General features: G+C 34.1%; 2 protein-coding genes and 1 non-coding gene across 5 annotated transcripts; 2 read left to right on the top strand and 1 right to left on the bottom strand.

Annotated features, from left to right (window-relative positions):
• Window positions 1-9,695: 9,695 nt before the first annotated feature.
• LOC114186378 lies at window positions 9,696-9,788 on the top strand. The gene has a single exon (XR_003605038.1). It is a non-coding gene; the product is annotated as a small nucleolar RNA U30 (small nucleolar RNA).
• A 33,183-nt stretch (window positions 9,789-42,971) lies between these two features.
• On the bottom strand, window positions 42,972-49,924 carry LOC114185011 (uncharacterized protein At4g29660). Of its 3 annotated transcripts, none has more exons than XM_028072485.1 (5): window positions 49,906-49,924; window positions 49,404-49,574; window positions 47,010-47,233; window positions 45,003-45,122; window positions 42,972-44,827 (listed from the first exon to the last, which is right to left on the bottom strand). In XM_028072485.1, the coding sequence occupies exons 3-4, from the start codon at window positions 47,190-47,192 to the stop codon at window positions 45,015-45,017; spliced, it is 291 nt and encodes a 96-aa protein (XP_027928286.1). In that variant the 5' UTR covers window positions 47,193-47,233; window positions 49,404-49,574; window positions 49,906-49,924; the 3' UTR covers window positions 42,972-44,827; window positions 45,003-45,014. The 3 variants fall into 3 exon arrangements, with proteins under 3 accessions (XP_027928286.1, XP_027928285.1, XP_027928284.1); XM_028072484.1 differs by having other exon boundaries at window positions 49,903-49,921; XM_028072483.1 differs by lacking the exon at window positions 49,906-49,924 and having other exon boundaries at window positions 49,404-49,644.
• A 6,563-nt stretch (window positions 49,925-56,487) lies between these two features.
• Window positions 56,488-64,802, top strand: LOC114185519 (poly(A)-specific ribonuclease PARN-like). The gene is made up of 8 exons (XM_028073277.1): window positions 56,488-56,897; window positions 56,985-57,115; window positions 58,959-59,153; window positions 59,235-59,347; window positions 59,451-59,567; window positions 59,644-59,758; window positions 59,850-60,065; window positions 63,912-64,802. Exons 1-8 carry the CDS (start codon window positions 56,581-56,583, stop codon window positions 64,562-64,564), a joined length of 1,857 nt encoding a protein of 618 aa, XP_027929078.1. The 5' UTR covers window positions 56,488-56,580; the 3' UTR covers window positions 64,565-64,802.
• Window positions 64,803-72,089: the final 7,287 nt, after the last annotated feature.

Here is a 72,089-nt window from a genome sequence, read left to right as displayed (position 1 = left end):
AGTTACTATTTCATTAAATTTCTCTCTCATTTCTCAATCATTTTGAGTTTTGTAAATTCGTACACACTCATGGGATGATTCCCAAGCATTTCGAACCATCACACACCCAATTCCCTCACCATTTCACCAATTCACGTTTCTCTACATTTTCTTGTTCACGTTCAACATAGATACACTGTTCCATTCGAATTTCGCGTGATTTGAGCTTTTTTATTTGTTCTTGAGATTCATTCATCATCCTTGGATGTTCCCCAAGTGATTTGAATCATCAATTTCGCATTTCCTTCCATAAATCATCGAATTCGAATTCCTGCATCTCGTTCATTCGCAGTTCTGCATAATCTTATAATTGCGCGATTTCAATGAGTTTTGGTGCAAATTGGCTTGTGGTTTTCATTCATAGCATCATGACGAAGCTTTCAACACTTTTAATTACCTTTTCATATCACAAGTTGGTCGAATCGATCAAAATCTCATTTCTGCTTAAATTTGGCAAATAAGGTCCATGAAATTGGGAACTTTGTGTGTAGTGCACCAAATCGAGTGATTCCAGTTTCTAAATGCAATTGAGATCAATTATAATCATTCTGCATCATTACATTTTTAATTGCATCTTCAAAAGATCCCAATTCGAGGTTACCATGCACTTTGCTCATGAACATGTTGTTGATTTTGGGCATATTTCGAGTTTGATGAATTTTGGCCAATTTAACCATTGCATTAGCTTAGTTTTGATCATTAAACATGTTTTGAGCATTTAGTATTACCTAATTCATCATTCCCTACCATTTTGTGCATTGCATGTAATGCATTCATGCATAGTTCATAGCATTTCTTGTATTTGATGATTTTGAGTTTTCTGTTTTTTAAGTGTTGATTTTGACATTAGCCATGTCACGAATTGATTCCCAAGGTTCTCCCTATACTGCATTTTTAAGGGAAAATTGGTTTTGACTAAGTCTTTTAGGCGACAAAAAGGCTTTATCAGCCACGACCTCCTCTAAATACACTTTGACCTCTTTCATGGCTTGATTTGTCTTTTTGGGACATTTTCAACATATGTTCCTCCTATTGATATCCCAACATGTATAAGTAGGCTTTAATGCAACTTATCAATGGTTAACGTACTTATATCGTTAGACTCCTCTATTGAACAAACAACATAATTGAACTTATTCGTTAATGAGCAAAGTCTTTTACTAACCATTGTGCTTTGCTCAATTTTATCACCATTGGTCTTCATCTTATTTACCATTTTCAGGGTTCGACTCAAGAAGCTATATACTTTTTCACCTTCTTCATAACAAGCAACTCAAAATCCCTTCTCAAGGCTTGAAGTTGTCCCTTGTCACTCATGTGGACCATTGATATTTCAATTTCATGGACTCCAAATTTCGTTTGATGTTCCCTTGTCAAGAATGGTTTCTAGGATTTCCTTATATATTGCTTGAATAAAAAAAATGCTTGACCTTCAGATCTTTGATTTTGGCTTCCTCCACAACCTTCCTCTACGTGTTACTTATGAGTCATGTTCCTGTTGCTGGGGCAGGAATACCTTCGTTTACTAAGTTCCGCATCTCCTTGCTCCTTAGGAAATTCTCCATCGTCATCAACAAAAAATCGTAATGGCCATCAAATTTGCGGATATATGGTTGCACAATTTTTCTATGGTTGACATTCTTAGTTTTTGAGATTTCACTTTCAGACTATGTTTCACACATACACACACACACATAGTATATATATACACACACACACACATAGTATACACACACACACACACACTCACACTCTTTCAAACACTACGCACACCCTATCGGGCCAATTTCAAAGCTCTAATACCAGATGTGAAGACTAAATAAATGCATAGGTAGAAGGAAAAGATATTTTTACTCATTGCTTTAATTTCATCAGAAGTAGAGGTATTTATAATGAATGAAAGAAAAAAACCATGTTTACAAAAACCTACATCATGGTTCTAGAATAGTTTATACCGTTTGATGTGTTGTCGCTTCAATGTCAATTGAAAATGCATTTGATACATCAACAAAAATTTAATGTAATTGAGTAAAATGACTATATTCATTCATAGTTTACGTTTAAGGATAAAAATGTATCAAAAAATTTTAGACAGTGCGAATTCCAATTTTTTGTCAAAGTTAAGGAACTAAAAACATATTTAAGTTTTGAATTTTTTTTTAATCGAGTAGGAACAATCACAAATGGAAAGCTTGATAATAAAACCTTTTTCTCATATTTTAAACCCCAACCAACATTAGTAATTGCAACTATGGGCTACTTTGAGTGCATGTTCTGTGTTTAGAATTCAAGGAATATAGGAGAAAAAAGGTTTTAGAAGGCTATATCTGGATGACACAGTTTTGAAGGTTCTTAAATAATACATTGGGAAGAACAACTATTTAAATATTGGGCTGGTTATGTTTTATGCATATGAGAATTTCATGAGGAAGCAATCCTCGATTTTTTTTAGTAGTGGCACGATTTCACATTAATTTTAATGAAATGGCATACTGTAGAGAAATATTACAAGGATAGCACGGTTTTGTGATTAGGTGGGAATTCGGTTCCTTGGAACCCGAAACGCAAACTTAAAATATATGATTTTGCATCACAAAACCAGTCAGAATTCAGTTTTTGAAAAACCGAATTCTAAACTCGAATTTAATTTTTTTTTGTTTAAATTAAAAAATAATATTTTAAATAAAGAAAATAATGTAGTGATATTTTTATTTTTTGTTATTTTACAAAAAAATTAGTTTATTTTGTTATAATGTAGTAATTGATAAAGTATAAATTGATGCAATTTTTTAACAATTAAATATTGAAAAATGCGTAATTATATTTTTAAATAAATTAATTATTAAAAATTGGATTTTGAAGATTTCTTGTTGATGAAAAAAAATATTTAATTGAAATTGTTGGTATAAATAAGCATTGTAAAATTTATTTATGTTGTATAAAATGTAGAATTTTTTTATTTGTACTAATAAAATTCAAATGAATATGTAGTAATGAAATCGAAAAAGTATAAGTGAGTAGGAAATATATTTATTGAATAAAAGTCATTATACATAATATAGTTGAAATAATTAAAAGTAACATGAAAATTAAAAATTAATGTGGAAATGGTTGTTTAAATCTTAGTACCCATCTTGGATATGCGTTTTAAAGTAATATATCAAATAAAAAATATATTTTGTATTAATTTGTTTGTTTCTGTTTTATTTTTTTGGCATTATTTGTATGAATCACAGAATATGTAGAATTGAAATACATAAAGTATAAGTGAATAGGAAATATATTTATTGAATGAAAGTCATTACTCGTAACATAATTGACATAATTAAAAGAAAATGAAACTTACTAGAACCTAAATGGATATTTAAATCTTGTACCTCTTGGATTTGTATTTAACAAGGATTCAGATGTTCCCTTATTTCATAAACATGGATGGACGTGTATATCTGTTTGGATGATCAATTTAATATATTGCCAAGTGTTAGTACGATCCACAGATGAGTCCATATGTTGAACTTTTTTTCCAGCGCTTGATCATTTATGCAATATCATTATCTGATTTGATTTCAACCGTGTCATGGATAAGTTTGTTATTAACTACATTGACGAGATGAAAGTAGTCAATTTCAGTTACTACAAAATGGTCCCCACATATTCTTTGTGTGATTTTTTGTAGAAGGTCATTGAAGGTTAAATTGTAGGGGATATATGGTCACAATAACGTCTGATTTGAAGTATAGGTCAAAATCATATGGGCTATTTGTGATGCCTGCTCGTTTTAAAATTCCTCTATAATATAACTTTGCTGGTGAATGCGGGACATGGTTTGGGTTTGTGGAAGAGGATGAGTGAGTTGGGTGTAAAAGATTAAGTATTTCCTCAGGCGACCTTGTGAAGGTAACAAACAATTCCATTATTGTGTTAATGGATAAGTGAGACTTACAATTAGTCATTTTTGCAATAGGTTGGGTTTGGAGTTTTTGTATTTATGGGGGAAGCATTTATGGGTCTTGTTATGGATTCAAATAAAGAGGACTCCACCCATCAACTTTAATATCTGCCTTGGCACGATATCCCAATAAAATTCATATGTCTTGTCTTAGTGGCAGAGTGCATGTGAGAACATTCATTTAGAGTGTGAATTAGCCTATGACTATGACTTTTCATCTCTAATGAGTGGTCTTTTTAGTGTAATAAAAATACGATAAGCACTCTTTTATAAGTATTCCATCCAATAAAGACATTGGATTGAGTCTCGGGGCTATAAAAAATTAGTCAGTTGATGTTTAATTTAGTCAAAACAGCATCAACATCATTTAAAAAGCTTGAAAATTAATACGAGACTATGACTTGTCATCTATAATGAGTGGTCTTATGAGTGTAATAAAAATATGATGAACACTCTTATCATAAGTATTCCATCCAGTAAAGACATTGGAACGATTTTGGAGGTCATACAAAATTAGTTCGTTGATGTTTAACTTAGTCCGAAACAACAACACCATCATAGAGCATCCTTAATGGAAGCTTGATCAAGATAATAAAAATTTTAAATTAAACATGACACTTAGTCCATCATACACATCGACCTAAGTTTTATAACTCAGAACATTCATATCGATAATTCAATCTTAGTAACAAACATCCAACAAAATACAAATAACAACTTCTCAAACTTCCTTCTCTTTTCCTGCAAACAAAGGTCCTACAAGATGTTGATTCAAAATCAAACACCCACATAGTGATTGAATTTGATAGAAATACAACAAGATTCAGAGTGGAGGAGATGGTAAACATGCACATCACGACTTCAACATGTACATTAGTCACCATTATAGGTTTGATGTCGTGATAAAATTGTATTACCACATGTTCAGCGAATTAAGGCATGAAGAATATTGGGCATCGTAGTTTGGCCTCATTCGGCCACAAAAAGGAGCGAAAGGGATTGACCAAAATCATCTAAAATAAGGACAGAGATGGACATCAAGGAAGGACGATAACAACAAAAATGTTCATATTATAGAATAGCATGAGATGCAAGAAATCATTGTTCTAACAACCTTGGCCTTAGAGGATCCCCATCCCACCTAGAGCGTTTAATCAACTTTTGTTGTATATTTCGTCTACTAAATAAAACTTCTATTCACTTTTACCTTTCATTGTATCCAATCATACTTTCTCATATTCAATCATACATCACTTTTATCCTCACGTCTCACATTTAAAATTTTAAATTAATTAATTGACATCAAATTATTAATTTCCATTTTATCATTAAAAATAATAAAACTCTACAATTTATACACCAAAACATATTATACAATGCTTATTTGAACCAATAATTCTAAATAAATATTTTTTTTCCTTCAACAACAAATAATGTATACATTGCATATCAAATAATAACAAAATTAATTTATTTAAAAATATAATTATACATTAGTAGTGATTTGTAAAATTTTAGAAAAATAAAAACAAAGTTCTATGTATATGAATTAATTTTTATATTTATGGTTAGATTTTGCAAAAATTAATTTTTGTAATTTTTTTTATTAAGAATAGTTATTAAATTTTAATTATTAAAAGTTAATAATAATAAGAATGAATATTTTGGAACCGATGAATGTATATTTATAGTAGAAACAAAATTAAAGGAATTAATTAATGTTATGTAAAGAAATTTTTTAATTTTTTTCATTTTAACAAATTTATTGAAAAAACTTTCTTAATTACTTTATTTATTCATCTCCTTTTGTTTAATATTTAAAAAAAAATTAAATATACATTTTAAAAATTCTATTTTACATCATCCAACATGAATTAAATATATTGTTAATCTAATAAACATATAATTCTTTCTAAAAATTATAATTTTAAACTGCACAAATTTCAAATAAAAAACTATAGTTTTACATATATATTTTTTACTTATTTTTGCTTCTTTATAAAAAAATAAAATACAATTTAAAAAAATAACAAAAAATGAAAATATCAATATTTTTGTAATCTTAGAATATAATATTTCTCTATTTAAAAAAATAATTTTTAATTTAAACAAGAAACAAAAAGAAAATTTAATTCAAGTTTAGAATTTGGTTTCCTAAAAGCCAAATTCTGATTGATTTTGTGACGCAGGATCATATATTTTAAGTACTATTTTTCTACCTCAATTTTTACGGGCTTGCCCTAATCTATTGGGCCTAAAGCTGGCCCATAGGGTGTCCAAAACCTCTAAATCAGCCTTAACCCTCTCATTTTGCCCACTTTTCAGAAAATGGCTCCCTTCCTCCCTCTTAAAGATGCAACAACGTGCTCTGCTAGGGTTTGGCCCCATTCTTTTTCAAGCTAGCTCATTCCATTTCTATCCTATGTAAGTTGGTTCTCAACTCATACTCTTTCTTCTCCAGCTTGATTTTTCGTGGTTCCAGCTAGGGTTCACCATAGTAACCCGTCTTTGTTCTGGTGTTAGTGTTTCCAACTCACAAAGTTGTTCTTGGAGTTGTGTGCCTTCTGCTTGTGCCTACACCCCCTCATAGTAGCTTCTGTTAAGGTAAGGGAAGCTAGGGTTTTCTTGTTTCTTTCGATATTCTGCTTGCTTTGGTTTTGTTTCATGATTGTGTGGCTTGTTTGTTGTTATAATTGCTTGGGAACTGATAAAACATTGTTTGGTTTCAAATGCCTGATTGTGGCACGCGTGAACAGTGGAGGAACTTGGTGTTTTCGCCCAGGCGAGCGAGTCTTGCCCAAGCGAGAGTACCAGAAGTGCTCCTTGGAGCTTGCGCGAGTTGTCACGCAGGCGACGAGCTCCAATTTTGAGCGAAAAGCCATCTCGCTCAGGCGAGAGGGTCTCACCTAAGTGAGAAAATGTGAAAGCGCATTGTTTCACTACTCGAGCTCTAGCCTAGACGAAAGGAGCTCGCCTGAGCGTGGGAACCTCTCTCGCCTGAGCGAGGGCTTCTAACTTGAGCGAGGACTGGGCAAGGACGTGCTCATGTGCTGTTTTCTTCTCTGTTTTTGGTGATGGTCATATGATTAATTGAATTGCTTTATTTAAAGTATGGATTGTGTGAATATGCATGTATTAAATGATTTATGGGTTGGAATTGATGAGCTTGGTATGATTATGCGTATGAAACATGATTGGACGATTGGTTAAATATTGGCATGAGATTGGTATGCATGATAATTCTATGATTGGTTGGTGAGACATGGCTATGGTATGGATTGGACGTAATCCCATGATTCTTTTGGTAAGATTCATGGTGGTGCCTTGCGTAATGGATGTAATTCCATGACCCTCTTGGTGAGAGCTCATGGTGGTGCCTCAGGTAATGGACGTAATTCCACGAACCTCTTAGTAAGGTTTCGTAGTGGTGCCTCAGAATATAATTAAGTAAAGATTCAAATAAGGATTGCATCCTGAAGCTCTAAAGAGTTAGTTAGTCTCACCTAGAACGTACTGACTCAAGTGGTGAGAGTAGCAGGAGGCCCTAGTCTTTGGCAAGATAATGACCTTAGATGTTTGAAGGCTAACCTTGTGCGTGGTAGGGTGAAACCCATTAGCAATGGCTCTGCAAAGCAGTAGAGGCCACCACAAGTAAAAGCATACAGTGAATCTGACTAATTATATGTATTCGGATAATCGAGTCTTAAAGTCTTACTTATTTGCTATCACATGATTGTTTGCTTATCTTGTTGCATGTGTATGATCTATTTTAAGTGTATGTGTTTCATAACATGTTAAATTGATTTATACTTTAGCTTGCCCTTTCTGTTTGCTTGTGTTTGCCTTGTGTATGGTTCTTCCTTTTTGCAATGATCATCAATTTATTGATGTGAGCAGATGTGAGAACCCCTAGTGGTCATCAGGGTGATGAAAACTCCACTACGTAGTTAATCTTGGGTTGGATTCCCTACTCCGAGTACTCTTTAAGGCATTGTGGCCTATGTACTCTTCTTGCTCTATGAGCATGTATTCTGGAATACTGTCAAACTTTTATTCTGTTTAGTTAATGGCATCGTGGTATGCCTTAGTTTTCTCTCTGAGTATTTTGGATAACTGTAGAAGTGACCCTTATACTCTATGACATTGCTCTTTATATTATATCTTATGTGATGTTTCATTTAATTAAGTGTATTTATTAAATGTGACGTTACAAAATTCCTACATGATTACAAAATCATACTATCCTTGTAATATTTCTCTACAGTATGCTATTTCAATAAAATTAATATGGAACCATGCCACTACTGAAACAAAAATTAGCAACCCACTTATAATATAACGACACACATTTTAGATTAATTATATCATTCCCACGTGTATGAAGCAAATTAAATTCCAGTTTTAAAGTGACCGGTGTTAAACAATATTATAGGATTATATATATTATCAGCAAAAAATATAAATATAAATATATATATATATATATATATATATATATATATATATATATATATAAGTAAAGAGGCATTTTAGAGTGGTCAACCCTTATACATATCATATTTTATATTAAAGTTTTTGGATAAACTAAAACAACCTAATAGATGTGTACATCAAATAGAGGTCCTTACATATTTAAAGTGCAACTAAAAAAAGTTTCAACTTAAGAATTTTTGCTTGTAAGGTACTTGTTTAAGTTGGTAACCATTGACAGTTACTAGATTCATTCTCGTTCGTCCAATGCTAGATTCAAATTCATTTAGAAGCTATTTGAGAGTTTTCTTATCAGCAAATAAATGTGTGTAACATTTTTGTTTCCTGACTCTATTAGTCAAAATTAAACAACAAAGTATTGTGTCCAATATACCATTGCACCTTTGAAGATTTTTCCAGTGAAATTTTCTGCATAAAATGAATGAGATCTCTAGACTTAATAGACTCAGTAGGTTATAACTTATAACACATGTTTCCTCCACATCATATTTTGATTAAAGGATTTTACATTATTAATTTGATACACTCAATGGAACATAAATTCTAATCATTATTAGAAAAATGGACATGTGAAACTTTATATTTCATTCATGTCCAAATATTCTGTTAATCATTATATAATTGTTATGATACAATTGCGGGAAATATCATAACTTGAATGATTCAAATAATAGTATTACCATGTATTTTCATTATTCAAATAATTCAATGTAGAATTTTATGATTCCTTTTACTTTAGTTTTAATAAAACAGTTTTAACATTTTATAAATACAATATAAAAACAATTAGAGATGTAGTGAGAGGCTCATGTGTTAAGTGGTACTTCTTCCCACAAATTAATGTTGGACTGAGTAGCGAATAAATTGGGCCTGCCCATTTTTCTATTCTATTCGATGGGCCTCCATACAAAAGTATACAGTTTATGAATGCCCAGCTAAACGACATGGTATTTCACATTCAATAAACTAAACGACGTCGTATGTGAGTTCTTAAATACCGAAAAAGCTGAAACGGTAGAGCGTTTAAGAGACGGGTGTGGCTATAAATAAGGCTGAGTACAACAATTTAGAATCTCAAAACCCTAGCAATGGTTACGCCTCTCACTGACGACGCGTTAGAGATCAATTTGTACGTTTTTTTATCTCTTCGTTTCCGATTATAAACCTAATTCTTTGTTCGTTTTGTTTGTTGAATTGAAACTGTGAGGGGAGAAGGTGCTATGATGATGAGATCAATAATCTCGTTAATCTGATGAATAAATCATTCATGAGGATAGCTTTTCTCATCCATTCAATATTCTTTCTGAGCACACTCTCTCCTCGCCTTGTTATAAGAACTATTTGATTCACTCCTCTTTAAAATTATTTTCGTAATAGTAACATTCACCACTTTTGGTTCGAAACTGACGGTAGGTTTTGAGATCTGTTATGACGACATTTTTGTGGAAAATGATTTGAGTCTCAGTTTATACTTTTTTACTTTTATAATTCTAGAATAAATGATTAAATAGCATGTAAGGTAAAATGTTATGTTTTTTTTTTTCTATTAAAGGGGTTTGATGGAACTTGTAATTACTTGTATTTTATCATCAATTGAATCATACTAAACATATTTGAATGAAGTGTCTAAGTAGTTTTTAAAGTTATTACAACGTATTTTTGGAATATAAAATTAATTTTAAATTAAGATTTTACAATATATTTCTTTTTACTTTTTTTATGTTCTTTCTAATTTTTTTTATATTTTTTCATTTATTTTTTTGCTAGATATGATAAAATTAGCGAGATAACGTTATGAAAAACTGTTTATTACAACATGTAAGGATGATTGTTTATTTTAGTTAAAATAATTATTTTTTATTTTTATAAACTTTCAAGCTTTGTTCATTGTAGATGTGCTGGAAGGTAAAAAAAATCAGTGGATATTCAGATTAATTCTTTAATATTTCAACTTTTTGTTCAAAAATAATGTAATGTACAAAATCGGATTCAAAATGAAATTCTAAAATTGGGATGTATTTTATAATAATTTAGAAACCATCTAACAATGAAAGAAGTTAAAAAGAGTTAATAAAATATATTGAGTTATGTTTTATACTTAAATTGTTGTTGTAACTGTTTCAGAACTAATGACCGATAAGTTTTTCTTCGTCTGAGTAGGCATTCTAATGAAATTTAGGCATTTAAAATGATAAGTTTTTAACCAATGTTGAACATAATGTGTAAACCCTTCACGGAAAATAAATTATTCCAAGAGTGAAGACATACTTTTTTCAGAGGCCATCTTCAAAACATTTTAAAAAGTGTTTGTAAACTTATCATCAGATAACTTAAAGCTTTTCTCAATTTTTCCTTGTAGAGCTAACATTATTTTCAAATATTACATATACTAATGTCCAAAACAAGTTTCTTGGCACTCTCCACTGCAATGGAAGATTATGACTTGAAAATTTTGTTGTATGTTTTATGACTTTTATCAACTCACTACTTTCATGCTTTTTAGTTTGGATGACTAAATAATTTCTTGTGCAAAAGCTCCAAAGGGTTAGAAGTGTAAACAACATATTTCATAATAAAAAATACCTTTTTTTTCTCTTTGACATGCTTAACTTATTTTATCCATTTCGAACTTGAGTTTTGGTTAATCAATCGGTAGTGTACCATATAATCAAAGTTATCTAAATGATGAATGTTATTAACATTACTATTTTCTATTATCACCATAAGTGACATTCTTCGTTCCTAAGTGATTTAGGTGATTAAGAAAGCTGAAGGAAGATTTTCACTTGACATTAAGATAATCAAGGTTATCTAGACTTGAAAGTTCACTTCCTAAGTGCTCTAAAAGAAAGAAAGGATTTAATTAAGAATTACTAAACCAAGAACACAAAAGAGAACACAATTGTCGAATGGAAATGGGCATAATATAAACCGAAGTGAAGAAAAGATGAAGTAAAAGATGGAAGATTAGAAAGGGGTAGGGGATGAAGATGATGACTATAATTAGGGATAAAAAAAAAATCTGTACTCGCCTGTATCCGCGGATAAAATCTGTGATGGGTAGGAAATGGATATTCAAAATGTATACCTGCAGGTAATGGGTACGAGTATTTTTAATACCCATATGTTAAGATGGATACAAGTATTATAGTATTCGTACCTATGGATATCGTACCTTATTTAAATTTAAAAAAAAAAATATGATTAAAATATTAACATATTAACTTCAAATTAGTTATTTTTTTATCAATTAGTTTTTAAAAAAATTATTTCTTTGTAAATTGTTATTCAACCTTATTTAAATGGGTTATTTGACTTTGTATTAAAATTTATGAATGTTTTGTATTAAAATATGGGTACCCGTGGATATTAAAAAATTATGTGAGTACCCGCATAACGGATACCTGACGAATATGGGTACGGGTACGGGGCAAATATTTATCCAATGGGTAGAGTATGGGGAAGCTACTACTCGTACCCGTCTCGTTGACATCCCTAACTATAACGTCCTAATCAAATATTACTTATTTAGAATTAAGATAATAGAAATACTCTTGCATTTTTTAATAAAGTATTTTCCTAAAAACGCGGAAAAATTAAAACTATAGTTTATATACGCCAAAAGATCAAATCCATAAATGTGTTCAACGCTTACAATTATTTATATAGTTAACGTAAAATGATTACAAATTAAATAAGAAAATCCATGAAAAAGTCCCCAAGTTGACCCTCTTCGGCTCTAAGTATCCACGGGCTCACCTGCATCAACATCTGCTCATATATAACAAGTTACATGATGATTGCCAAACACGCACAGATAGGGTGAGCTCAAATAAAAAGGAATACAATGCACAATAAAATAATGATTGTAAACCCAATACTCTAACGAAAACCCAACCGTCAACCCAACATTCACATCTTCCTTTGAACGCCTCTTGATTCTACACCCTTTGATGATTACATTGATCGATCTTTGCTGCCACGAGTGTCTATTCGCCCCTCCGACTACAGGCCACCACCTATAGTCCACATGCGAGAATAATCTTGTTGTGGCCATAATCCGCAACACCAAGTGGAGTTCCCTAATACGAACTGCAGTCTGTATTTGTCCCCAAGACTACTAAACTCATCGGATAACACCAAGGAGGGCAATCTTTCGGAACCCATCCGTACGAGTTACGATCTTGCACACTCCACTAGACTTCCAAAACCATCAGGCTACAACCTCGAGTGGCCACGTGTTTCCCCAATACAAGCTACACTCGTAACTGAGCCCAACAAAACATTGCATCAATACCTCCATCCAAAGCTGTGTAGAAACCTCCTCGCAGTCCAATTTTGTACTTGTAACCGCCTGGTGGGCATCCCACGCAGCCAGGCGCCAAGCGCCTTCCGGTGCTCCTACCAAACAACTTCTGCTTAGCAAGACCACCTCGACCGCTAGGTGCCACACAATTACAGTGGCCATTGCCACTAATTTTAGTCTCTATTGCCTGACGGCTCACCCCGCGTCACTAGGCACCTTCCCAACAGCGGTAGTGTTAATGGTTTTGGCAATTTTGGCAGGTTCTAATGAACCTCAATCACTTCCCACACAATTCACAACAAATATAATTATCCAATCATAATCATATGACTGAATCACAAGTCACGCCTTCTCGGTTTCACAATTAAGGTTATGCAATCATTCAATTATCAATGTAATTTCCTCACACATAATCTATTACCAAATACACATACCATAATGAATTATAGCCCATTGAACACAAGTAAAGACTCTAAAACAAACACTGTACCACATCACATTCCACATTTGCATCACCTTTAACCTCTTTGAATCCCAATCATCACATTTTCATACAAATACTTTAATTTATTGACATACATATATTTCCTTCTCACACCCTAGGCCCAATTACCTAGTATTATGTACAAAATTTTCGAATAACGACACCCAAAAACCCAACGCGAAATAAAATCAACCTGTCCGCCTACACCTGATGTGTCACCTGGCGGCAATTCATGTACTGCTAGGCGGTGCATATAAATTCTGGAAAATTCCAGATTTTTCTAGCACCTGCACGAACCCCAATTCCCCACCTATCAATTCAGTCACAAATTTTGGCATGTTTTTAGTGTTAAACCGACTGATTAAGTTCATGCCTTTTCAATTGGACACAATTTTCATAGCATTAGAACATTATTCATAATAAAATCATGCCTTTTCATCCTCAATCCATCATGAACCATATCCCTCAAATTATACCAAGATTCATACCTTTCCTCCTTTAATACAATCCCAAACATATAATCTCCATGCCAATCATACAAATATACACAGAGAATCAATCCATACATCTCAACATCACTGAAAAAATACAAGAAATCAGAAAAATTGTCGCATCACCTGGCGAATAGCACACAACCGTCAGGCGCTTCATAGGGAAACCCAGAAAATTGGGTTCTAGAGACATGAGTCGCCTGGCGGGCCTTTAACAGTGCCAGGCGGTTTCTTAAAAAATTCAGAAACATGAAAAATTCAAGCATAAATCGGCAGAATCCAAGGACCACGTACATACATCACAAAATCATTTATCAAAAATTGAAACACGAGATGCAGCTCCCCAACCTGTAAATCCCGCTAAAATTGATCTATCGACGATCCTCTTTAGTCCAATGTTGATCTCCCCTCTTGAGGCCTTCTCCCAGTAGTCAACACTCTCCTCACTCAACTTTTTAGGGTTTTGGACTCTCTCGATTTCAGCCACGCGAAAATGAAGTGAATTTTCCTCACTTTTCAGCTCTAAAAATTAATTAAATTAATTTAAAAACGAATAAAATTAATTCTGCCATTTTATTGGGTCCTTAAAGCCTAATTAAGCCCAATTAACCTCTTTGTCTATGTCTAGATTCATGGAACCTATCTCCAGCTCTTCATCTCCTAAATTCATTCCCGAGGCATAAAAAAATGTTTAGATTTTTTTCTAGCCAAGGTTTGACCCACAACCTCCCAATTACCAAGTACATGCACAACCATCAAGCCAATTCATGTTTCTTGATAATTCATACTTATCTATGGTTTTATCTCACTACTCTAGTCTCCAACATACACGCAAAACAATAACATAATTAAATTAATAAACAATTAGCATACTTAAGACTCAAACCCAAGTTCTTTCAACACAATCAAGTACTCTCAACCATTTGAGTTAGTACTATTTCATGTCATAATTCCCAACATTAAATGCCATAAAGGTTCCCACTACTCTCATTTATTAAATAATTATTTATTTAATTATTTAAATTCCTCAGCTCTTACAATGACACGCCACTTGAGGGGACACAAGACTCACTAAACTCATGATTAGTGGTGTATACTGCCACTTGAATTCTAGGCTCAAGATAAGACAAGAGAAGATGATACTCTAAGGAGAGCACTCTCACAAATCGTCAAATATAAGGTAATTTTACTCAAAATATTCAACTCTTCTACAAGTCTAAGAAAACCTAAGTGATAGAAGAGGTCTCCCTACAAAAATACAAAGCTAAGGACTAAGAAGCAAAAACACAAAATAATGTTTTAGAAACTAGGTCAACTAAAGGTGGTGTCTTGAAATGGAGAGTGACCTAGCTTGGTGCCCTAACTTCTCCTTATGAGCTTATCGACCTTCTAGAAGAAAAGCTCAACTCCACTTTCAACTCTCCAAATTTGTGCCTAGCATGTGTAGTTCCAAGGTTAAGGTTATCCTCTACTCTAAATAGTGTTATCCTTCTCCAAGTTGGCACTAGCTTGACCTATAAAATAAACACTTACGATCAAGGGTCAACAAGTCAACAAAAGAAAAATAAACACAAAACTAAATCCAATAAGAGAAGGAAGGTGAAGAAACTTCCCTTCTAAACATGTTTATTTTTCCTAAGCATGTGCCTCCATCCTTTGTAGGGGTTAGGTGCTCATCAATGCATCATTGTCCCCATTTTAAGGGTGATCATGGATCAAATTTTTGAAGATCCAATCTAGATCCAGAAAATTAGACCAGATTTTAGATCTAGATCTATTTTTGTTATGAAACCAGTTTGTATTTTCCTAAAATCTACATCCAAATATTTGGATCAAGTTCTAAGTTTATATCCAAATATTTGGACCAATTTTAAATCCAGATCCATTTCTAAATCCATTTTTTTACTAAAAATTATTTTTTTATAACTATAATTTTAAATCTATATTTTTAAAAATATAATAACTATTTCATTTAATACATAAATATAGAAAAAGTTAAACAATATATAGAATATAATATATTAAAAATTAATCATAATATTTATATAAATTCTTAATATTAAAAAAAAACTAAGAAATTCATTGCTTTAACTTATTCATTGTGGATCTTGATATGTAAAACTTGCAGCCTATGATTAGTCAAATATTTGCAAGCTCATATACATAGAAATACTATTCTACTTGATCTAACAACTTAAAATTGTCCACATTCAAGATCAACAACGACTATTTCCAAATCCAATAAACATCAAAACTTAAAATAGACATATCCATATCAAAAGTTCATTCACCATAAATGTAGTAACTAGAATTTTGCAATAAACATCAAAACTTAAAATAAACATCTCCATTCCAAAAGTCCATTCACCACTGGCTAGAATTTCCAATAAACATCAAAACTTAAAATAAACATATCCATACCAAAAGTCCATTCACCGTAAATGTCGTAAGACCTGAGGAAATTAAATAACTAATTAAATAATTATTTAATAAATGCGGGTAATGAAAATCTTTATGACATGGGTTGTGTTGAGAGGACTCGGGTTCGAGTCCTGTGTATGCCAAATTGTGTGTTAACTTAATTCCTTGTTGTTTTAGTAATATATTTTATCTTGGTGTGTGATATTAAATTGCTGAAGATGTAGGAATTATCACGAAACAGGAATTGGTTGAATTTGTTGTGCATTGACTTTGTAATTGGTTGTGAGAAGGGTTAAAAACCCTATCCATCAGAGTATGAAACCAGGAGGTATGTAAAAGCATCAAGTTTATTAGAATTGATGGCTAATAAACCTTAAAATAATTATTTTCGTTTTTTTAATTAATTTAATTAAAATAGAAGTGGAAAAAGGAGAGGGAAGGGAATTAGGTCTAGAAAAGTGCAGAGGAATTTGGAGTGAGAGTGGAGAGGTTCTGGGTGCGTGGAGAAGTCAAAGAGGAGGAGATTTCTTGTGGTTATTAGAAGCAAAGGAAAAAAGGATTGGGAAAGAAGAGTAAGGAACTCAATTGGAGCAAGGATTCTAGGTAAGGGGAGCTGCTTTCGTATGTTTTTAATCGTATATAATATATTGTGCCTTGTATGAAAAAAATTGCATGAAATCCTCTTCTATTTACGTAGGTTTTTGGGTTTTCGCCTAGAAACTGCCTGGCGGTCATAGTGTGCCGCTAGGCGATGCACCATTTTGCCCAGTTTCTGGGTTCTGCTATGAAGAACCTGGCGACTATGAATACCCGCTAGGCGATGAGAGTTTGATTTGTTTGGTTTGGCTATATTTTTCAATGTAAGATATTGGTTTTGGAAAAAGTAATAGTGATTCTGATTACCAGTGTTAATTGTTATATATATTGTAAACATGACATGTGTAATGTGTTCCTCGTGCTATCTATGAATTTGGCCTAATTGCATGATTGGAGTGGGTTGGGACAGATTAAAAAGGTTTGCACCGAAACGGGAAAAACTGGGATTTTTCTCAGAAACTGATAGCAAGAATTTTTCCAATATAGGGTCCTGACTGGGTTGAATGCAAGGGTCGAGGCTCAGGGCCATTATTATGGATTTAGGTGAAGCGAAGAGTGTACTTAAACTTGGTGATTGAAAGGAGTAATGAAGAGAATATGATGATGATTATTCTAATGTGCAAGTGAGAATTGATATTAAATGTTAATTGCAAAGATATGGTAATGGGTAATTAAGAATCAATATGGGGGTTAGTGTGAAATGTAGAAATTCTAGATTCTAATTTTTGTTGATCTTATTATAAGCATGATTGTGAACTTTAAGAGTCAATGTTAGTTGCATGAGTAATGAGGTTAATTGACCTATAGGTAGGAAGGAATGTATTATTAGGCAGAGAGTAAACACCGCATTACAATAAGGTGAATTTTGCATTGTGGGATGTGATGCTATATATAAGTTATGGATGTGAGTTATTCTTGATTGGAATAAAGTTTTGGTATGGTTGCAATTTATGGAACTATGTTGACCTTGAGTAGTTGAGATATATGTGGTGTAGTAATGTAAAAATGGAGTGTGGCATAATGATGGGACATGTATATTGCTAAACTAGAATTAAGCATGAATAGTTAAGTCAGACAAATCTATTTCTGGGGTGCTAAACCAGTAACTAGCACACTACTGGTATAACGCTTGGCGGCACGGTGAAGGCTGCCAAGCAATAGGACTATCAAAGGTGTCCTTGCAACGTGTGGCGCCTGGCGGTGAGGTGTGACCCGTCAGGCGATAGACCTAAGACAATGGGTCTGGAAGCAGCCTGGTGTCTGGCGACGATGTTGTCCCACCAAGCAGTCTGCGTAGGATTGTCGCCTGACAACGCTTAGGCAATGACAGGCGATAGCGCTGCAGCCAGGAACTTTTCTTGTTTTCGTTATCATGCTGTGATGTGAGACTTGGAAAAAGAGATGTTGTGCCATGAGCAAGTAGGTTCATGGATGGTGGTGAACACGTGATGATATGAGCGGGGAACTTCATATCTTGATACTCTCGTGTGGGAATACAAGCGAGAAGGTTCATATGTTTCGTGCTCACACTTGAGAGATGCTGCGAGTAGGGAGGTTCGTAGTTGGTGGATCACGTGTGTTGGACTATAGGTGGGGAGGTCTGTAGAGTTGGACTACGAGCGTGGAGGTTCGTAGAGGCAGGACTACAAGCAGGAAGGTTCGTAGAGGTAGGACCAGGAGCGGGTAGGTTCTGGGAGTATCATATATCCTGAGTCCATGGTCAATTAATTGTGTGAATTGAAGGTTGAAAAGCCTTGGGTTATTAAGGTCTTGGCCAAGAACTAAATAGAATAAAATAATTGGGTGTATCTTGATTTTATTAACTTATATGTTAATTCTTTATGAGCTCACCCTTTTTGTTTGTGTTTAGCGATGATCGTGTGACGTGTCACACAGGAGCAGATGATATTCCAAGTGATGTTGTTGATCCATAGTGACGGAGAAAGGGATAGCATGGGACCTTTTGGCAAGAGATTTTGGTTATGTTTTGTTTTCATGTAGTCAATGTTTTGGCACTTGTAATATAGTTATGAACTGGTTTATTTAATTTTAAGCGCGATGAATAATTTACAAATTTTCTAGCGTTTGGGAATAATAAAAATTATGACGCTTGATTTTCAATCATTATTTATTTATTTTAATTAAGTAATTTCCAGTAGGGATGTTACAAATGTAGTAACTATAATTTCCAATAAACATCAAAACTTAAAATAAAAGTCGTTACAAGGGGAAACATGGAGAGTCATTGGGCATAATGTCACTATCCATCTCCACACCACAAGTCCATTCACCACAAATGTACTTGCAAGTAAAAATTTAATCATTGAAGGTATCATTATAACGTCAAGTTACTTAAATCAACGATTGAATGTGTAAAAGACATTACCTTCCACCACACTTATCCATATCCCACCATAACAATATCAATCATTGTTACATATTTTCTTTCTCCTGTGCCTTTCTCAAACAAGTTAGAAAATAACATTTATTAACATGTCAACATTTATTAATATGCTAAAGAAACAAAAGGCCCCCACAAATTGTAAGAGAAAATACTTAACTAGTTAATGTACTTACTGATTGCAAGCATGAAGATTGGGCTTTAACTCAAAGAAATCATGTTATGGTCAAAATTTTCTTGAGAAATCAACTCTATAAGAAATGAAAAGATTATCATTACTTAATACATATTTAATTGTAATATTATTACATAATTGAAACATCAACATACCTTGGTCAACACATTCAAGCTCTTCAAAATCATAGTCCAACAATGATGGTAAATGTGTGTCTCTTAACCAATCTTGTGTACATATAAGTGCCTCCACTTTTTGATCCGATAAAGAACAACGATATGGATCAAGCACTCCTCCTCTTGTGCTAAATGAAGACTTAGATGCTACCGCAGAAACATGCATAGCTAATAACTCTCGTGCTATGTTTGAAAGGATTGGAAATCTACATGAACTAATTTTCCACCAATCGAGAATGTTCAAATTTTTACTTGTATCAAGCTTTTCCTCTAAATACTTTTGAAGCTCAGATTTGTTCGAAGAGGTTAGTCTTGTTGTTTGCAAAAAAAAAAATTTCCAACCATACGGATCATGTTTATAAGAAGTTATCTTTGCATGTGGTTGTTGTGTGTCACTTCTAGCTCTGTTTCGAATTTTATATTAATCAAACAACAAATTCAAAGAAATATCCAATCTTGACTTTAACACACATCCATCATTTGTCTTTTCAGGATCAAAAAATCCATCAAATACCCAATTCATATAACTCATTTTGTATCTAGGATCTAAGACAACAAAAATCAACAACAACATATTGAACTTATTAAGTTCACCCCAATATTTCCCATATTTTTGTTTTTCATTTTTGCAGCCATTTTATATGTAGAAACTTATATCATTTGACTTAAGGAAATGGTTGATCTCATTCCAAATTCCTACCACCTCCAACATGTACATATTGCTAGTAACATAAGAGTTACTAGAGATGCGCAAAGTAGCTTCATAAAAAAATGCTCAAAAAAGGTAGAATAAACTCAACATATTCCCAATCTTCATAAGAAGGCAATCCAATCCCCTTTCCTAACTCAGTAGCATATTTTGTATCATAAAACTCAAGCTTATCAAATGCCTTTTTATGCTTGAAAGCAACATCTAACATCAAATAGGTTGAATTCCACCTTGTTTCAACATCCAACCAAATATGACCCTTATAGTCAATATTTTTTCTTTCAACACACTCTTTGAATTTCATAAATCTTGAAGGTGATGATCTAATATATTTCACTGTAGCACGGATTCTCAAAACAAAATTATCAATCTCTTTTAGCCCACTACTCACAATTAAGTTCAAAATATGTGCATAACAACGCATATGAATATAATCACCTTTCAAAACTAAGTTATTCCAAGACAATAGTCCTTTCTTCAAGTTTTGAACTCCTGTTCCATTTGATGTAGCATATCTACTGTCAAGGTCAAAATGCGACTCAACCCCATTCATGCAAGCCTGACTCAACAAATTTTTTCGTCCCTCATGAGAAAGTCTCACATTTGTAGAGCCACTAATAACTAGTGGGATAGAAAGTGTATACTCAATTGATTTTGAGATGGAACAATTATCTTCTTCACGCACTAATGATATTTTTAGAACAATATTGCAATAATAACTAACCAAGAACATAACCTAGTAGATATGAGAAATCAACAAATTCATATGTACTAACAAAAAGGAGGCAAAAATTTGCATCAAACTCAGAAATATCAAGGAGCGAAAATAAGTCATATCATTTGTGTCAACACAAATAGATAGTGTAATGTATAAACAACATTTATTAGGCATGATATGGGATAAGATCTATTTTATTATTTTAAATTATTCAAAAAAAGTACATTTGTTCTTATACTGTTCGCTCTGAAAATCATATATAAGATTTTATTATTATTTATTTATACATAAGAGATCTTAAATAATATTATTAATTTTCTTATTTTCTCCTTTGTTGCCAAAGTGAACTTTGAAAAGTTTATTGACTTCTGCTTATGATAATGGCACTATTTCTAATCCAAACTATTAATTTCAATTCTGATTTCTTATCCCAACAAGACTATAATTATTATAGCTCAATTATTGATTATGAGTTAAGAATACGTAATAAAAGCAATGATTTAAAGTTTAAGTGCATTTATTTTATAGTTTAAGTGGGAAAAGAAAAAAATTTAAAGAGAGTTGTTATCTCTGTGGAATATATGTGTGTGGGACGTAAACCTATGATTGACTAAAGTTTAATATATTTTTTTTATTATTATTGTAGTGAATCTCCTTGACAAGAGACAATGACCCATTCATAAACATAGAGTTTAAGAGTTTCCTATGTTGAAACATACAATAAAACTCTGCAAGTGAAAAAGAAAATACCTTAACCTTTTAAAAAAAATGAAGTTTTTTAACAGATTTAAGCAAGAGAGATTATGAAATGTATAAACAGAAAGTCATATCATCACCCATGTTAGAGAAGAAAATGATCGTTTGACATACTAAGAACACTAATTTGATAACTTTAGCACTTTTAACTAAGCGTTGTTTATACATTCAGACCAGAACTATAAATTTAATTTTATCAAGTCCCTTGATTTAGTTAAGATTATAACTTATAACAAAGATGAAAGAGTTTTGCAAATTGACAAATTGCTATTTGATATTTAGTGGTGAATTTATTTTATACGATAAAGAAACACTATCTTAAGTTAACAGTGCATCAAATGTCTCCTAATACTGGTAAGGTAAACTAAGTTATAATTTTATAAGGATAGTAAGAATTGGTCTGAGATCAAATTGCGGAGAATAAAATAAAGGAAAAGGGTGATCAAGTGGGGAAAAGGATTCATGGGTGGGGATCTATAAGAGTTTTTCATTCCTTAACAATCATAGGCAAAGTTCTTAAACCGTAGAATCCATACTATTCTTTTGTGTATTTGGAACCTGCATTGGAGAAGAGACTTGTTTGTTTGGGAGAAAATTTTGATATAGAACTTTATGGCAGAAATTATAAAGCTCGAGTGGTGCGTAACAATGACAACTAGTGGATTCTAGTTAAAGAGAGTTGTGTTGTGGTAGGTATATTGTATTTTCAGTTTATGATATGCTTCATGGAGTGGATTGGATTCATAAATAAAATTGCAATATGGGCTGATATATGGCAACTCAAAGTAATGGCTAAGGTTGTGCTTTTTCCATCTACAGATGCATTAAGATTAAGATTGTAACAAAAGACAATTTCAACATGATGAACAAACAACAAAAGACCCGGTAATATGTTGTTTGGCAAACCCAACCTAGCCAAGCGCACACATCAAAATCAAATATAAATTCATACAATGATCAACCCCAATCATCATATAAAAATAAGCACACCGATGATATACAATCATAATATACAATCATAAGCACACTTCCACAAAATAAGACACAAAAAATTAACAAAAGGGAAAAGAAATTTGAAGACTAAGGAATGTGAAAGATGAAGGTAGGTTTACATACCCTAAGATGAAGGGTTACATACCTTAAAACAAGCTTCCAAAAATGCACGTGCCTCGAACTTGATTGACATCGATCTTAATCTGGAGCAAAATCTGAAATCATAATCAATATAAAAAAGGAATGAAAAAGGGACAAAAGGAGAAATAGCAAGGAACAACAAGAATGAGAAAGGAGCAATAAGAACGAGTAACAAATATACTGTGTTACTTGAAGAAAAAAGAGAAAAAAGGATTTAGGATTCTATGGTTCTTCAACGTGTTCCATAGAAAATTTGGGACTTAGGGTTTAGTGAATTAAAATTTTGGAATAGGATAGGGGTTTTCAGGTTTTAGGTGGTAGATAATGTAGTTCAGATTTAGCTCATATTTGTCTGGATCCAGATAAAAAAATTTAGACTATTCGAATGTTAAAATCTATAAAAGTAAAATAGAAAATTTGGTTTAGAAAATGATGAAATATGGATCAAAATTAAAATCCAGATTTTAAAAAATGGGTTTTTTGCAGATCGGATCAGATTAAAACTGGATCGGATAAGGCAAAACATATTTTTTGCCCACCCTTACTCCACTTATATATCTTAAACAACTACTATAAAGATGTTTCAGAGATTATTTGGCTCTCAAGTACACCTACATAACAAATTTAGAGAAAATTTTTTGATATTTCCATGAATTTGGATCTTGAAAATAAGTAACTTCTCCTAAATACTCTGGCATTGGCACAAACATACCACTAAGGATGTCAACTTTTCTTATTTGATAAAGTTTTGAAGTATGACCTTTCTTCAAGCAATAAAACATGTCATGAATGATTTTTTGAAGGTTGTCCAAAACTTAAGAATGTTTTTAAGACTTTTTCTTTTCTTTCAAAACCAATTTCATAACCTTAAAGAGCTTTATCCAAACTTGTATGGTGAGTCACTAATTTATTGGACTCACACTTATTTTATTAACAAAAAGAAAACGAGCCATTTTGTATTCATGGGTTTGTAATCCATTATGCAATATAAAAATAATGTAACCTTTTGCATCAAGTTTAGAGGGGAAAAATAGAGTGGGAGATAGACAAACAAAAGCTGCCCAGTGAGAAAAGAAAAGAAGCCACTAGAGAGTGAAAAAGAAAAAGAAGAGAGCAACTAGTGTATCTTATGTAAGTTTGTGTAGACAAGTCAACTTGGAGAAAATGTTTTATTTCATATTTAAGATATTGAGATTCCCTATGTTTTTTAGTTAAGTATCCATTGAGATTTTCTTGTGTTGTTATCCATCTTGTTGGTGAAGAGAATATTTTTTCTTCCAAGAGAATTTGTGTACCCATTATTTATTATTAGTGGAAGATTTACTAAATTAGTTTGTTGTTTAGTTAAGTATCCATTGCGGTTTTCTTGTGTTGTGGTCCACCTTGTGGGTATATTTTTTTTCTGTTGGTCTTTGGAAACTCCAAGAGAACGTGTGGTGTACATAATAATAATAATAATAATACTATTACTAACAATAATAATAACAAAAATAACAATAATAATTAAAAAATAATATAATAATAAAAATAATAACAAGAATAACAACAACAACAATAACAACAACAATAATAATAATAATAATAATAATAATAATAAAGAACGTTAACCCACACCTTGATTACTTCATGCCCTATAGTGCTGGAGATTTTGGATATGTGAAAATGTGAAACCAAGGGATAAGCAAGGTTGTTGGTGAAATATGACAATAAACTAATATCAGATTCAAGTTGCATTTGAAGAACGTTAGACATATCCCTGATATTTCCCTCAGCCTTATCTCTATCTATGTACTTGATGAAGATGGTTATCATAATTTCTTTGGTGATGGAAAATGAAAGTGCATTAGGGAAAATGGTGGTAACAAAAGGAGATAAGCAAAATGCTTTTTATTAGACATCAACAAAGTTCTCTACACCCCAAGTGAATATAGTTCAAGATTGTTCCACAAAACTATGGCCTAAACAACTTGGTCACTTTAATGAGAAAGATCTTGCTACACTTTCAAGAGATGACTTGTTTTCTATTAAAGGTACATCACTTGAAACTTGTTCTGATTGTCTTATTGTAAGCAACATAGAGTTTCTTATCGTATTTATCCTCCACATAGAAGATCACATGTCTTGAATTTAATTCACACTGATGTTTGTACTATGGATGCTAAATCAATTAGTGATTACTCTTATTTTGTTGCTTTTAACGATGACCATTCTAGAAAGGTTTGGACTTTTGTTTTGAAATCCAAAGACCAAGTACTTGATGTGTTCAAACATTTACATAAAGACCCCTCAACATAATGGGATTGTAGAGAAAAGGAATCGCACAATTAATGATAGGATTAGATGCATGCTCTCTCATGCAAAATTGCCTAAAGCTTTATGGTGTGAGGCAGTTAGATTTGTAATGGACCTAATTAACCTTTTTCCTTCTATTCCTTTTGATGGTGAGATCCTTGTGAGGGTACAGAAAGGGAAAGATGCATCCTATAATCATTTGAGAGTGTTTGGTTGCAAAACATTTGTGCACATCCATAGAGATGAAGGATCCAAGCTTGATGGAAAGTCTAAACAATGCATCTTCCTTAGTTGTGGTCATGATGATTTTGGTTACAAATTTTGAGATCTAGTTTGTAACATCCATATTTTTCCTGATATTTTTTTAAAACCATAATGTTTAAGAAAACGAGTTGTTAATCCAAGACTATAAAAGTTTGATTAAAAATCTTTTCAAATCTAGCCTCGTCTAATAGTTGAAACACGACATCTAATCGTTAAAACACAACGTCTAATGGTAATGTCGTCTAATGCATACTATACGTTGGTAGGAAAATAAGACCTTTTAATCAAATGAATTAGAGTCTTGAGAAAATTTATTAACACTAAAATCTTTTTAAAGAAAATGTTCAACATCCAGAATGTTTACATCATTATTCTTAAAGCAAGGGAAGCAAAAAAAAGTGAAAAGCCTCTAAAAAATATGATCATCTAGCTCGTGTTCTAGCCTACAGTCAAGCCCTTCATCAAATATTGGCCTTGGCTCTACTTGGCTACATACAAAGGATTATGGAACTATTGGCCTTGGCTCCATTCACCTTCATACCATGGATTATGGCACTCCAGCCCTGACTCCATGAGCCTCTAAAAACATCATCTCAACATACACGTAATGGGGACATGTTCATGCTCTCATGGTACTCATCGCAAGATGCACTCAAGGGGACATGCTCATGCTCTTAACATACTCATTGGAGCACTCAAAGGGACATGATCATACTCATCATAATACTTAAGGGGACGTTCTCATACTCACAAAAGGATGAAAGCACATAATGATACTCAACCCACAATCAACATGCAATATTCTAGTACGTAACACTTCAAAAGCTTCTCATCACGTTCTCAATTCTTCCTTCAGATCTACTTAGTCGCGATCTTTCTCATAAAGCATAACTTTTCACTCACTCATTTTTGTTTATTTATAATTTTCACTCGCACCCTTAAAACCCTAAATAATCTTAAGAGATTTTATGTAATCCATCTAATAACCACAAAATATCATATATATATATATATATATATATATATATATATATATATATATATATATATATATATATATATATATATATATATATATAATCTTTTCATACTCTTTTGTTTTTGTTTCTTAGGCAAAAAAAAAAGTCTTATTAAATCTCTAAAATAAAATATCACAAAATAATCCTTGTAATATTTTAAAATTACCTTTAACATGACTTCCATGCACCCTATAATATTTTAAAAATTATTCTCATATCATCAAATCTTTTAAAAAAGATAACAATATCCATAAAATATCATATATATATATATATATATATATATATATATATATTTCATATTCTTTTGTTTTTGTTTTTGAGGAAAAAAAAATCTTATGAAATCTCTCAAATAAAATATCACAAAATAATCCTTGTAATATCCTTAGAGATAAATTAAGAAAAATTATCTTTAAGATGACTCCTATGCACCATATAATCTTTTAAAAATTATTCTCGTATCATCAAATCTTGTAAGAAAGATAACAATATCCACAAAATATATATATATATATATATATATATATATATATATATATATATATATATTTTTTCATACACTCTTTTTTTTGTTTTCAGGCAAAAAAAAATCTTATTAAAATCTCTCAAATAAATTATCACAAGATAATCCTTACAATATCCTTAGAGATAAATTAAGAAAAATTACCTTTAAGATGACTCCCATGCACCCTTTAATCTTTTAAAAATTATTCTCGTATCATCAAATCTTTTATATCTTAAGATAACAATATTCAGATTATATATCAATATTTACCACAAATCTTTCCTATAATGAAAATTGCCATAATAAATATATCCAAATATCCTCCTTGATAATTCTATAAAATATAATCTTTTAAATAATTAATAAACCAATATATCTCTTATCATAATGAAATAAAGTTGTTAAAATAATTAACAAACAATTTTATCCATTATCATAATAAAACAACTCTTTCAAATTAAATAATAAATAAACCACCTTTTATATATATATATATATATATATATATATATATATATATATATATAATTTTCCAAGGTATTACACAGTTGATAAGAAGATTGTTAAAAATCGAGATGTTATTTTCTTGAGGACGAAACCATTGAAGATATTGACAAGAAAGAGAAGGCAAAGCATGTTACTAATGGGTGCATTGATGTTGAGCTAGAACCTTCTACTAGAGTTGTTGATCATAGGGGAGATGTGAATTCAGATTTGAGAACCATACCTTTGAATTGGTGAACCTATCTCAATGCAAGAGAGCACTGAAAAGTAAATGGGTGTTCAAATTGAAATAAGAGGAGAATAGTTCACAACCAAGGTATAAGGCAACATTGGTTGTGAACGTCTTTAGTCAAAAGAAGGAAATTGATTTTGAAGATACATTTTCACTCGTGGTTAAAATGTCTTTAATCATACTTGTACTTAGCTTGACAACAAATTTAAATTAGAAATTGACCAATTTGATATGAAAACAACCTTCCTTCATGGTGACTTGGAGGAAAAGACCTATATTGAACAACATGAAGGTTTTTTAGTCAAAGGTCAAGAGAATCTTGTTTGCAAACAAGCTCCAAGACAATGATATAGAAATTCTAATTCCTTCATGATGAATCATAGGTATGAAAAACCCTCATCTGATCATTGTGTTGTTGTGAAGAAATTTTCTAATGGAAAATTTATTATTCTTTTTCTCTATGTTGGTGATATGTTCTTAGCATGAGATTTGTTCGTGATAGGAATAATGGAAAATTGTGGCTATCCCAACAAAAATATATTCAAAAGGTACATATTGAAAAGGTATTAGAGAGATTTAATATGAAGAATTCTAAGCTTGTTAGCATTCCACTTGCAGGTCACTTCAAGTTGAGATCAAAGCAAGTTCTTACAAGTGAGAATGAGAAAGAAGAAATGCAGAAGATTCCATATTCATCTGTAATTGGCAGCTTGATGTATGCCAGAGTGTGTACAAGGCTAGACATTACTCATGTTGTTGTTGTTGTGAGTCGTTTTTGTAAGTAGTGAAATGGGTATTTAGCCAAGAAGGGGGGTTGAATTGACTTTTTGAAAACTTTAATTACTTTTAAATTCTTAAAACATCTTTTGATTGAATCATACCAACCACAAATAACAATGCAATTCACGCTCAAAATAGCAAGTGTACCCACCCTCTCTGAAAAACCAGAACTTATAGCCTATATGTTAGCATATTCAACATGTTGATTTTTCCATTCAATCTGTTGATTTCACTTAACTTAAGTGCAATCAACTTATTGAAAGTTAATTCAGCTAATTGAATATGCATAGCAGCAAACCATTTAATCTTTTAAAAACCCATTTAACATGTTAAAAGACACCAATTAGACCCTAGATATCTATACAATGACAAATTGTTTACAATAAAAGCATCAATCTTCAAGCTTTTTGATCTTCATGTGAAACTCAGATTCAACACACATTTCAAGTTTGATCAACATGCAAATCTCCATGTCTTCACATCTTCATCAATTTAATATATTGTTAAGACTTTGACAAGTGTACCAAGTCGCGCAAGTAGTAATCGGTAAGATCGGGATATCGTTTCCCAAGAAACTCGTGTATTTAATTGCGTAATTAGTGACTAATTTAAACTAATGAATAAATCCATATTTTGAGTTTCAATGTATGAAATTAAATTTTGCATAAATAATTAAAATTGAACTTTGGAAGTTAAAGGCAGTTAGTGAATGGACAAGATTAGAAATGAAATGACTTGATATTGTCGGGGTTAGAATTCACCAACTATGCTCTCATGCAACTACAATTTAACATCCTCTTCATTAATATGCTAATGTCAACCTACAATTTTACTCAAACCCTAATTCCTTAATGGATTGAGCCTAAATTTCCTTATTAAAAGTCAATTCCTTGAACTCTTAATAAGCAAATTTGCTTTATGCACTAAGGTTTAAGACAATCAATGGGTCAAGCCCCATTCCTAGGTACAAGCTCCATTGAGTTTTCTTATTCCAAATCTAGGTTTCAAAAGATATTTCCACACCCAATGAACCAAAAATCATGCAATGGATGGTTAAATCAATGCAAGCATTAAGTGAAGAAACAAGAAGACTAGCAATTAATGAAAGAGTCATATATATAATCAAAACATTTGCATTTACACAAGAGTTTCGTGGCTACATCTAACCCCAACAAAAATGGGTTTAGCTCTCCATTGTCATGGAGAGCTCAAGCTTCCAAATGAAAGAGATGGAAGAGAAAGAGATACAAAGAGGAAGATGGAGTTGTTCCCACAAGCCCTAGCACTCCTCCAAGCTCTCCAAATTTGTTCTTTGTGCCTCCAAAATGCCAAAGATCTGTTTCCCCTCGCAAAAACAGAAGAAAAAGAGCCAACTTGCCACATCAGCGAAAACGTGCGCCTGGCGGAAGGGTCTCACCGCCAGGTGCTAGCCATCAAACAGGGGCAAACTTCTCATCTACCGCCCGGCGGCGGCCAGGTGCCGCCAGGCGGTGACCAGCAGTGGCGCCTAGCTGGTGCTTGTCTGGCGCCTGGCGTTGGCAGCCTGTTACGCCTGGCGCTGTCTCTGTGTCACCGGGCGCTTCCTGTTGATATTTTTGCTCTTCTCCTTGCTATTCCGGGTCACTCATTTGTCTGAACTTTTGGAGCAAAGCTTCCAATCTACAAAAAGGACACAAAAAATGGGGATTAGTGGTATATTTAGATCAATGTAACCCACAATGTATTTATTTACAAAAGTAAGGTAAAATTGAGGATTAAGTAGGTTAAAAGCTTTGGAAGAGATGATTTTGCTAATGAAATATAGCTTAATTAATGGTAAAAATTAACATTATCAACTCCCCCAAACTTAAAACCTTGCTTGTCCTCAAGCAAAAGGGTAACTTGGCCTAGATGAACAACACAGTTGCAATGATCTAGCAAATCAAGAAAACAATGTCAATTGTGCTTGCTCTTATTTGAAAGATTGTGTAGCATATGTGTTTCATTAGCAAGGCAAACTAAAACTATGGTGTTCACAAAACAAAAATTTCACAAGTGCATGCAAGAGTTTATAAGGGATCAACAATCATGGCAAAATGTTTCCCTGATCAATGGGAACCACTTCTCACAAGAACAGGTGTTTCGCTCAAGCCCACTAGTGTATGGATATAAACAACATTCTCTCTACCATCACAATGTCACACAATTTAACTTTCCTTTTTGTTCAAAATGGCTAAAACTTTCACAAGCATGCTATCATCACAAGGTCTTTTATGGCTTGTATCGTGGCTAGGCTAAGAAGGAAATTTGGTTTTTCAAGATAACAAAAGTACCTTGAGCTAAGAGAGCAACTAATCAAATCATGAAAGTATTTTTCTCCCTTCTCTATTGAACCAATGAAACCAATTCCCAACTTGCTTGCACCAATTTTCTTTTCCTTTCTTTTCTTTTTTTTTTTTGAATTGAACCAAAAACTTTACAAATTTTCCCATGCTCCCTTGTATTAGCAATAATTTCCCCAAACTTGAACCATACTCATGACTAACAATCATTTGCTCTCTCAAGCTCAAAGTAAGGTAGTCAATATCTTCACTATGCTCAAAGTTCAAAGAATGAGGCTCAAAGAAGATTCAAAGGGTTTGCACAAGAAATCAGCTTGAAAAGAATTGGCTCAATTATGTAACAGGCAAAAAGAAAGATGGCCTTGATCATCTGTAGCATGCAAGTAAATGATTAGCAAATGAACTCAAGCAAAGTCAATTATGAGTCCACAGTGATAGCATTCACACAAATCAACTCTAGGGCACAACCTCTGACAGGGTATTTGGGTTCCACAATTGTCAACATATGCCAAAATCATTGATCACAATTAAAATCAAGCATCACTATATCAAAATGAAAATAACCACAAGCTCATGCTCACAAGCCAATTCAACATCATTTCATAACAAGCACAAAAGATGATCATGAAAAGTACTAATTCAATGCAAAAGATTAGTTCATCACAACCAAGTTACAAAGTTATACACTAAGCTACAAAGTTAAATACTATCAAAAGAAAGTTAAAACTGAAAACTAAAAGCATAAATTAAATCAGGACTATAAGCAAAACAAGTCCTGCAAAAAGTGAATCACTCTCTCCAAGTGCTCAGGCGTCATCCTCGCCCTCTTCGTCTAGCTCCTCATCCTCATCATCTGCAACAGCTGAGGCTCCACCTCCCTCAGTAGTAGTGGCAGCAAAATCCTCAGCTGATGGGGTGTGCAGCTCGGGAATTGTTAAGGAGATGCCCCTAAGCATGTCTGCGTTGGCCATCCCCAGCCGATATAAGGCTTGCATCTGGGGTTCCAGGAGCTGAAGGTTATCGAGCTTGGCCTTCAAAGCCTGCAACCGCATGTCAATGGTGGGAGTTGCCTCGGGCTCGGGCTCTGGCTCAGCCTTTGGCTGTGGCTGATGGCGCCTCCTGGGTTTGGGAGCAACTGAACAGAACCTCTGAAAATATGAAAAGTCAAGGTCCTGCATTGCTTTCTCCAACGGGGGTACAGAAATGTCCACCCCTGCCAGGCTGCAAAGATGGGTGATGAGAGAGGGATGGCCAAGAGCGGCCTTGTCAGCGGCGTTGGCACACCGGTGGATCTCATTTGCAATAAACTGCCCTACTTCCATCACCCGACCTGTCACGATGGTGTACAAAATGGTGGCACGTCCCTCCGTAAGATCAGACACATGGGAGCACGGGGAGATGTTGGCGTGCACAAATGCTAACCAGAAGCGGGCCAAGGGGTGAAGGGAACCTCTCTGAATCATTCCCCTGTGAAATCCTTCACCCGCCAAGCAGAGTGCTTGGATCAGCTCTCCAGGCACCACGCCCTCATCATCCAACACTGAAAACTGGCACTTCACATCATCAGCCAGCTGGATGCCCAAAAACTCGTTGATTGTGTCAGCATCAAAAGGCACCCTTTTCCCCCCGCACATAGCTGAGAAAGGTGGGAGCTACTGAGGTGGTAACCTTGGCATTAGCATAAAATTCTTTAACCAAGGTTACACTAAAAGTGCTAGGGTAGCTACCCAACCTTTCCCAACCACGCCTGATCAACTCCAGCTGAAATTCATTGACCTCCCCGGGCTTGAGAATCACTTTCCTCTCTGCCACCAACTTTCGTTGCATGACCACTTGGAAGCGGTCCTCATTATCCTTTGTGAGGAAGTAATGAGAGTAGATTCTCTCCTTTCGTTTTTGCCCTTTTGAAGGGTTGCCAACGGCAGTCTTCATTCTTTTAGGGTTGGAGGAGGATGCCATCTGAAAAATAAGCAATGGTACAAAGAGGTAATTTAAAGTTAGCATTGGAGTGAGAGATTCAATCAAAAAGAGAATTAATTGCATCTAAAGACTAAACTAGACAACAAAACATAGATTCATTCAGATGCCAAAAACTATTGCAGCATTGGTGTCTCACAACCCAAGCAACAATCAGATGAAAACCAGAGAAAGACGCAAAAATAGGGGCCACCGCCTGGCCCCTCAAAAATGACCGCCAGGCGCCAGCTCGAACCAGCAAGCTCTGCAAGGCGCCATCGCCAGGCGGTAAAACAGGCCAAATTGGCCACCGTCAGGCGGTACATAACAGGTCAGCCATGAATTATGGTCAACGAGCACAAAACAGCAGGGGATTAACACAATGACAGCCCAAAAACAACAAACACGAGTTTATCATCACAAAAAGCAACAAAAACAACAAGTATCAAAGCAAGGGAACCCTAATCTAGTCAACCAACAATTAGATTATTAATCAAAACGAGCATGACAGTGCGAAAATGCAATAAACAAGACAACATTACTTGGGTGGAATGCAAGAAGTGTTGAAGCGTGAAGAGTGGTGGATGGCGAGAGCAAGGTTGAGTGGTGGGAGTAGATGCGCCTGGCGAGAGTGTGGCGGCAGTGTGACTGGGAGTGATGAGAATAGTTGCGCCTAGCGGGAGCAAGGGTGAACTGTGAGTGAGGACACGAGAATGGGAGTTGGAATCAAGGGTTAGGGTTTGAATTTGAAAGAGATTGGGAAATTAGAGAGTGAGATTGAGAGTTAGGGTTTTGAGAGGGGTGAGGAATGAGAGTAAGGCGCCAGGCGGGAGTAATAAGGGGGTAAGGGTTTGGGCCAGGTCAAAACACATAATTAAAAAGCCCAACATGAGCAGCGCTGTGGTACCGCCTGGCGGGAGGGCACGAGCCGCCAGGCGGCGTATCAGTAAAATGCCTCTGCACCAATTTTTCTGGTGTGGCGCCAGGCAGGTGCGAGGGAGCCGCCAGGCGGCTGGCTTCTACAGTAGTTCCAGGGGTCAAGTTTTCAGATGGCGCTTGGCGGGAGGGAGTGAACTGCTAGGCGATTACTGCAATCTTGGACTTTTTTGTGTTTTTGGGTTATTGTTGGGTTGGCTTTGACTCTATTGTGCTCCCACCAACCTTTCACTCTTGCACACATACTTTTTCAAACTTTTTCAACTTCAAACCAAGCATTCACACTCAAGAAAAACGTTCAATTCACTTAACAAATGCACAACTTAATTTAAGACATGACTTTACTACACAAGCTATGCTACTACTATTCTCACAAACAATCAATTTTACACTACCACATTCTATGATGCATAAATATTGAACTCAATTCAAAATGCAACAACAAGCACATGCTATCACATCCTAAAATTAACTATGCATGACAACACTCAAAGTTATGCTACCACATGTTCACAGATGCCAATTTAACACAAAGTTCAACATCTCAACAACATAACAATCATACTAACACAATTCACACATGCATACAAACATCATACTGAATTGAAAACGAAAATTAAAAGCTAAAATGAGTTTAGAGCGCTGGGTTGCCTCCCAAGAAGCGCTTGTTTAACGTCACGAGCCTGACGGGTAAGGACTCTAGGCTTCACTGAGGTGCATGACGGTGGTCATCCTCAAAACTTCACCACCCAAATAAGGCTTGAGCCTTTGGCCATTCACTACCCAATTCCTTTGTGAGGAAGGGTCTTCAATTTCAATTGCCCCATAAGCTTTCACCTCTTTGATGGTAAATGGGCCTGACCACTTGGATTTCAACTTCCCTAGGAATAATTTGAATCTTGAGTTGAACAGAATCACTTGTTGACCGGGTTTGAAATCTCTTTTTACCAACTTCCTATCATGATAGGCCTTCACTTTCTCTTTGTAGCTCTTGGATGACTCATAGGCATTGAGTCGCATCTCTCCCAACTCATGAATTTGTAGCTTTCTCTTCTCCCCTGACAAGGATGGATCAAAGTTCAAGAACTTCATGGCCCAATAGGCCTTGTGCTCCAACTCCACCGGAAGATGACAAGCCTTCCCATATACCAATTGGAATGGAGTCAACCCAATTGAAGTCTTGGATGCAGTCCTGTAGGCCCACAGAGCGTCGTCTAACTTGATAGACCAATCCTTTCTTGAGGAAGAAGTTGTCTTCTCAAGGATCCTCTTGATTTCTCTATTTGACACCTCTGCTTGTCCATTTGACTGAGGATGGTATGGAGAGGCAACTTTGTGTCTGACATTGTAGTGCTCCAAGACTTTCTTCAACTGAGCGTTGCAAAAGTGAGAACCTCCATCACTTATCAAGACTCTTGGGACACCAAATCTGGAGAATATGTTCTTTTTGAGAAACTTGATGACTGTCTTAGCATCATTTATGGGTGTGGCAATAGCTTCCACCCATTTGCTGATATAGTCCACAGCCAACAAGATATACTCCTTAGAAAATGAGGAAGGCAAGGGGCCAATGAAATCAATACCCCAGCAGTCGAACACTTCCACCTCCAATATGTTCTGCAAAGGCATTTCATTCCTTTTGAAGATACTCCCTGTTCTTTGGCACTTGTCACAATGTTTCACATGTGCATGAGAATCCTTGAAAATGCTCGGCCAATAAAACCCAGATTGTAGAACCTTTGCAGTTGTTCTTTCTCCACTGTAGTGTCCCCCATAGGGTGAATTGTGGCAGTGTCACAAGATATCTCTTGCCTCCTCTTCAGACACACATCTCCTTAACAGATTGTCTGCCCCAATCTTGAAAAGGTGAGGATCATCCCACACATAGTATTTTGCTTCCCTGAACAGCTTCTGTTGCTGATGCCAACTCATATCCTCAGGAACAACTTGAGCAGCCTTAAAGTTTGCCACTTCTGCAAACCAAGGTCTATTAGATACTAGGAGCAGCTTTTCATCAAGGAATTCTTCTAACACTTCCTGCTCCAGTGTGGTCACCTCTTCATTCACCAGTCTTGACAAATGGTCTGCCATTTGATTTTCACAACCCTTTTTGTCTTTAATCTCAAGATCAAATTCCTGCAACAACAAAATCCACCTAATGAGTCTAGGTTTAGAATCAGGTTTAGTGAGCAAGTATTTGATTGCAACATGATCAGTGTAAACCACTACTCTAGAACCAATGAGATAAGAACGAAATTTTTCCAAGGCATACACTATTGCTAGTAACTCCTTTTCAGTAGTTGCATAATTCACTTGATGTTCATTAAGGACTTTACTAGCATAGTGTATGGAATGAAAAATCTTATTCTTTCTTTGCCCCAAAACAGCCCCAACCGCATAATCACTTGCATCACACATAAGTTCAAAATCAAGTTCCCAATTAGGTGTAATGATTATGGGTGCGGAGACTAGGCTGGTTTTCAAAAGATTGAAAGCATTTAAACATTCAGCATCAAAATTAAAGGAAATATCCTTGTTGAGCAAGTTGCTCAATGGCTTGGCTATCTTGGAGAAATCCTTGATGAAACATCGGTAGAAACCCGCATGTCCAAGAAAGCTCCGGATTCCCTTCACATTTGTTGGTGGTGGGAGTTTCTCAATGACATCCACCTTTGCTTTGTCCACTTCAATGCCCTTGGAAGATATTTTGTGACCCAAGACAATCCCTTCAATCACCATGAAATGGCATTTCTCCCAATTGAGAATGAGATTGGTTTCAACACATCTCTATAGCATAACTTCCAAATTTGCCAAGCAAAGATCGAATGAACTTCCAAACACCGAGAAGTCATCCATGAAGACCTCTATGCACTTCTCCACAAGGTCGGAGAAAATAGCCAACATGCATCATTGAAACGTGGTTGGTGCATTGCAAAGCCCAAATGGAATCTTTCTGTAGGCATAGATACCAAAAGGGCAAGTAAAGGCGGTCTTCTCTTGGTCTTTAGGGTCCACCACAATCTGGTTATAACCAGAATAGCCATCCAAAAAGCAATAAAAAGCTTGACCCACCAATCTCTCTAACATTTGATCCATGAAAGGAAGAGGGAAGTGATCATTCCTTGTGGCCTTGTTCAGCTTTCTATAGTCTATGCACATCCTCCAACCGGTCACGGTTCGTGTGGGTATCAACTCATTCTTGTCATTACGGACCACTGTCATGTCGCCTTTCTTGAGAACCACTTGTACTAGACTCACCCATGCACTATTAGAGATTGGGTAGATAATTCCAGCATCTAGAAGTTTCAATACCTCCTTTCTCACCTCCTCTTTCATCACAGGATTCAATCTTCTCTGAGGTTGTGCCACTGGCTTGAAATCCTCCTCCATGAAGATTCTATGCATGCAGTAGGAGGGACTAATTCCCTTCAAATCAGATATAGACCAACCAATGGCTCCTGATTTGACTCTTAGCACTTCAATCAACTTTTCTTCTTCTGAGGGTGATAAGGAGTTACAAATGATCACAGGTTTGTTGCTACCCCCTTCAAGAAACATATACTTCAAATGTTGGGGCAACATCTTCAACTCCACTTTTGGCTCTGTGACTTCATTCTCACCCTTCAAATCTTCCATCTTCGCCTCATGAGGAGGAATTTCCTTCAAAGCATCAAGATTGGCTAAGCACTCATCAATCTCTTTCTCCTCCTCATCATTGAGAGTCTCAAATGCACCAATTAGAGCTTTCTCTAGAGGGGATGAGGTGTGTAGATCTTTCTTGGAGCTCATGAGCACTTCATCAAGCATATCAACTCTGAAGCATCCTCCAATATCTTTTGGGTGAGACATGGCTTCAAAAACATTGAAGTTCACTTCTTCATCTTGAACTCTCATTGTGAGTTTGTCATCATCAACATCAATTAGCACTCTTGCAGTCTTCATAAATGCCCTCCCCAATATGAGAGGAACTTCAACATCCTCCTCCATCTCCATTATAACAAAGTCCACTAGGAATAGGAACTTGTCAACTTTAACCAGCATATCCTCCACTACTCCGTGGGGGTATTTGATTGACCTATCCGCCAGTTGCAATGTCATTCGAGTGGGCTTGATTTCCAACTCCCCAATCTTCTTGGACATAGAAAGAGGCATCAAGTTGATGCTAGCACCCAAATCAAGTAAGGCCTTCCCCACAGCTAGGCTCCCAATTGTGACTGGAAGTGTAAAGCTGCCAGGATCCTTAAACTTTGGAGGCAACATCTTCCGAATGATAGCACTGCATCCAACCTCTAGTTCTATGGTTTCCTCTTCAATAAATCTTCTCTTCTTTGTGAGGGTTTCCTTCATAAACTTTGCATAGGTTGGCATTTGCTCCAAGGCTTCTGAGAAGGGAATATTGATTTGAAGCCTCTTGAAAATGTCCAGAAACCTTGCAAATTGCCTTTCTTTATCTTTTTTCGAAGGCTTAAGAGGATATAGGAGAGTCTTCACTGGTGGTGGCTTTATTGCCACTTCCTTCTTTTTCTCATTTTCTCTATTTTCAATTTTATTCTCTTCCTCTTCTATAACAATTTCTTCATCTATCACTTCCTCATCTTTTTCTTCTCGTATGTCATTGGGCTTGGCTTTGGCTTCATCACTTCCTTTAGCATTCAACCCCACTTCTTTACCATTTCTTGTGACCACCGCTTTGCATTGCTCATTGGGATTGGCTTCGGTGTTGGCAGAAAATGAACTATTTTGTTGATTCGCCACTTGCTTGGCCAATTGCCCCACTTGCACCTCCAAGTTTTTAATTGAGGCATCAGTGTTCTTCTGATTCTGAATTGACATTTGCATGAATTGTTGCATCATGTCTTCAAGCTTGGATGTTCTATCAGATAAAGAAGGATGTTGGTAAGTTTGTTGATGTGGGGGCCTATTTGAAGGTCCTGCTTGGCCCATGTTTTGGTGAGGTCTCCATCCTTGATTATAGTTTCCTGGTCGACCTTGGTTGCCCATATAACTAACTTCCTCCTGAGATGTGCTTTGCATAGCACACTACATATTGGTATGGTTTCCTCCACATAACTCACAACTTTGCACTTGTTGGAGTTGAGCTATAGAGGCATTTTGAAGCTCTTGAGGAAGTTGTGACAGTTTCTTCATGAGAGTCTCCAACTGCTGAGTCATAATCTTGTTCTGAGCCAATAGAGCATCTTGAGATTGAAGCTCTAAAATACCATTCTTTTGAGAATGGGCTCTCTCAGTATAGGCTTCATTATCATTAGCTGCCATATTCTCTATTAACTCATAAGCTTCCTCTGGCGTCTTCCACTTGATACTCTCACCAGCAAAGGCATCTAACATCAACTTTGACTGGGATTTAAGGCCTGCTAAGAAAAGAGTGAGTTGTGTAGGTTGATCAAACCCATGAATGGGAGTCTTCCTTAGCAGTCCCTTGAATTTATCCCATGCTTGGCCCAAGGACTCGTCCATATCTTGTTGAAATGCCGAGATTTCCTGTTTTCCCTTATTAACCTTGGACTGGGAAAAATATTTGCTCAAGAACTTTGCAACCACATCATCCCAGTTAGTGAGGCTATTTTCAGGAAATGAATTCAGCCAGGCTTTTGGGTCCTGCTAATGAGAACGGGAAGAGACTCAATCGTATGGCTTCATCAGGAACTTGATGGATCTTCACAGTATTGCATATCTCTAAGAATGTGGCTAGATGAGTGTAAGGATTCTCATGAGACAGGCTGTTGAACTGATTACTCTGCACTAGATGAATAAGAGTTGGCTTCATCTCCATGTTGGTGGCATTGACGGTTGGCCTAGCAATACTGTTGAAGTTGATATGGCCTGTGAACACTGCATAATCTTCCAAAGTGCGTCTTTCACGACCTCTACCATCACCATTAGGATTTTCAGCCATTTCTTCTTCTGAAAAAGAATCAAGATTCTGAGAAGTAGACGGAAGAGTGTCTGAAGTAGAAGAATGATGGGCAACTTGTTGTGCTTGAGCTCGTCTTCTCCTTGTGGCACTATTGTTTCTGCGGGCATTTTTCTCTATCTCAGGATCGGCAAGGAGTGGTTCTGAAGATGCAGTCCTCCTTGTACGGATCCTACCCTGCATAAACTATAAAGCAACAACAAAAGCAAGCTCGAACTACAAGTTAGCCCAAAATTAATGTGCGTATATAAGTAAACAAAAACAGTAAATATGCACAAAAGAATTTAAGTCTAAATAAGTCAAAAATCACACAAAAGTCTAGTATTAGACACGGGTCCCCAGCAACGGCGCCAAAAACTTGTTAAGACTTTGGCAAGTGTACCAAGTCGCGCAAGTAGTAACCGGTAAGATCGGGATATCGTTTCCCAAGAGACTCGTGTATACTAATTAATTGCGTAATTAGTGACTAATTTAAACTAATGAATAAATCCATATTTTGAGTTTCAATGTATGAAATTAAATTTTGCATAAATAATTAAAATTGAACTTTGGAAGTTAAAGGCACTTAGTGAATGGACAAGATTAGAAATGAAATGACTTGATATTGTCGGGGTTAGAATTCACCAATTATGCTCTCATGCTAATGTCAACCCACAATTTTACTCAAACCCTAATTCCTTAATGGATTGAGCCTAAATTTCCTTATTAAAAGTCAATTCCTTGAACTCTTAATAAGCAAATTTGCTTTATGCACTAAGGTTTAAGACAATCAATGGGTCAAGCCCCATTCCTAGGTACAAGCTCCATTGAGTTTTCTTATTCCAAATCTAGGTTTCAAAAGATATTTCCACACCCAATGAACCAAAAATCATGCAATGGATGGTTAAATCAATGCAAGCATTAAGTGAAGAAACAAGAAGACTAGCAATTAATGAAAGAGTCATATATATAATCAAAACATTTGCATTTACACAAGAGTTCCGTGGCTACATCTAACCCCAACAAAAATGGGTTTAGCTCTCCATTGTTATGGAGAGCTCAAGCTTGCAAATGAAAGAGATGGAAGAGAAAGAGATACAAAGAGGAAGATGGAGTTGTTCCCACAAGCCCTAGCACTCCTCCAAGCTCTCCAAATGTGTTCTTCGTGCCTCCAAAATGCCAAAGATCCGTTTCCCCTCGCGAAAACAGAAGAAAAAGAGCCAACTTGCCACATCAGCGAAAATGTGCGCCTGGCGGAAGGGTCTCACCGCCAGGCGCTAGCCATCAAACAGGGGCACACTTCTCATCTACCGCCCGGCGGTGGCCAGGTGCCACTAGGCGGTGACCAGCAGTAGCGCTTGGCTGGCGCTTGTCTGGCGCTTGGCGCTAGCAGCCTGTTGCGCCTGGCGCTGTCTTTGTGTCGCCGGGCGCTTCCTGTTGATATTTTTGCTCTTCTCCTCGCTATTCCGGGTCACTCATTTGTCTGGACTTTTGGAACAAAGCTTCCAATCTACAAAAAGGACACTGGGGATTAGTGGTATATTTAGATCAATGTAACCCACAATGTACTTATTTACAAAAGTAAGGTAAAATTGAGGATTAAGTAGGTTAAAAGCTTTGGAAGAGATGATTTTGCTAATGAAATATAGCTTGGATAATGGTAAAAATTAACATTATCACATATCTTTATCACATCCCAATGCAATGTCTTCATATATCTTCAAACATCAATTTATTTGTGCTAACAGTTTCCTTACTAATTGTGGGAAAGAGCATTGGCAAACTATGAAGTGGATATTTAGGTATCTAAAATGTACTTATAAAGTTTGTTTATGCTTTGGAAGTGTTTAGCTTGTATTGAATGGTTACATAGATGTAGACATGATTAGTGGTGTGCATTCTATGAAGTCTACTTTTGGCTATATGAAAACTTTTGTAGGTAGCAATATCATTGCAATCCAAACTACAAAAATGTGTTGTTTTATCTTATACAAAGGCAAAATATATTGTTGTTACAAAAGCTTCTAAGGAGTTTGCTCTTATGGATGCAAAAATTCTTACAATAATTTGGATAATCATAAGAAAAATAAGTTTTACATTATGATAGTCGAAGTGAAATCCATTTAAACAAAACTCAATTTTTCATTCAAGGTCAAAGTATATTGAAGTTTGATATTATATACAGGATGCATTAGAGATGAAGCAATTATCATTAGAAAAAAAAAATATATACTAACGAGAATGGGTTAGATATGATGACAAAGATCATACATATAGGAAAATTTGCTAATCGTAAGGAGAAATCCGATTTGGTTGACTATGGCTCCAATTAATTGGTGAAAAGGAGATTTTTCAGGTGGGTCACGAATTTATTGGGCTCACATTGATTTAATTAAAAAAAAAAGGAAAGGAGGTATTTGTATTTATAGGCTTCTAGCCCATTATGCAATTTAAAAACAATGTAACCCTTTGCATCAGGTTTCTATGAAGAAAAAAAAATAAAATGGGAGATAGAGACAAAAAGCTATGAGTGTTTCTACTGAGAAAAGAAAAGAAGTCACTAGAAAATGAAGAAGAAGAAGAAAGCAACTTGTGTATCTTGTGCAAGCCTGTACAGAAAAGTTGGCTTGGAGAAAAGGTTTTATTCCACGACTCAAATATTAGGGCTACCTCTGTTGTTTGGTTGAGTACCCAATGATGAAAAAAATACATTTTTTTGTTGATCCTTGGAAGCTCCAAAAGAATTTGTTGTATATATATTAATTATTATTAGTGGAAGATTTTACTAAACTAAATCCCATGATTTTTTCTATTGATGTTTGTCTCTATATTTTTGTGTATCTTATTATTTTACATATGCTTAGTTTGATGAATAGAGACATGGATACAAGTTTTTCATTAGTGTTTCCCACTTTAATGTTACTAAATCACCAATGTTTTATCTATACTTATTTGTTTTTTGTTTTTTCACACCTACAAGTTACATGAAACTCCTATTTATAGACCTAACCTACAAATTTACAATTTACTATGTTGTCAAAGACCCGCTTGTCTTATATGGTAAGACCTACTTCCATGAAATGATTTCCTTTCTGTGGCTTCCTTACCATTCCCTTGCTTGATTATAATATTTATTCCTTTTAACAGACAATCATGATTCTTTGTCTTAATAAATCAACAATAAGTTATTTCTTTTATACTTTACTTCAAAACATTTAAGTACCTTAATTTATGTCCAACTTCCTAGATTTTTAATTTGAGTAACAACAAACAATAGTAAACTTAGTCCTTGTAGAATCGTAGGATCAAACAAGTAGTAATCGACAATTAAATGAAGAATAAGAGCCTAGATTTAAATATTTAAAGAGACTAAAAGAAAAATACATGCAACTTCTCTTAAATTGAAGAAAAATACTAGAAAAGATTAATTTGAAAGAAAGAACATTTGTTTTTAATCCTATATAGAGAACTCTAATCCTATGGTATTAAAGTATTAGAGTATTAGGTTAACTTATATTTTTGTATTGGGCCGAGTATGGCCCAACTTTTAACAAAATGATTAGTTGCCCTGATAAACCAACATAAGACTAACAAAGAGAACATTAGGGTTTCACTTATGCATTGCTACACATCTGCCTCCTTTGTTTTCAGATGGGAGTTGTGTGCCTCTATGTCTTCTCCATCATCTCCATTTCATACCAGCATTCCATGATACAAAACCACATCCATGACAAACCCACATCACCATTATTACATTGAGATGACATGTTGTAAACCTGCCATTGATTTCCGCCATAACACCAACATAATAGATTTTCGATAATATTAAGGAGGATATGTGACCCGAAAGTGCTTTGCACATTGACATACATCATATTTAAAGGAATTAAACTTTTTGAAAAATAAGGAAGGGAAGTGAACATAAACTTTAGAACAAAAAATAATAGATGTCCTAGGAAAAGCCAAATTTGAAAAGACTTAAAAGTAATGCAAAGAGATAAGAAATGCCCCTTTGTGTACTAATACTATCCTTAATTCCCAAGTTGTTAAAAGCAATACAACCCTCCTTATTCCTTAACAATTCCAATCATCCTCCACATACCAAGGTCATGAAAAACACGAGTGAGAACGAAGAATACATAATAATTTAGGTCATGGGTATGTTTGTGAACAAAAATAAGATTATTATAAAGTTTTGAAACACAAAACATTTTAAGGATGAAGGATGGCAAAAGAGAAAATTACCACATCTATTTATTGGGATAAGAGTCTCATTAGCAATAATAATGTTTGTTACCATAAAGATAAACATATGATGTTAAAAGAAATAAATGAAGGATCATATGATTTGTGTACCATAGTCTAGAATCCAAGAGTCCCTACATAAAGTTTTAGAAACATTAAAAGAGGAATTGAAGTTCTTAACAATCATGGTTAGAGAACAAGTACCAAAAGGTGACTTGTTGATAAACTCCACGATAAATTTTAGACGTTCAATTTCAGATTTGGCAAGATTTTCAGAGTCTATAGTTGGAAGATGAGCATTACTTAGTGGAATTGTCATGCTAAAATAAATAATAGGAATTCTTTAACCCCTCCTAAATAAAACAAAAACAATAGTAGTGATAGAAGAGTGTACTTCAAGCAACCCCAACAATTAAAGGAAATGAGTGCACTTTAAACAACCTTGAAAGGTACTATAACGAAGACAATAAAAAAGAAATGGAAAACAGGACTCACAAGTTGAGGAGCTGTGATACCAACTTGAAAAGATTAATTTCAAAGAATTTTTTTTTTTAAACAGTTATTCATCTCTCTGTGTATAGAGTACTCTAACCCTCTAATAGTAATAATAAAGAGATCTCTAGAATCACCTAATATCCTACTAACAACAATAATGCATTACTTTTTAAAAGGAAATAGATCAGTTCAATTAACATGAATCAATTATATACTTATATCCTGACATCATAACCGAATCCATCATAACGCCACGTTAGACTAATTTAAATAAATTGGGTTTGCAAGAAGAAACATTGATAAATATGAAAGTGAAACAAAATAATTTGATTGGCAACAGTTCAAATCAATGTTCAGCTCATGTACATTCAGAGGATTGCCGTTGATAACCAATAATCCCATAAACCAACAAATAGTACCTTTTTATGTATAATGATATTGAGGTTCGAATAGAAGACTTCATACATACTACTCAGGCTGACCCATTTGAAGAGCCCACACATAGTTCCTAATTAACCTGTAAAGAAACCCTATCTTAATAACCAATCAAGAATTGCAAAAGCTATAAGAAAAGCAAGCAACATGGAGAACATAGGAAAATTTTGCTGTAGTAAAATTTTGTTGCCATCAAACAGTCCGTTATCAATTAATCATAAAACATGAAAGTGAATAGGAATCAAGAATGAACATGCCTTCAGAGCTTTTCATTCAAATTTAGGAACATCACCGCCCATGATCCTCCAGGGACCCCAATAAAACTTTGGTCTCATGAGAGGAACTACTTTCCCAGGGTGCTCTTCCCAGTACTTTTCCTGTGATGTTGCAATATAAGTTAGTTTTTGAAACACAGATTACCCTAGTATATATTCCAATTACGCGTTTTTCAACCAAAATGAGCAATCACTATTATTGCACTAGGCAAATGGGCAATCATTATGAAGTTATTCCACGAGGCATCATCTTGTTAATTGACAGCTATGTTGCAATCGCAAGCCTCGTGAAAGGAGGTGATTGATTGCGTAGGGATTGGATTTTCAAGAATATTTATTTTAGTGGTTTGATGGTTGTGGCACTTTTTTTTTGTTTCAAACGTCTCTCTTTGCCAAAAGGGCATAAAAACCAAGCTTGGGGGAATACCACTCATGCAATGCAACTGTCCAAAATGTCTGATCCATCACATAAACGGATAATTAATAAACAAAGGTTAGCTATCAAATTATTGTGATAGTAAAACTTGGCATTCTATATTAAGTGTTTTCCAGAAAAATATTTCAGATTATATTATACAGAAATGAATGTAAGAAACGTGAACACAATTTATCCAAACTAGCAGAAGCAGCAAGTAGATTCCCAAACCTCCACACAATTACTTCATATAAAATCTATATCTTCTTTTAATTTTAGTAACTTCCCTGTCTGACCTCTCTTCTGATTGTAATTAATTTCCGTTCTCATCTTGGACCCTAAAGCTGAACAGTGGTGGAGCCTTCTAGGGCCCAAGCTGAATCTTCTTTGTCCTGGTAATATATTGGAATTGAGCTAAAATGGAAAGGGAAGTTCTCAATCTTTTTTAGATTAGCCACCCCACAAAAAAACTAAGTCAAATACAAGAAGCCTTTTCTTCATAAGCATGCTACAGGAAACCAGAAAATCCCTGTATAATAAACAATTTGTTGGCAGAAATTATAAAGAAAGGTCGATAGCTTTCGAAAGCTGAACCGCAAGCACATTCAATAGATAGATTTTATCACAAGGTGTATCAAAGAAACAGCGACAGAAGGCACAAAATTGAAATGGCAGAAAATGAATTATATTGATAAGCACAATCAATTATAAACTAATTGCTAAAATATACCAGTCACTCTGCACTTTTAGAACCTGGAGATTAACAAACCAAGTGAAAAATTTAATGCAAATGCACACATCATATAGGCAATATAATTGCTTTAAGCCATCAAAATCTAAAGCAGCAGCTAATCAAATATAACATAAAACACTTGAACAGATTAAAACTGAATTATGCTCATGCATAAGCTATCCATGCTGAAGCTACCCAAATCACTGATCAATCACTGAACTACTTCAAACAGACAAATACTAAATAACAAAATGTAATTCCAATCCCAATAGAACTTAAATTTCCAAATTGGGGATAAGGGAGGTATTGATAGTTGAAAAGATCTTGTAAGGAAAGAGAAACATAGATAAAGCAAACAAAAATCAGGACCCCAAGTAACACAACATTTACACATTAGTTTGAAAATAGTTACAGCCTACACGGATTCAATTGAAAGCCTCAAGGCACGAGCTCAGCCTTCAGTGATCCTGGTTAGATATTGAAGCATATTTTCTAACAATAATGATTAATCATCCCTTCATCCAACAAACAAAACCCATAAGTGGCACTTCTCTAGGTATCAAAATCGTTTAAACAGCCCCTTTGAAAAAATCAGTCATAGGAATCTAAGTCCACAAGTGTACCCAAACATAAACTACGAGTTGGCATAAACAACAAAATTTCACTATTTTTCTCTTTCCAATCCCATCAGAATATACAAAATAAAACCCACTCACAGAGTCTCAGTTATGCCTAAAACTACAGATATCCAATAAGTGGTAGTACAGATAAGAGAAAGAAAAATAAAACAAAATACCAAACATACTAAAAATAACAGAATAAAATATTAAATTTAAATAACCTTGTAGAGTTGTTCAGTAATGGCAGCACCAATGACTCCAGAGTAGAAAGCCGCGACGTAAATAGTGACCAATGGAGTAAATGATTTGGGCCTTCTGTAAGGCTCTACCATATCCCAAAGAAAGGTTTTTTCCCACTTTGTGTACAAATAATCTGCATATTTTCTCCACATGTAGCTTGTCATTTCAATTACTTCACTTTCACCCTCAATCAGTATTCAAGGTCCTGAAAAAAAAAGAGAAAGAAGACAGTAATAGTACCTTCAATTGAAAGGAAGACTGAAGTAACCATATGATCAAGAGCGCTCTCAATATATTCATTGTTTGTTATTGACTGTGCTAAGATGAGTCAACAGTTACATGGGCACCTCCTTTCTAATTAATCTAAATATACGATTTAGAGATGGAGGTTAAAAGCACCAAAAAGAAGCTGAGGGTAGTCTGATTGATATAGGCAAACAGACACCAAGAAAAAAAAAATAAACAATAAACTCAAATGTTAATATCTATAGACATGATTTAAGATAAAACATTATGACATCGATCTAATTCATCTAACCAGCCCTACATAATAGGAAAACACTCAGGTGTTGTAAATTTACAATTTATAAACATAATCATCTGTCTGTCGCAATCTAAATTACGACGGAAAATAGCTAACTCGAAAAAAAAAAAAATAAAGTTTTGGGAGTCGGGGAGTTGGTTACGCAAATTACCGGATTTTGAGTTGGGGAATTGGTTACACGGTAAGGAAGGTATTAGCACCCTAGAGTGCCCGCCCGAAGGTGATACCTTTAATTAGATATACAAAAATGACGTGGTTTTCAAAATGTTTAATTTTTCCCGAAACAAAATAATAAGAAAATAATATATAAGAAACAAAAATATTTTTAATTTTAAAGGACCGACAAGGATAATTCCTACGTATCTCTATTCGTAATAGAGAATCAGGGTTACTACTTCTCTTAAAAACCTTTTGAGAAATAGTGCCAGCAGGAGCTGGGCTTAAATAAATGAGACATTTTTATATCTTTTAAAGTTTTATATTTTTTAGGATTTTCAAGAGAAGAAAAGGGACCGAATACTAGGACGATGTGGACGATCACACACAAGTACTCAGACTTTTATGGGAATAGTAGATGATAGACGATCATACAAACATCCCAAAAATTTATCTTTGAAATATAATTGAATAACAAAATTGGATATTAGACGATGCAAACAACCATACAAGTATCCAAAACATTTATTGGGTGTGTCAGATGATAGACGAGTCATACAAACATCCCAAAACATCCCAAAAACGTATCTTTAAAAGATTAAGGTAGAAGAGTCAAAGACTAAATGATGCCGACAACCGTACAAATACTCAAACCTTTATTAGGGATGTCAGATGATAGATGGTCATACAAACATCTCAAAAGTTTAAATTTAAAATATATTTGAATAATAAAGTCAGATACCCGACAATGCATACGACCATACAAGAATCCAACCTTTCAAAGGAAAAAAAGAATTGAGCCCAAAAACCGAAATAGACAGAAAAAAATGGGCCTAATCTATCGTACCATTAAACTTTAAACCAAAATAATAAGAAAAGTGGGACAATCTGGACATGCCAATGCTTCAGGAAGAACAAAATACGCATTTAAAGTCATCCTATATAGAGAAGAGTGAGACCCAGCCATGCACCATTCTTATTATATTTTGCAAAAAAGGGCCTTGCGGCCAATTGGCCTAAAAGGCAATCTGCCATACAATCAAACACCTGCACTCAATAATTCAATATTCACGCCATTCACGGAATAATAACTCTCGCAAAATCTTCAAATTCAAAACAAAATCTTCAAATTCAAAACAAAATCAAACCAATCAAAATTAAATTTCATGCAAACATTATAATCCACGGTGACTTCAATTTAAACCTCTAAAAATGGATTCAACATCCCCTGAATACAACACTCGTTGTCCAAAATGCACCTGCACACAGAAGATCCAGAATGCAATATCCAGTGGCTAACTAAATGCATCAATAATCAAAAACTTATAACTCCCGATCCCAAATATACTAACAATTAACAATTCATGCTAATCCCCAAATAAATATGTGCTCAAGTAGCTCCGAATACAATACCAACGAATAACAAGGCAAATCACATACTACATTCATCCAGCTCAATACCAAATGCATTAACATGAAACTAATTATGCAATTTTCAGGGAAATTAGACAAAAATCAGAGATCATGATACAACACCTAAATACTGTAATCACCATACTCAATCAGATTTTACAAATTATTAGAACACGCTCAAACAGCTCCCATCACTCTTGGATTGAATTCAAATCATGAGGAATGAAATAGAGAAAAAGAAAGAGGAATCACTCATTGGTACCAGTAACGATAGCTTCGTCGGAGATGAGAAGTAGTTGTGGCAGCGGCGATTGGTGCGCGTGGAGGTTCTTGTTGGCCGAGGTGGAAGCGTGAACCTGTAAGAGCAGAGATGTGCTCGTGGCGGCGAGCTCGTGCGAAGCAGTATTCGGAGGTGGTGCAGAATCAATGTGTTCTGTGAGGGTTTGGTGGAGAAGAATTAGGAATTAGGGAATTGTGAACTAAGACAATCAAATTCTCAAAATTTCACCCAGATTTGTGCTTTAAATGAAAAAAAAAAAAAAAAAAAAAAGATGTCATGGAAATATAATATATTTCAGTTATAGTATAGCGTATTAATTAGAAATTTAAATTCTCTGGGGTTTTTATATTTTCGCTCTGTCCTACTTTCAAAATATACTGAAATTGATGTTTTAAAATATACTAAAAATTATCTGAATATATCAAAATCGGTGTATTTCGAATACACAATTTCAAAAGAATAAGAGAGAATCTAATAGTACCACCATTGCTTGTTTCTCTTCTGCAGAGATCAATCTCACAAAATTCCACTTCTTTGGGGGCTCACCCACCCCCTTCTTGCAGTAACTCTCTAATTTTGTTGTTCATGCTATTTCTAGCATTGCTTGAAAGTTTATTTAGTATGTCGGGTGTTGAACTTTAAGTCAATTAAAACAAAGAAAGTTATTGTTTGTAATATGACATTAGCCATTTAAATATTTATAGGTTTTTTCGTCAGAAAGAAATTTTTGTGTATGTACAACATATTGGAAAAATTGGTGCACTGATGTATTCATAATTGTAAACTAGAATCCTACATTAAAGTTATTTTTTCCTTATATTTATAATTTTGGAGGATTGTAACCTTCCCCCAAGGATTTTCCTACCCAACTAATTTGGTATGGGAAAGTCGTTAAAGAAATGCTTGATCCTTAAATTCATTATTATCGTTGTTGTGTTCTTCTCGTTTTCTCCAATTCTCAACAATATCGATAAAAAGGACATGGTTTAATGTGAGTACTTTATTAATGAGGAATTTGTAAATATCTATACACGAGTGTGGAGCATTGTCGTGTGTTAGGATTTTAATAAGAGCACCAAGTTGCTCAAGTAGCATTGTAGTGAGCAGATATTGTCGCTATAGGGACTTTGCCATGATTGATAATCATGATGAATTCTATAGTTTGCGAATTTTTGAGTAATAAATGTAAAATAGATTGCAAAAAATTGAAGTAAGAAGACTAATAATTTTGTTCAACACTTGGTTGGGGAAGAAAAAAAGGGTTATTTTGATGGAATGAAATCATTAGGGTTTAATTTCTTTAACTTATCCTACCATGCAATAAAAACTTCTTATTCAAATAAATTTGTGTTATGATGAATTTATAAGTTACCCTATTTTTAATTTTCTAAACAACAAAAAATATTTGTATCGTTGAATGATTTGCATTAGGAAAATAGACTTTATCTATAAACAACATTCTTTATTTTATTACTAAACATAAATGATTTTGATGGTCTTATTCAAGTATAGTCCTAATTGAGTTTTCCAAAACATAAAGATCGAGTGATTAGGGGATTAATCTACAAACAATAAACGTAGCAAAAGAAAGATAACACTTTTTTTTATCAAACATGAAAAAATATAAGGAAGTGGTTGCGAAAATACATTTAACTCTAATAAGGGTAATTAGCTACTCATAAACAGAAAAAGAAAATTATGAAGAAAGGGATTCCCTGAGTATATAACTTGTAACACCAATTCTCCTCAGCATCATTATAGTTGTAAATTTCTAGTTTTTGTACTTTCCTTTTAACTTTCTAACCCTTCAAATAGTAGTTATTAAGTTTATAAGGACTTTAATATAATATAGGAAAATTATCATTAACACTTGTTTTTATTTGATTTGGTCAAACAGTCTTCAAGGTGAGTTGACCTTATTGTTGAAGTGCAATCAAACTCCAAATTTTCGTGAAGAGAGAAATTCACCTATAAAGACTTCAACGCTCAAGTCGATAAGATATTTCAAAGTGAATATATGAGTAAAAGTGATTATCAGATGATTGTACTCTCTATGATAAAATGTATGTATAACCCTTTTATACCTACCAATAACAAGTTAATGGGTTTTATTATCATTAACATATTTTATTTATATTATAAATAATATCATATATCTCATAAGCACTATCTTTCTCTTATTTTAGGGGGGGTTAATATATCAGTTGGATCTCACATGTAAATCCTTTGCTCGTTGGGTCTTTTTAGGGCCTGCCAAATAATAATAATATAGGTCGAGTAGGGACATAAGCCCCTCGATATCCAAAGTTAATAACTTTTGCAGGTGGACCAAGTTATTAAATGAATGAGTTTATATGCTATTTTTAGCTTTTGGTCGACTTGTACTCAATTTTATATGTTGTTGTTAGTTTTTGGATGGGTTATATGTTGCTTTTAGCTCATGACCGAATTATATTCGATCACTTATATCGTCATAAATTTGGACGCTAATTTTTTTCTATTCTCGAGTAAGTCCGTAATAGGTAATTGTAAGGTACTTGAAGTTTCCAAGTGAGTCCATGATTAGACACTCATAAGGTACTTAGAGTTTTTTTTTTCAAATACGTCCATGGTCAGACATTGATAAGGTACTTTGTGTTTTTTTTCAAGTAAGTATATGGTTGGATGATGACTTTTTATTAACAGTCAATTCCAGCAAGTGCACTAGTATGTTGAAGTATAAATCTAAGTGTCGTATCCATTGAGATTTGTCAAGATTTACCATTACCTAGTTTGTAAAAAGAATAATGTTTATAAAACTTTAACTTTTAATCATGCAATTAGAATATGGTACGAAGAAAATATAAAAAATTTGTGACGAGGTTGGATGACTTCTCCTTTCCTTAAATTTATTTTGATTCCCTATCCTCGTGCTTAAGATTTATCATGCTTTAATGCTATGTAAGTGCTCTTTTAATGTAGATCTAGACTCATTTCTGAAATTTATAACCTAGGGAGTTTAGACCCAAGGCGATTTGAATAAATCTTTGTTTTACTACATGAGACTTTTTCCACCCAGCATTCCCTCTAGATCTTACAAGTATAGCATCTTTTTATCACAATTTGAATTACTCTTTCAACTTAATCCAAACCAGTTAAATATAATGCATATTATAAAACAAATCATAGATAAATAAAACTTGATACTGATAAACATATCGGAGGAGTAACCACAAACAGAGGCAAAAGTTCAATTACATCCAACCTCATACACTTTAGAGACTAGCCACTCATGTTGGTGGGCAAACTAATTTCTAAGCACAAATTTCTACTTCAATCTTTATTCCTCCTCCTTTCACACAATTTCTCTAAGAATTTTACAAAGGAAAGAGGCTTATTTCTCCTCAAGATGATGCCTAGACAAAAGGGGAAGCTTTGTTTTATAGATTGAATTGGGTGGTGCTAAGCCACATTTTTTGTGCTCAACCACATGAGTTTCTTTGTTACGTTATCCTGCTACTTTTACTCAACATTGTTGCTCTAGTTCTTTATGCATGATTTCCTTCTATTAATCTCCTTTTCTTCCATGCTTCTAACCTTCATAAATGATGAAAGCCCTTGTATGTAGCTTAGCACCAATTATCAGTCTTAGTCAAAGAATTCATGTGGGCTTGCTTTGTATCTCTAACTATCCTAGCTTAGCATCTTCAATAGTGGTTGTAAGACCCACAAAATTTAATTAATTAAATTAATTATTAATTAATAAATGCAGGTAGTATGAGTCTTTATGGCATTAAATGTTGATTATTGTGACGTGGAAAAGTACTAGCTCAAATGGTTGAGAGTACTTGATTGTGTGTGAAAACTTGGGTTTAAGTCTTATGTATGTCATTTATATGTTATTTAATTGATCATTATTTTAATAATATGTTGGATCATGATGAGTGATAATATAATCCTAGAATTAGAGGAATTATAATCCTAGTACACATTTTCATTTTTCCTCCCTTCATTGTTAATTAAGGCATGATAATTAAGGGTGAGAGAGTGGATTTTTGCTAAGGTTGCCATTGGCGCATATTGAGAGAGTGAATCACAGTGCAAAGAGGGAGAAGTGAGAGTTGAGAAGGAGTGTTGAAGAAGTTTGGCCAACACATAGTTGACTTGTGCCGGGCTCAAGCACCTTTCATTATTTTTTTATGGTTGTTCTCTGATTCTTCGTGGTTTGAACCTATAATTTGATTAAACATCTTGCTTGCATTAAAGGTGTGTTCACTTGTGAAGATTGATTTGGGGGAGAGGGAGAGGATGAATTTGAGTGGATTATAGGGTGAAGTTTATGTTGTTCTTTTTAAGAGATTCGAAGTTGAAAGTGAGTGAATTTAGAAATAAAGTTTGTGAGTGATTTGATTGATGTGATAAATTAAAAGTTAAGTTTAATGGAAAGAAAAGCAAGATTACCAAATTGCCCTTGATGTTGAAAGTAATGTAAAATTATATATAGATGAGTTACATTTATTTTATACAAAATGTTTAAATGAGTAAATTAAAAAAAAAGTTTAATAAAAATATAATACATTAACTTCTTCAACTTTTTTTAATAAACAATTTAGAAATTTTTGTATAAATTTGGTGTATTAATTATTGTTATAAGCATAATTTTAAAAGTCACATTTTTTCATTATTATCATAATTATGTAACATGATTAGTGAATTAACATGAATTAAGAAAACGAGAAATGAATGGAGGGCATGAGAATAATCTTTCTGAAATCACCCTTAAATCATCTCATATGAGGAGAGTGCAAAAGTAAGGAAATCACCATGTTCCTTCCTTTCTCTCTCACAAATTCCTAGGAGTGAACACGTAACTCAAGCTCAAAGCATGCCTCTCTAATCCCTCTCAATAGTAAGTCCCTTTAAGTGAACACAACATTAGTAATTGTTGGTGGAGACCATCAAATTTGGACTTACAGGGTATATTTGCTGATCATTTATCTTATCAGTGTCACATTTTAAGATTCTTCTTATTTCTCGCATGAGAAACATTTTGCTTATCCGGTCGACATTATCATGCTTCCTGATTTGAATTCTGACTGTGTACTTTTCGTACTCGAGTTGAGTCTTTTTAATTTATGATCAATGATCTAGATCAATCTCATTCGAGTCCTCCTCGTGGAATGTTGTTATCTCTACTCAAAGACATTACTCGTTGTCTTTAATTGATGCCAACAGTTGCAAATCCTCCGATGAAATGGTATTGCTAGGAGTTTTATTGAAATAGGCGATTATCTTCAAGTATATCTCTTCTTGCTTCTCCAAGCTTAAGCTCGTCCCTTTACTCGTGTGTTGTACTATTGTGCAACTCTTTTCTTAGTTACCTATTCTCGTATTCGAGACTCTTCTCGTATTTCATGTATGAAGTTTATATCAAGTTGACAATCCTCCTTATTATGTCAAAGTGTTGTCTTGCCAAGCTCTAGCAACAGGTCATTCTCTTTTCCTGTGAGGATGATTTTCGTGAAGCTTTGGTCTTTTAGTGAAGGATGGTGCAAGTTGATACAGGTACCACCGAAATTGCCAGTTGCGTCGTGCATAAAAGTTTTCTAGAGGGAATATTGTTGAAAGTTTATTAAGTAGACTCCCAAGAAAGAGAGGTGAGTCACAAATGGATAAAATTAAGAACCTTGTCTTTCCTAGCCAAAATTTTCCTCATACCGTTTTTAAAAAATTCTCGATAAAAATCATAAAATATATTTCATATTCTTAACCATGACATCAACATTTCGCTAGAGAATATCACTCGTACTTCATCCTCTTTAACTCGAGTTTCTTTTCATACCTTGTATATAAGGTTGATTATTTATTAGTCTATCAGCGCTCCCAGGTATCGAGGATTTTGTGGTTGTTGTGATTGAGACTGATTTGTGTTATCATCATTGTGAGTTTCATCAAAGGTTCATCTCTGAGTTGAAGTATTAAGCTTTTAAGAATCGAGTTTTTCCTCAATGTCGAAAAATTCCAAGTTTTTATGAGAGAGATTCTGATGAGAAGGAGTGGAAGTCTATCAGCCTAGCCATCCAAATGCACAACTGAAGGAAGTTGTTTTTCATTCGAGTTTATGAGTTGTTTTTAATGCTTTTGAGGTAATTCTCAAATGATTTTTATGTGTTGCTTTTAACGATTTTAAGATAGTTCTTGAATGACCTTTTATCCAAGCTTACGCATTGCTCTTAATGCTTTTGAGATAGTTTTCGAATGACTTTCCATTCGAGCTTATGTGTTGCTCTTAACACTTTTGAAATAGTCTTCGGAGGTAACATTCATTATTGGGACCTTTTAGGACTTGTCATATAATAATAATATAGGCAGCTAGGTAGGTAAACACTCATTTTTCTCTTACAACTTGTAAAAGTAATCATATACTTTACAATTTTCACTAGAGTGGTGTTTCGATCCCATGTCTGTCGAATGACATCATTAAGGTCAATCATTGCATCCAAGGTATTGTCCACTGTGAAGTCATGAGCTTCGTCACAATTTTGTCCTTAAAATGTGCCTTAGAGGGTGGAAAGAGGAAGGGTTATTTAAATTTTTTCCTTAACCTTGACTCCTAACCAATGTCAAAACTATTCAGTGTACTGGAACATAAGCATCCGATTGAGGTTGAAGGAGAATGCGAGTTCGTTTCCAATGGAGTGCTAAGGAAAATCCTTTTCGTTCCCCATAAATAGTGCAAAGTTCTGATCCCAAGTTCGTCAAATGACATCATTAGAGTCAATTACCGCATTCAAAGTATTTTTCTGCTTTGAAGTGTGAATCTCCATAACAATTTTGTCTTTAAAAGACATTTTAGATGATAAAAAGAGAAAGAAATATTAAACTTTTCTCTTAACCTCAATTCCCAACGTGTGACTATTAAATATACCAGAACATGTAGTAATTTTCAGAAAAAACAAAATATTATTATTTTATTTATATTTATTTTATTTTTTATTTTACAATTCTCATATTATAGGTGGAAGTTTTGTTTTTTTTTTTTGTTTTTAAATATACTCTTCCTTATCACTGTAGAAGCGTTGTTTTCTTTTTTTCCACTCTCAAATGGTTAAAAAGCTGCGGTTTTGGTAATGAGCGGCTCCTAGAGGAAAAAACCCGAATCAGAAACGCCGCGGTTTTCATGGCTTCTGTGTTTCAGTTGAGGCGTCGTTTCTTCTGCACGTCCTCCTCGAAATGGAGGGTGAAGCAGGTGACAACTTCCAACTTCGAAGAGTCCCTGCAAGAGCTAAAGACTCACATCTCTTCCTCCGACTATGTCGCCGTATCCATGGCCAAGACCGGCTCTCCGTCGCCGCCGTCCTGGCTCCGCCCTCTACCTTTCGACACCGCCCAGACCGCCTACTCCAAGGCCCGCCGCGCCGCCCACCGCTTCCAGCTCCTCCACTTTGCTGTGTGCCCCTTCTCCGTCTCCAGCTCCGACAAACTCCTCGCTCACCCGTCAGTTCCCGACACCTTCACTTCTTTTTCGTTTTTGGAAAATACTATGTCTCGATTTGTTTTGAAGATACCGTTGAAAATTTGCAGTTATAATTTCGTGCTGTTTCCGAGAGATGAATTGAAAATGGGGATGCCTTCTTACAGTTTTTCGTGCCAGACATCGCTTCTCGCCTCCATGGCTCGCCGGGGCTTTGATTTCAATGCTTGCGTTTATAATGGTGAGCTTTTGTTGCTTTTGTGTGTTCTGGTTCTTGTTCTCGTTTTGGGCGTGCAAAGTGGGTAAATTCAATTCCTTTTACTTGATGGTTTAAAATTAACACAAAACCTAGAACATCTTCCTTGAGTGCTTCTGGTGCTGTTCTACGGATCAAATATGATTTAGGCTAGGAAAATTTTCAGCACTTTTAGGAACGAAAAGTGGAAGAAGAAAAATAGAAACGTGTTTCTCCGTATTCGAAAATGCTTAAGCTAATTTGTAGAAATTTTCTTTGGGAGAAGTTTGTTTGAACATATCGCATGTTTGGTCCAGTGTTTGGAATCTTCAAACTTACTTTGTCTTGTAAACCCCCAGTTTCATGGCATGCTTGTTTTCTGTTTTAGTAACTCTTGCAAATTTGAGGAGTGCGGGTGACATCCTTTTAACACACTTTACCATTGATTAAAATGTATTGGAAACTACAAAATCAGGAGATGGAGTCATTACATGTTGGACCCATTGGAATTTGTAGTTCCAGTATATTTCAGCCGATAATAGAGGGTATGTTTAATGCTCATTTTAGTATAGAGGTAAGAAATAGAGGAAGTGAAAAATCGATAGATGACAAATGAATGGAAAAAAATGTTGTTTGGATAGAAAGAAAAAATATTTTAGTTATTATAACTGATTTTATTGATTACTATTGATACTATTTTTTAATTATTTATTTTATTATAATAATAAAAATAACAAAATAGTAAAAACTAGACCCATAAGCGATTATGGGTGTCCATAGTCGATTATGATTTTCAAAAGAACTATATACTCATGGCCAATTCCTCATGTTTCTTCTTTGGAATTTTGCATGAAAAGAAGACGGTTAGAATTCTTCCAACCAAACTACAACTTCCTCCCTTTCACCTGCTTTCCTTCCTCTTCCCCATCTTTAGCTCTAAGAAACGTAGGTAAAAGAGTGTTAGAGAGTGTGTTGTTAGTATTTCTGTTGCACATTTATATTTGACCTAAAACTATTTTTCAGTTGAAAGCACAAAACGGATGCTGATTTTGTGAAATCGGTTTGCAAGATGAAATCAATGCAAACTTAAGTTTGCAAACTTTAATCTAAATGTTTACTTCTCTGTTGACTTTTAAAGCTAGTATTTATTTATGAACTACTGAGGGGAAACTCAACTTTGATTGGAAAGCAACGTAAGCACACGAGGAAATATTCCTGAATGGGAAAAAGATAGAAAGAGTTTTTTTCTGTCCTAAATATGAAGTAGGATTTTGGTCATGGTGATTGTTGCTCGCCTGAAGAGATGGTCCCTTCAGCTGTACACTGGAATGTATAATCTGTTTAGGGACTCTTCTAATGTGGTAAATGTGGAAAGAAAGGTTATGCTATGACATGTAAATTGAGGATTTATTGTTCTGTTACTTATTTAGGGATCAGGATTCCAAGCATTTTGGTTTTCACATAAGCATGAATGACCACTGTTGCATGGACATCGGACAGACAGGGCAAATATTGGATGTGCACAAAGTTTTTTTCACTAGATAAAATGAGCTATTTGATCTTCATACTTCATTGAAACTTTACAATTGACTGACTGTTGAAGTGTGTCAAAATCTCTTTCTGTGGGAATCTGAATCCCTTATTTTGATATCCTGGTGACCTAACCGAGAATGAGCCTTTAGCATGGATAAACTTGCTTCTGTGTTGCTTAGAGGTCATGGATTCAAATCCTCTTGTGGGGCTAAGACTGAGTAATTTACATTCCCTGCACCTCATTTAGTGTTGGCCAGTGCCACCTGCACTAGGTTGCTCTTTTTTAATAACCTGTTAGTTTTTATTTGTATGACAGGCATATCATATCTATCTAGAGCTCAAGAGTCAGCAGCTAAAGTTCGTCTTGGAACTGCTCTCTCTTCTCTTCCAGTGGTAAAATCTTCTTCATCACCTACTGTTGCGGACACAGTTTTTGTTGAGAGGATTAGATCGCGGATTAAACATTGGAGAAAGACATTTGAAAGCTCTGGCACAAGCACAGGCAGAGATGGTAAGAAAATCTTTAGCAGATTTTTTTACAATAAGGAATTTCTTGTATCTTACTTTTCTCTCTTAAACTCATTTTATGCAGAAGAACTTATCAACTCCCTTAGGAATATTGTCCTGGGCAGTGAACAGTTCAGATCAAGACCTTGCATGACCATAGATGTATGCAGTGAACGTCAAGTGCAGCTAATTCTTGAGGTGTAGTGAACTAAAGAAGGTTTAATTGTTCTAATCTGAATAATACAAATGTGATCACCTCACCATCTGTTTTCTTTTCTGTTTCTTGGCTGTTTATTTGTAGATGTTGTTAGACCACTCAGATGATCTTCTTCCTTTGCTGATCCCTACAAAGAGTGGGAGCATACATGCAATACGAATTGTTCTGGTAAATTCAAAAGAAGAAAAGGAATCATTGCAGGTAATGAGAAATATCTACCCTTTGTGCTTGCCTCCTAACTTTTTTTTTTTTGGAAATACTTATGGTTTAATTGCAGAGAGAGCTTCAGAATTTTGAAGAGGAGGAAAGCAAGAAAATTCGTGGATTTCGAGAGGTGATCGATTCAATTTCTGCTTCCCAGAAACCTGTTATCTGCTACAATTGCCTTAATGGTGTATCTCTTGAATGAAAATTATCAACTTAGTTGTAGTATCGGTCTGGTCTACTTTCTTTGTGTTACTAACTTCTCATTTACTTATGCAGATTGTACTCTAATCCATTCAAAATTCATTGCACCACTTCCACCAGAGGTAGATGAATTTGTGAGCACTTTGCGCTCAGTTTTTCCCAATGTACTTGACATAAATTACTTGATGAGGAAACATGGAACCATGAGAAAAATGACCAACATTCCGAGTGCTATATCCTACTTGAATAGTAATTTCTTTGCACCTGTTGATTTGGAAATTCCTGACCAAGGTTAGTCACCGCTTCTTGTGTTCACATTCTCTTCTCGTGCAAAATTCAAAATCATGCTTATTACGTGGTTTCATACTTCCATTCATTTTGTCTAGTTTATTTTGTGAAAAGTCTGGTGAACAAGGTAATGGTTTCATACTTTACAAAACTGAATGCTTAGGCTTGCTTATGTTTCTTGTTTTCAAATATTAGTAATAGAAGTATTAAAAATAACTTCTTTTTTTTCTGTTTCGTGTTTAAATCTTTAAAAACAGAAACAGATTGAAAGTATAAGTTGACAATTCATATAATTAATTAACGGAAATGAAAATAGGAAATGAGACCAAAAAGTTAACCGGCTCTAGGGGGCTTTTACTTGTATTTTGTTTCTTGTTTTCACTTTTTAAGAATTGTCACTATGAAAGAACTTCACTAAAATTCACATTACAACTCAAGCTATTTTCTATCTTTTATTTTTCATATGAGAGATGATACAAGTACACCATTACATGTATATACACCAACCCATCACTAATAGACGGCATTTTGATATGAGTTGGCATTTATGCATTCACTAAATGAAAATGACATCTTGCAAAGCATTATTTAATAGGTGGCAGAGGGTAAAAAGTAGTTAGATTGGGAAGAAAATGTAGAGTGAGAACGATGAGAGGGTGAAACAATGAGTGTAGAAGTTGCAAATGATTCTAAGAGTTGTTGCTGCCGCAAGTGATTGTCAAAGCTCTTGCTGTCGTTGTCGAAGTGGGAGGAGAAATTAGACGTGGACCGTGCAAGAAGTGGGCTTGCGAAATATTTGGTTAATTTCGTTACGAAATGTTGTTAATTGTGGTGTGAGATGAGTTAAATAAACTTATCATTTCCACAATCCTTATGAATGTCATCAAGCCTTTGGTCATACCTTGGTCAGTCAATGGTCCACTCTTGGATGTCACTTTGTGGTTTCCACTGCATAATTTTGTGGTGACAGCCTTGGACTTCATTTCCAATATCAGTGGTTAAAGTCATGCTGAAATGTGGTTACTTGTGGTCACGAGTTACTTAAATGGTATTTAGATTTGGACATGATGTTGACTGACCTAAGAATGAGCATGGGCATTGCATCAATGGTGCTAAACTGAATGGTGAAGCTATTTTTTATGATTGATACCTTGCTTAAGGAACTTTGATTGATTCCATCACTGAAGAGTGCCTACAAAATATTTGGTTAAATTAGTTACTAAATGTGGTTAGGTGTGGTCTAGGATAGGTTGAATGAACTTATCAGTTCCTCAGTCCTCATGAATGTCATCAATTCTTGGGCATGCTTTATGCAACCAATAGCTCACTCCAAGACGTCGCTTAATGGTTTCCAATACATAATTTTGTTGGTGACAACCTCAGCATTCATTGGCTAGATCAATGGTTAAAGTCATGGTTAATTGTCGTTTCATGAGGTCAGAAATTAGTTAAAGTTAGGTTGGAAGTGATATTGACTGACCCATATATGTGTGTGGGCACTTAATCAATGGTGGTAAAGTAAATGGTTAAGCAATCAGTTATGATTGACACCTTGCATGAGGGAACTTTGATTAATTCCATCAGTGAAGAGGGTCTACAAAATATTTGGTTGAATCAGTTACGAAATGTGGATGGATTAGATAAACTTATGAGTTCCATAATCTTTATGAATGCTATGAATCCCTTGGTCATGGCCTGCATAGTGAATGGTCCACTCCAAGGCATCCCTTCACGGTTTCTATTCCATAATTTTGTTGGTGACAACCTTGGAATTCATTAGAAAAAACAGTGGTTAAAGTCATGGTCAAAAGTGGTTACGAGTTGTTAGGAGTTGATTAAATGGTGGTTAGATTTGGAAATGATGTTGGCTGGCCTTAGAATGAGCATGGATACTACACAATGGAGCTGAACTCAACGGTTAAGCAATTTTTTGTGATTGACACCTTACTTGTGGGAACTATGATTAAGTCCATTAATAAAGAGGGTCTGCAAAATATTTGGTTTGATTAGTTATGAGATGTGGTTAACAGTTGTATTAGACGGGTTTAATGAACTTATCAGTTACACAATCCATATGAATGTCATCAATCTCTTGGTCATGCCTTGTGCAGTCAATGATCCACTCCAAGACATCCCTTCATGGTTTCCACCGTGTAATTTGTTGGAAAACAAGCTTAGAATTCTTTGCTATGATCAGTGGTTAAAGTCATCGTCAAATGTGGTTACATGTGGTCACTAATTGGTTAAATGGTAGTTAGGTTTGGAAATGATGTTGACTGCACTAAGAATGAACATGGGCATTGAGTCAATGCAGCTAAGTTGAATGGTTAAGCTACTTTTTATTAATGGCATGTTGTTTGGTGGGAATTGTGATTGATTTCATCACTGAACAGGCCTGCAAAATATTTGATTAAATTTGTTAAGAAATATTGTTAAATATGGTGTGGGATGGGTTAAACGATCTTATCAGTTCTAGAATCTTTATGGATGTCATGAATTCCTCATGCCTTGGTCTATGAATGGTTCACTCCAAGACATCCCTTCATGGTTTCCATTGCATAACTTAGTTGTTGATAGCCTTGGAATTCATTGGCAAAAATAGTGGTTAAAGTCATGGCCAAGTGTGGTTACATGTTGTTAGGAGTTGGTTAAATGGTGGTTAGGTTTGGAATGATGTTGACTGACCTAAAAATGAGCATGCATCAATGGAGCTAAACTCAACAGTTAAGCTATTTTTTATGATTGACACCTTGGTTGGAAGAATTAGTTGTGAAATATTTGGATGTTGATACCTTGCAAAATTTGGTTAAATTAGCTATGAAATGTGGTGTGGGATGGGTTCAATGTAGTTATTTCCAAAGTCCTTATGAATGTATGAATCTCTAGGTGACGCCTTGCTCAGTGAATGGTTCACTCCAAGATGTCCCTTAATGGTTTCCATTGCATAATTTTGTTGTTGACGGTTTTGAAATTCATTGGCAAGATCAATGGTTCTTCGTCCGTAGTTGGCCCTATGTAAACCATGATGTTTACCCTTGCACTTTGTCCTTCGCACTATGCTTGTCGCAGATTTGAGTTTTCTCCTTTTTGAGAGGGATATATTGAAAATCTCTTACTCAATTCATAAACTATTAACCGTGACTCACCAATGACAAAATACCCAACTCAGCTTAAAAAATATTATTAAAAGTCAGTAGTGGTGTTGCAACGGTGTTCAACTAGTTTAAGTGTACATGAAACATTTGTGGTATTAGGCTGGTGGAAAAATTTGTTGCAACTTTTCATGTCAGAGCACTGTAGCCGCTTTATGCTTTTATGCGTTGCCTTGGACTCAAGAAAAATACGCAAAATATTCCTGACATATCTTCTCACTACTCTGTTTTTTGGATCAAAATCTGCTGTTTAACTAGTTTTATTCATAAATTACTTCCCTTAGGAAGGAATTTTGGGAGTCTAACTTCTTAAATCCAAAGTTCAATTTCAATTTCATTTCTTGTTTTCACTTTTTAATTATGAAACTGTCATTTTTTTTCCATTTGTTGCTTATTTTAAAGATTTGTGCAGGCGACACTGAAAACAACTTTTTCTTTTTGGTTTTTTCTGCTTCCTGTAAAATAGTTGAACACAGGAAACAATTCGAAATAAGGTGACAACTTTGTTATTTAAAAATAAAAATAGGAACAAAAAGTACAAGTAAATTCCCCCTTAGCTTGTCTAAATTTAGAGAAGACTGAGTTATGTTTTTTATTTCTTTAAGAATTATTTTAGACAAAAAATAGAAAAATATTTGTTTTATTTTCGTGATGACTTGTAAGTCTTATTTTTTTTTTCTTTTGTTGGTTTAAACAGCTACTGTAAAAGAAGGCAAGATTCATGGACTTAATGCATTAAGACTAGGCTATTTATTCATGAAGCTATGCTCTATACTGAAAATTTCCCCAAATGTAACTGATTCTGGCAATAAGCATTTGGCTCCAGAGCTTGAAGACTTCACCAATGTATTCCATCCACGGTCACCTCCAATCCAAGATTCATCTAATGCCGCGGATGTTGGTGTGTGGACCAATAATGCAAGAAAAATCAGTTGTGAACATTTGGTTTTCTTATGGGGATTCAATCTTGGTATGACTGCTGGCATGCTAAAGAGTTTACTCCGTTCATCGCATAATATCTTTTCAAGAGAGTTTGATGTTAAATTGGTGGACAAGAGTTGTGCCATTGTTGTTTTCTGGCAACCTGGAGTATCAGAACAATTTCTAGACATAATGAATAGTGAAGAAATTAGCGGAGACTTAAAGGAATTGGTGTCAGAAGGACTGAGGGTAACCAGTTATGAAACCTACGACAGAATATGCAGGCTAGGTTTGTGGGAGATGGATCTTAGAGAGTCACTTGAAAGAGCCTTGGAAAGTTCTTACTGTGATAAAGAGGGTAATTGTGAGAGAAAATCCTCTGAAATTCATTGGTATAATGACAATGTAATTAACTTGGATGATCTTTAATGTTGTTTTGTACTCTTATTATTCAAATGTTGGTTATCTTTCATTGATTGCAAGGACATGATTTTTTTTTTTGTGATGCTGAACTTGTCATTCAGCAAGATGCTCCATCAATCCCACAGGTATCAAGCTTGCAATTACAATTTTGTTGATCGAGGTAAAAGGTAATGTATGTATAATGTGGCGTCATGAGAAGATATGAGAAAAATATTGGGGGAAATAATACATTTTTAGTCCGAAATGTATAAATAGTCACTATTTAGTTAATATCATTATTCCGCATAATTTCATTTCGTAATGTTTGAAGATCCCACACGGATTTGTATCTTTTCTAAAATTAATTTGATTTTATGTCGTACAATCTAACTATAAACATGCTCTAAATGTTTCATTATTCAACTACATATATTAAAAAGGAATTATATATATCTAGTGCAAATATAGAATGCACGAGAATTTACATAATTACAATTTTAATATAGGTTTAATTAGTCAGATGTTGTATATTTTTGTTTAAATGTGTTAGTTTGGTATTTGTTTTTAAAAATATGTCAATTGAATCCCAACAGTTGAAGAAGTGTCTCGACTAGATCTCTTTTAGAAAAAAAATTATTAATACTGTTAACTTTATTCATGAGTTTTACCACTAAAATTTAATAGGTTTAATTATTCGAATGATACCCACTTTGGTAGAGGTGTGTCAATCTGGTATCTGGTACCTGTTTTTAAAAAAGTGTCAATTGTATCCCATATTTTGAAAAAGTGCTTCAATTAGGTCATTTTCAGATGGAGTTGACTTATTTTTTTTTGTATTAATGTTATACTAATAAAAATCTTTTTTATAAAATTAAAAGTAATTAAGTATAAATGTTTTACAAAAATTAAGTATTTGATATTTATATTAGAATTTTGTGGTAAAAGTCATTTTATTAATTCATTTTTAATAAAAAATAATAGTATAACATTCATACAAATAGAAATTTTGGTTTAAAATTAGTAAGAGACAATATGGTTCTGTTCTGGAAAAATAATAATAATTAACAAAACATGAGTGCTTAATAAAAAAGTAATTAATAAAGTAATATGTTTAAAAGTCATTTTAAATAAGAAATATTAGTATAACATTTATACAAATAATAAATTTGGTTTGAAATTGAGAGAAATAATATAAATATTAGTACTTAATTTTGTAAAAATATTTATACTTAATTAATTTTAATCTTATAAAAAATTGATTACAAAAATATTTTAATTATTAAAAAAAATTGAGACAAAATTGAATCCGGTACACATAAGTAGGTATTAAATTGAAACAAAAAGACATATATGAGAAGTAAATCGAAATCAACACAATGACATCTGATAGTGACACCTATGATGCACCGATATTTCAACTTAGGTCACATATCTATGTCTGACACTTATCATGTCCGATACTTTAGGATACTTCAACAATACTTATCAATGAAGTATCTAAGTTATAAAGTCGTAGTACACTATAATAAAATCTTTCAATAGTGACTAATTTTAATAAAAAAATAAAAAATTAGTCACTATATAGTGACCAAATTGACAACTAAAGTAGTTTCAAAAAATTATAATTGGTCACTAACATTAGTTACTAGATTTTGGCTACCAAAATAATTGGTCTATAATTAGGAAATTTGAATTCACTCATTAACAACCATATATTTATTATGTTTGTAAGAATTAATGTACATTTTCCAATATTCATACATAACGTATTCATCACGTGTCGTATCTTATTATTTTGACAATAAACGTATCGACGTATTAGATACGTGTTGTATCCGATACACATATCGTATCTATGCATCACAGAGTAATATTAACACGTGGCATTGCAATGCCACGTGGCACTAACAATGTCACGGGTCACACACAGGGACCTGGTCCATGGCATTTTTATTATTTTTTTTTTCAAAAAATTAAAAAAAATAAAAAAATTTAAAAAATTATAAAAAACCATATATTGACACGTGACACGTCGTTAAGAACGTAAGTCACTTCGTCTGAAAGGGACCTAATTGAAGTACTTTTTTCAAAAGTTGAGATGTAATTGACATTTTTTTTAAAAGCAAGTATCGTATTGACACACCTCTACCAAAGTGGATACCATCAGAGTAATTAAACCATTTTATTATAAATATCAATAGTTAATTTTGTAAATTATTTTAAATATCAGTACCATTAATGACGTTAATATTTTTTTTCTAAAAGAAATCTAATCGAGACATCTTTTCTAAAGTTAAGATTCAATTAACACAATTTTTAAAACAAGTACCATATTAACACATTTGAACAAAAATTTTTTAAAGCAAGTACCATATTAACACATTTGAACAAAAATTAATATAGTGCGAGTAATTAAACCTTGATGTATATAACAAAACTACCTGTGTTCATTCCGAATTGTTTACCTATGTTCATTCGGAATTGTTTACGAAGTATGCAGTGTCATTTATTTATTTAGTATAATTACGCTTAAACATAAAATAGCAAATACAAAGGGTAAAACATCAAGAGTTAATAATTAATAGACAAAAATATATAAGTTAGACATGATTCAAATGCTTCCACCAAATCAAACTAACTTTATTCAATTCATTTCAAACATCTTGATTGCTATGTTTGTTTCCAACGATACGTTGAACGCAAAAATGCATTGATTTTGCATACATCGAAGTAGAATATCACGGTTTCGGAAAAAAGTTGTGTGAAACTTTTTTCGCAGACGAGGTGAGAGATGTGAAGAAAGTGAATTATTTAAATTTAATATCAATTTTTATTTAGAAAAAAAATTCATATTCTGTTAAAAATAATAAACAATAAAAATTAAATAAAATATAATAAAATATTTAATATTGTTTTATTCAATACTAATAAATTATACTTAGATATTTATAAACATATTTATTTTTATAATTATTTTATTATAATTAAAAATTAACTAAAGTGATTAATTTAATTTAGTTTTAATATATATTTTATTTTAAAACAAATAAAATTAAATTTTTTATTATCTATATCAATCAATTTATCACAAACGTTTATAAATTTTTTTCTCATTTTTTATTATATTTTTCTTAGTTCAAACATCCTCACATTCACCTCTTTTTTCTTCAAATCCACTTAATTAATCTAGTCTCCAAATCCATCTTCAAAGACAAACATAATCTTTAATTAGATATATCATTCCTAATAAATACAAGTCAATACATAACATAGAAGATTTAATATACGCTCTTTGTCAAAAACTAATTTCTTACTTGCAAGTAATATACGTAAGAACTTTAAGATAAATTTATTATATAAATAACTGTACAACTGAACATGTGTAATTGTAGTGGTTTTTTTTTTTTTACTTCTTAGCTAATGATATCTTAATTTTATGTGTTTTATACATTTAAGACTATTTCTTTTTAATAATAGTTTCTTGTATTTAATATTAAAAATCAGAACTTGACTCGAGTAGGGATGACAACAGGTCAAGTCAGACATAGATAGATAGTATTTATCCTCAATTTCGACCCACAACAAAAAAATTCATTTGTTACCTACTCGTTTACCCATCGGGTATCTGAATAAAAAGTACCTGTAGGTATTTTAAAACCCGCGGTACTCGTGGATACTTGCGAATATTAAAAGAAAGATATTTTATAAAATTTTAAAATAAAATTTAAATAAAATTATAAAAAATATTTAAAATAAAATATAAATTAAATTTTAATTTTAATTAAATTTAACTTAATAAAACATAACTTAAATTAATTTTAATTTTTTGCGGATAACGGATATCCACGGGTACAAATAATTTGATACCCACACCCAACCCAATTATAAACGAGTATAAAAATACATTTACCTACTACTCGCAGATAACAAATACCCGTAGGTATCAACTATCCGTTGTGAATACCCACGGACACAAATATTTTTGTCATCCCGAGACTTGATATACCATCTCAAGTATGATTGTAATAATCCAATAAGACATACAATAATTCAATGTAATTATACTATACACGCCCATGAACATTTCGACCACCCGGGCTAAGGATATACTTAGGCTAAGCGTACTCTGCCAGGATAATATCATATCGATCACGTTTTTAACATGACCAAAATAAGATTAAGTTAAGGCTAGGTTAAAACATATTATTAGAGTATTAGACAAAGTTAATCAAAGTAATTAGTCACGTAGACCACATCCATTAAGGTAAAAGTCCGTAAACATGGTATAAATAACAAAATGTACTAGATAAATTAATTATGGTTCATTATTATCGCATTTCATATTGTGTGATGCACTTGCTGACTTGAGAGTCAACATGTTTTTTATATGCACACCCTTTTTTGGTGTAGGAGAGACGAATGCCTAAAACAACCTAGCTTGTAGGTGTAACGTTGTTATTTAGAATGCATGTGAAAAGAGTGACAAGCTATTTACAAAGTATATTCGACCTTGTAAAAACAGTAATTATCATATTTTATCTCAATACTCATGTCCAAGTTATCTGCACAAAACATTTTTAAGCATTTTCATTACATAACTCAATCAAACATATATCTATTTTAAAATAGTTAAGTTCATCGAATGAAGTGTAATTCACTAGGCATATTTAAACAAGAAATTAGGTTATTATTCTTGAGTTAAAATTTGTTGGATAAGGAAATTATGCAGCATTAGCAAAAGTAACATTTTTCACAATACAACAAAATGTAAATTTAAGAGTTCCAAAATTTTGAATCAATCACAATATTCATCAAATAATGTAAATAACATTACAATGTTAATTTGAAACAATTTGGTGGAGGTTGGATACTGTCATACTGAATCAGATGCATAGTTTAATATTCATAAAATAAATGGCATGCTCTAGTTAAAATTGTTGGAGTTCACACTTTATCGATCTTATTTATTTACACATCATAATTAAATTGTACATCACATTCGAAACATCACTCTTCTAAAGACTTAATGAAATATCATAAAAACACAAATAAAAAGATAAATCAATTGAATGAATAATATTCCTAAAATAATAAGACTAACGAAACTTTAAAATACTTACAGATATGACTAAAAATGATTTTAAAGAAAAAAAAAAGTTATTCTAAATTGAATTTTGATCAGAGGGAAATACTCTTTACACTTTTTACTCAGCTACTTTCTAACTTATAGGGTTTATTTGTAGAAAGGATGAGAAACAACCTAAAAAATTAAGAAAGAAAGAAGATATGGAGAGTGCATGTTAGTGTTAATTATTGATAGTTAGGGCTTAACTATAGAATAACTAATGGTCAAACTATAGTTAATACTTGACCATAGTTGATAGTTGTATCCCATATCTTTGTATTATAAATAGGTTCATGTACAGATCTTTGGAATAAGTTTAGTTTCAATAAATTTTATTCTCATTATACATGTTTCTAATCTCTCTTTGTCTATCGAAGTATTAACATCGTATCCAGATCTTCTTTTTCATTGATCCCGCTTCCACTTCATCTTGATCAGTGACGCTTCGCCATAGCTTCGTTCAATCGACGTAGTCTTCGCTTCGTTATCTTTGATAATTTCGTTTGGTGTCGTCTTCCTCAACCACCGCTTTGTTGCCTTGTTCTGTGCGATCTCGATTTGTTAGTGTCAGTTACTTTATGTTTTACGTGTCAATAACTATTCCTATTTTATAGGATGTACTCTGTCAGTTTGTTTCCTTATTTTAGGCCTCCTATAATGCTGCAGTAACAACATTAAGTCTGTTATTCTGTTTTTGCATCTGTAGGCTATAAAAGCCAATACATTCACACTTTAATAAATACTTGATTTTTACGCATATACTGAGTTATAACAATTGGTATCAGAGCTCCGCAAGGGGCCTGAGTGTGAGCTAAACATCAAGTGAAAATTGTGAGTGAAAATTGTGAGTGTACAGTCATGTCTGCTGTAGAAAAATTCGTTCAACTTGCCATCCCAAGATTTGATGGGCACTACGATTTTTGGTCCATGACTATGGAGAATTTTCTACGAAGCAAGGAACTGTGGCAGCTTGTGGAAGATGGCATACCAACGTTTGGTATCAGACCAACTGAGGCACAACAGAAAGTTGAAACAGAGGCACGTCTTAAAGATCTGAAGGTTAAGAACTTTCTTTTTCAATCTATCGATCGGGAAATCCTTGAGACAATGATGGATAAAAGCACATCACAGGCCATATGGAGATCTATGCAGCAGAAATATCAAGGTTCAACAAGAGTGAAATGTGCTCAACTGCAAGCACTCTGACGGGAGTTTGAACTCCTAACCATGAAGGATGGTGAGCAGGTTGATAGCTATATAGGGTGTACACTTAGTGTTGTCAATAAAATGAAGTCTAATGGTGAAACTATGAACTCCAGCACCGTGGTCAGTAAGATTCTCAGATCTCTAACCACAAAATTCAACTATGTAGTGTGTGCTATTGAAGAGTCTAATGACTTGAGTACCCTGAGTCTCGACGAACTCCATGGCAGTCTACTGGTGCATGAACAGCGGATGCAGGACGCTCAACCAGAAGAACAAGTATTAAAGGTGACACATGATGATTGTTCCAGTGCCAGTCGTGGTCGTGGCAGAGGCAGTCGTGGACGTGGAAGAGGCCGTGGACGACAATTTTTTAACAAAGCGCTTGTTGAGTGCTTTCAATGTCACAAGCTTGGTCATTATCAGTATGAGTGTCCTGGAGTACAAAAGCAAGTTCATTATGCAACATTTGGAGAAGTAGTGGAAGACGAAGAGGAGATTCTGTTGGTTGCATATGAAGAGGTAATCTAGTCTGGTCAGGTGGAAGACTGGTTTCTTGACTCTGGATGCAGTAACCACATGACTGGTAATAAGCTCTAGTTCACTAAAATCCATGAAGAGGGACTCAATAAGACTGTCAAGCTTGGCAATGACACTACATTGAAAGTGGCTGCAAAGGGAAGCATTCGGGTCTACATCAATAACGTGGCTTATGTCATTTCAGATGTATATTATGTGCCGGAACTCAAGACCAATCTTCTTAGTCTCGGTCAACTTCAAGCACATGGTCTCACCATTCTGATCCAGCATAATACATGCAAGATATTTCATCCAGACAAAGGCTTAGTCATCTGCACTACCATGAAAGGAAATTGCATGTTTCACTTGACAGCTTCAATGAGCTCTTAACACTCTAAGTGTTTTCAAATTGAAGACACCACTGTAGAAAAGGAGACACAACTATGGCATAAAAGATTCGGGTATCTCAATTTCAAAGGACTTACCACACTTGCCAATAAGCAAATGGTGGTTGGTTTACCTTCACTAAAAATTCCTACAACTATGTGCACTACGTGTCTCGTTGGCAAGCAACACAAAAATGCTATACCAAAGCGAAGCTCTTGGCGTGCCTCCACTAAACTCCAACTGGTGCATGCTGATTTGTGTGGTCCCATTTCTCCTGCTTCAAACAACAATAAAAGGTATATACTAAGCTTTGTTGAT

The sequence above is a fragment of the Vigna unguiculata genome, chromosome 5 (assembly GCF_004118075.2).
Source record: "Vigna unguiculata cultivar IT97K-499-35 chromosome 5, ASM411807v1, whole genome shotgun sequence".
NCBI classification, from domain to species: Eukaryota; Viridiplantae; Streptophyta; class Magnoliopsida; order Fabales; family Fabaceae; genus Vigna; species Vigna unguiculata.
This window is presented reverse-complemented; position numbering and strand designations above follow the sequence as displayed.

Bases quoted from the DNA above. Each gene is read 5' to 3' on its own strand.
- LOC114185011 (XM_028072485.1), bottom strand. From the start codon at position 47,192: ATGACAAGCTACATGTGGAGAAAATATGCAGATTATTTGTACACAAAG. The intron at 45,123-47,009 runs GTTATTTAAATT...GCAACATCACAG, and splicing joins TTACTGAACAACTCTACAAG to GAAAAGTACTGGGAAGAGCA.
- LOC114185519 (XM_028073277.1), top strand. From the start codon at position 56,581: ATGGCTTCTGTGTTTCAGTTGAGGCGTCGTTTCTTCTGCACGTCCTCC. The intron at 57,116-58,958 runs GTGAGCTTTTGT...TTTGTATGACAG, and splicing joins CAATGCTTGCGTTTATAATG to GCATATCATATCTATCTAGA. The intron at 59,759-59,849 runs GTGTATCTCTTG...TTACTTATGCAG, and splicing joins CTGCTACAATTGCCTTAATG to ATTGTACTCTAATCCATTCA.